Source organism: Bacillus rossius, chromosome 12, assembly GCF_032445375.1.
Source record: "Bacillus rossius redtenbacheri isolate Brsri chromosome 12, Brsri_v3, whole genome shotgun sequence".
Lineage (NCBI taxonomy): Eukaryota > Metazoa > Arthropoda > Insecta > Phasmatodea > Bacillidae > Bacillus > Bacillus rossius.
In genome coordinates this window covers 25,129,806-25,182,395 of record NC_086339.1, presented here as the reverse complement: position 1 = coordinate 25,182,395, position 52,590 = coordinate 25,129,806, and the positions used below count along the sequence as shown (strand labels likewise).

Sequence of the window (52,590 nt, the reverse complement as noted above, 5' to 3'; positions counted from 1 at the left end):
TAATTGACACCTGCCATCTCAGAACCCACAGAATCAAAGCAGAAACTACCAGAAACCCCTACGTGGGAAGCCTGTGGTCACTCAGCCTCCCTCGAAGATTCTATATTTAGCATCAGGGTGGAAGAGCCCGAAGGCGAACCGAAAAGATGGTCCAGACACAGCTGTCGACGACCATTGCACTTTGGCACCTGTGTAACTGGGAGTCCTCTGGACGACACAAAAAGGGATGACCCTCTATGAGATGTAACCAGGCATCCCAGAACCCTAAAGGAGACTGTACAACTTGCGACCCCTATCTGACACCACAGGATCACGAGCGACTATTGGCAACAGAACCTTCGAGAGAGCAACAGGACAAAACCTGAAGTATTGTCCAAGGATGACCAAAGTGCAACTGCCAGATACCTGGACTGCATACAGCTACATCACAGAAGGATCCTGGGGACCTCGCCCAGCAATGGTGCTCCTGGGCACATGATAAGGGACGACTTGGTATCAGAGTACAGTCCCTATTCGTTTTGGCCACCACAGGTGCCACCAACATGGAGTATCTGCTGGCCCTAGGGATGAACCTACATCGCAGGTAGCCAGTCGTTGGTTAAGACAGAGCTTCTGTAAAAGGGGGGGGGGAATGATTAATATTGTACTTCTTATAGCAGGAAAGCCTAGTCCTTCTTTGCCAGTAGCAGCCCCTGCTGTCGGAACACACCCGCCCGCAAAGCGACATGAGTCAAGTGACAACCTCCGGTATACATGTAAATAGAACATCCCTGTTTTACCTACAAGGAAATATATATCGTAGTACATGTTTTTGGCTTTCTAAGGCTGGAATTCTAATGTTCACGAAATTGAATATGTACGAGTTAATGGTGCCACACATAGGTCCGCTATCTAGACGAAATCAACGAAAACGTGAGCTCTGTGTGTGCACGGAATTTGGGCAACAGACAGGTCACGGATAGGAAACTTGTTATGTACTGCACATGTCCGCCATCTTCCCAGACTCAGAGTCGCCAACATCGGAAAAACCACTTGCTAATTCATCTATACTACACTCCTCCCTACTAAATTAGTTTCCCCCCCCCCCCCCAACTGCACTGTTTATCACTTCTGTTCACTTCAGCACCTCCCCTACCATTGTTGCCACTGCTTAGGGGGACGCCTCACCCTCCCACTGCACCTTTGTGCCAACAATTTCGGGGTGGGTAAAACAGTTATTTCTTCACCGAAGCCCCTAAACTCTTCCCCTTCACTATCTTCTACTGTGCTCGGAGCTTCGCTTGGTCCTTCTTCTATCCGGTTCTCCACTGCTCCTTCTGCTGCTCTCGTTGTCGCTGGTCCCCCTGGCGGAGATGCTGCCCCCACTTCTGATTTCTCCTCCCCTTGGATTTTCCTCGGTCCGGTACCACTCACTGCCCCTGCTGCCCCCTTTCGGCTTCGGAATTGTATCTCCTCTTGCAAGTGACTCCTCCTTAAGTGATCCTGATGGCAAAATCTTATTATTTCCCCTACTTTGACTCTATATGTAACCATGCTCACCACCTCTACAATCCTTCCCAGTATCCACCGAGTCTGTTCTCCTCTGACGCACTTTACCCACACCAGATCGTGTACACTAAACCTGAGTCCTGGCCCTCCTCTCAGCCTACTTGGCTTTTTATGATATTCCGGCAAGTTTGGTTTCACCAACAACAATTGTGTACGAGGCTTCCTTTTTAAGAACATTTCCGCTGGGGTCTTCCCCGTTGTGGTGTGAGGTGTGTTGCGATATGCAAATAACCACTTATCCAATGTATGCTGCAGGGAGAGTGTCCCTCCCGTTAGACCATTCTCCACTGCTTGCTTCAGAAGGGCTGTTTTTACTGACTGCACTGTTCTCTCCGCTGCTCCATTGGATTGGGGGTGGAACGGTGGTGTCAACTGCAGGTTGATGGCATTTGCCTTGCAAAACTGCTGAAATTCCTCTGAGCGAAACTGAGGCCCATTATCCGCCACCAGGTTTTCCGGCAAGCCATATGCTGCAAAAGCCGTTCGCAACTTTTCAATTGTTTTCTCTGCCACCGTGCTCTGCATTGGCCATACTTCCACCCACTTAGAATAGGCATCAACCAAGATCAACAACCTTTTTCCCTCCCTTTCAGCAAAGTCCACATGCACTCGTTCCCCCACTCGACAAGCTTCCGGCCACGGCACCCAAGACTTCTGTGGTATGCTATGCCTAGTTAGTTGGCAGGCTGTGCATTTCTTTACTGTATCATCAATCTCGTTATCCATACCTGGCCACCAAACATAACTCCTAGCCAGCATCTTCATCCGCACTACTCCCGGATGACCCTCGTGCAACATCTGCAACACTGTTTCTCTCAATACTTGTGGAACCACAACCCTGTCCGCCCACATAATACAATTATCTTCTATCGCTAATTCATCCCTTCTGGTGACATAAGGTTTCATACTTGCCACCTCATTATGCTGCGGCCATCCATACATAGTATAGTTTTTTACCCTTTTCAAGACTTCATCCTTTTCCGTTTCCTTCGCAATCTCCTCCGCTTTGATTGGGATGTCCCGTTGTACCAGGAAAACTGTTTGTTCCACTGACTGCTCGTAGGCCAGTGGTAACCTTGACAAAGCATCCGCATTACCCATGTCTTCTCCTTTTTTGTATTCTATGGAATAGTTATAGGTCGTCAGGAGAAGAGCCCACCTCTGTAACCGGGCTGCGGCCAAAGATGGAACTGCCTTCTTTGGTCCAAAAATCGTTGTCAACGGGCGATGATCCGTATACAGCGTGAAATGGTGACCGTATAAGTATTTGTGGAACTTCTGTACTGCAAAGATGATGCTCAACGCCTCCTTCTGCAATTGGCAATAACCCTGCTCCGCCTTGGACAGGGTTTTAGACGCAAAGCAAATGGGCCGTTCTGTGCCATCTGGCATCCTGTGCGACAATACTGCACCCACTCCATATTGTGAGGCATCACTAGCTACAATTAGTGGTTTCTGCGGGTCAAAGGGCACTAACACTGGAGCCTGAAGTATCCATTCCTTACTTTCCTCAAAAATTTGTTGACAGTTGGCATCCCATGTCCATGCTGCTCCTTCTGCCAATAAATTGTACAGCGGTTTCAGCTTGCCTGACATTCCCTGAACAAATCTGGCATAGAAATTGATTAAGCCTAAATACGCCTTCAACTGTGTCACCGTGGTAGGTACCGGTGCCTTTTTAATTGCCTCTTGTAGATCGCCCGCTGGCCGAATACCTTCCCTACTTATAACATACCCCAAAAATTGAACTTCTTCCTTCAAGAAATGGCATTTTTGTTTCTTAACCTGTACACCCTGTTCTTGCAACCTCGCCAACACTGCTTCTAGTCGCTCCAACCCCTCCTCCACTGAACCCCCCGTAATCAGAATGTCATCGAGATACGCCACCACTCCTGGAATACCCTGTAACATCTGCTCTATCACCGCTTGAAATATACCAGGAGCACTCGACAAGCCGAACGGCATCCTACGGTATCTATACAGGCCCCTATGGGTGTTCACTGTCACCAATTCCTGTGATTCCTTCCCCACGACCAACTGCTGGTATGCATTAGACAGATCCAGTACACTAAACACCCTACCATTAGCTACGGATGCAAACACATCATCAATGCCTGGGAGTGGCTGGCGTGTTAGTTCAATTCTAGGGTTCACAGTCCCCTTAAAATCTGCACAAATTCTTACCTCGCCGTTCGCCTTTGGGACAATGACCAGTGGGCTCGCCCAGCTGTTGTATTCCACTTTGTCCAGTATGTGCTGTTTCTCCAAATTCTGCAGCTCCTTGTCCACCTTGTCTCGAAGTGCAAATGGTACCGTCCTTGCCTTGAGGAAAACTGGTGAGGCCCCCTCCTTGAGTGTAAAATTAGCCACAAAATTTTTAATTTCTCCAAACGCCCCACTAAATATTCCCGCATACTTATCCAGAAGCCCCCTTAGCACTTCCTCCTGTACCCGCCCCAGATGTATCTGGCTAACACTCACTGCACAAATACTGTTCCAGTCCAACTGAATATGACCGAGCCAATCCCTTCCCAATAGTGATGGAAGCCGCTGTTGACCCGAGTCCACCACTAATAGCTGAAGTCTGCTCCTCTGTTCCTTATATTCCACTTCCACTTGAGCACCCCCTTTCACTGGTAGGTCATCCCCAAAATATGTCCGCAGCTTGACCTTCGATTTACTTAACTGCAAGTTTGGCCAGTTTGCTAAGTATGTTTCATTTGACACCAACGTTACTGCCGATCCGGTATCCACTTGCATCACCAGTGGTTTACCTTCCACCCTAACCAGTACCTGGTACCCCACTGAAGCCACCCCCTCCGGGTGCTGTACGTTAAACAACTCCATCACTTCCTTGCTATGGCCCTCACCCCCTCTGTTCCCCTCAATGGGCACCCTTGAGTCTTGTTTTGCCACCCCCCACACTGCGGCCACCTTCTGCTTGCGACATTTCTTAGCCAAATGTCCTACCTTTGAACAGGTGTGGCACTTGTATTGTGAGTATGGGCACGCTACCGCTATATGCTCCCTACTACCACACCGATAGCATTCCCGTTGACCAACACTAGTTCCAAATGCTCCCGTCCCCGGCTGATGTTTTTGTTGCACCCGCACTTTATACACTTCTTCCGACGATGCCTGAGGCCCGGAATTGTTGTTGTGACTTTGAGGAACATGGAACAGTTGCTGTTGTTTTTCCGCTTGCTCCAGTGTCGTTGCCAATGCATAGGCCTGGTCCAACGTGTATTCTGCTTCAATTAACTTTTGTTGGATATTTGAACTGCGCAGGCCGCTAACAAATTGGTCCCGCAAAGCCTCCGGCAAAAACGCGCCAAAATTGCATGTTTGTGCTAAGTGCTTAATGGCTACTGAGAACTCGGATATCGATTCATTTCCTTTTTGGATACGCCCATGGAATTTGAACCGTTCTGCAATCACGAGTGTCTTTGGGCTATAATGAGTTTTCAATATTTCTTCTAGCTCTACGAACGACTTATCTCCCGGTTCACTTGGAGACACCAAATCACACAAAACCCCGAACGTCGTCTTCCCGATCACAGACAACAACACCGCCACCTGTTTCCTCTCTGGCACCGAATTCGCGTCAAAGTAGTGCCGTAACCTCTTCAAATACGTCCCTATTGTATCTGAACGTTCATCGAACTCGTCCATACGTCCAAACGAAGCCATTCTTCCGAGAAACCACGAACTTATTATAAAAAAACCACCTCGTCGCCAATTTTATGTACTGCACATGTCCGCCATCTTCCCAGACTCAGAGTCGCCAACATCGGAAAACCCACTTGCTAATTCATCTATACTACAAAACTGATATCTGTTCACTCACAATAAGAGACTGGCCATGTTCTATCGTGTACAAAGAATACAGTTAGGGTACAAGTGTAGAATATTCAACACCTAAACCCCCTTTTCTTTTTGTGTCTTGGAATAGTGGTCTTGGGTACTGGCCGACTTCAGGGCGGACTGGTACTTAAGGTGACTACTATGGCTTTTAAAGCACTAGAAAAGACTATGAGTTATTTATTCTATGAGTATAAGCTATTCACTGTTTCACCACACTTTTGTTGGCAAAATCGTAGCACTCACCTTTTACCCATTAATTTAGTTAGTCCGAAATATTTGTCCAAACTTTGGTCTTCCTTCCAGTCGTTCGCTGCAACTTGAATTTGTGCAAATAGTTTACAATGGTTACCTTATTGCGTAACCGTTTATAATCCACGTTTGTTCTGAGGAATTTGAGTTTAGGGAAAACATTTCACATTATACAAAATCACGTAATAATAATGTCGTATAGAACAAGTTGAATAAAAACAAGTACAGTCATAGAATAAAGAGTAGTGACGACACATGGTTTTGATTCCTTTTGCATTGTTATCAATTGTGAAACCTATTATTTGACGTAACTGTGCAAGATAACGTGCATAAGTTACCTGGCTGAAATACATTACCTGTGGTTTAGTTTACATGTATGTCTCTTGACATGTACTTTAGACATTAGGGTTAGTCGTACCTAATGATACTATTTTATTTATTTGTGATGTGTGGGGGTGACATTTCAGGTGTTATTGATTTGATGATTTGTTTTTCCCAGGTGTAGCAGTTTGAAGACTTATCCGTTGACATTATGGCAGTACCAAAGCAGTCAGGTTCGTGGTACTTTATTTTCGGCAATCACTAAAAAAAAAGTTTCTTTAGCCATGTATTTGTCCAGTTTGTATTTCAAGTTATGTTCTGTATTTTACATTACGGAAAAACACAATTAGTTGGCCTAATATATCAGGTTTATTGGTAATTGTTATATGTCTCAGCTTTTTAGAACAGAAAGAAAAAAATAGGAAATCATTGTTTTCACACACTACACTTGTACCTAAATTTACTGCGAAGGGATGGTTTCATAATTCAGATAGTTTGTGAAAAAACTGAAATTTTATATCTTACATTACAATACTTGTGCTTTTACGCTGCTTTCACCATTCATTGTTTACCTGCGATAAATAGGAATATATGTTTTCCATGTACTAGAGACATTCCTGAATAAACCCTTAAAGGAATGTTTCTTAATTCCTACTGGTTTGTGTAAAAATAACTGTTTACAGTTTACATTACAGTACCTTTGCATTCATGTAATTGCCGACATTCATTGTTTACCTGTATGGTTTTTTTTTTTAAATTTTGTTTGGAAAACTTTAGTCAGTGTAAGTTAGGTGTTGTAATAATAAAATTAGTTTAAATGACTGTATTGCAATAGTAAGAAATTTTTAATGCTTATATTTCATATTTGTTATTTTATTAGAATAAGTAATTGTATTATGAAATGTTTGTTTTGGTTGAAACCTTTCTTCCTCCTTAATTGGAAGAGGGGTTGCGTCCCCGACTCACTCTGGGCGCGAAGGGAAAAAATAAATATTAAAACCAGGCATAAAAAGCTAAACAATATAAATTCCCCACACCACTGCCCAGGGGTCAGGCCAAAAACTTCAAAGGATATAATAGCAGAGTAACCATTAAACAAACAAGAGGCAAGACTTTGGACGTATGTTATTAAAAAATAGAAATTTGCAAAAATAGTATTTACTATACATAACCATACAAGCTTAGTTACAAAAGCTGACACTAATAATGGCAGCATCTTATCCCCATTTGCGATACTAACAATAACCTTTAAAACATCATAAAAATATAAATACTGATAACAACAAGTATAAAAATATATAAGGGCGTGAAGCGTGGCCACTATAAAATATCAAAATTTACTGACTGCCCTAATACCAAAAAATCAAACAAGACAATCAATACAAATATATAAAAATTCTACAATAATAAAACTAAAGTACAAAAAATTTATTTAAATAAAGTTCTTAAACTCTCAATCAACAGTTTAGTCTTTCTTCTGATGTTCGTTGCTAAAGACTTGCCAAAAAAACAAAGTTAATATCCTAGGCGTGCGCTGGCTTCCTGACCTTCCTCACCAACTCCAGAGTCTAATGCCACGCCGAGCCATAGGTACGAATTCACAAAGGCGTGAACGATGATCAAAAAAAAATTATCTTATTTTTAAGGGAAATGTAGCAAAAACTCTTCACGTAACATAACTATGTTACCGCAGAAGTATTTATCATCTACTTCAAACAAAGTCTTACTTCTTTATTAACTTGCCAATGATTTCATAAAAACGTAGAATGGCCGCACCAACCAACATCAGACTGCGCATGTAGTCCCATACAGATCGTATACTTTTAATAATACTGCACAAGCTGATTATATTAGCTAAAGCCAACTTTAAGTATGCAAATTACGAAGACAAAGTCTCAAAAACAAATTGCAAAATGTTCGTTTCTTCCAAACTTATACTTTTATTACAACTACAGGCAAACGGGCGACCAATTTAAAAAATCCCACACTGGAACAACGTGTGAAACGAATGGGCCTCTTCACCAAACAGGCTAATAAAAGTTCCGTCCAAATAAAATTTAGTATGGGAAAATACACAGTTCACTAGGTTTGCCAAAAACCAGTGCAGCACCACGAGGGTAAAAATCAAAATTGCGGCCTCTCTTTACCTTGATAAGTTCAGTATCACAGGGCATGTTACAATGCATATAAGTCATGTTGTAATGAACGAGTCTAATGGGAGCGAAAAATTTAAATAGAATTGTTCAATTTTTGTGAGGAATACGTGCTGTGCACTGAAGTAGTAGACACATTGAATTATTCAGTCTTTCCAAGAAATTCTTCGATTTCAGCCGTTGTATATTCTGTGTTTGATGTGGCTGGTGTGTCATGTATCCATGTTTATCTCTGGATCCTGAAGGCTTGATCGTATTGTAATGTTAGCTTTACACTCTTATTCTTCACGAACCAATAGGAATTAAGAAACTATGTTTTCAGGGTAAATGTAGGTACGTCTCTAGTACTTGAAAAACATATTTTCCATTTTTATTTACTTTTTGTTCCACGAAGCCGCGACGTCCGATGCTGTTATAGTAATGTAAACTATTAATACTTTTATTTTTCACAAACTAGTTGGAATTAAGAAACCATCCCTTCAGAGTAAATTTAGAAATGTGTGTAGTGTGTGAAAACCATGTTTTCCTATTTATTACTTCCGTTCTAAAAAGCAGCGATGTCCTATAATTACCGACACAAGCCTGCAAATTGAATGGGCAATGCTCATTTCTTCTGTTTACATTAATTTGTTCGACCAATAGAAGCTAAGTATTTGGCCATGGTGGTTGCCATATTTGTTTATGTTGTAAATGTTCATTTGTTTATAGTGTAAATAAATACCAACCATTTTATGTTCTTATATTTCCTAAATTTTCCATTATATTTATGTATAATAACCATGATACTGTAGAATTTTTTTTATAGCTTCAGTGTCTTCAGTGTCTGCACATTCTGTACTGCGTTACCTACTATGTTTGTGTTGGTTACATAACATTCAAATAGTCTCATTGGTTATAGTTTTTTTTTTGTGATTTTACTGGCTGTGAAATCAGCAGATGGAAAGCGAAACATAATTATGTTCCGCTTCCGTGATTAATTTAGGTTTTTATATTGCCACGTCATTGTTGAACGAGACTTATATGAAATGTTCATGTCCACATCCTAAGTGATTTTGAAGCTGGATTCACCATAGTCTGTTATATTTTCCAGTCGCCTTTTATTTTGATAAAATCTAATTTTATCTAGCCAATCACATATTTTCTTTAAACTTCATATTCTACAGAGGACTTGTCACCACCTTGTATGACGTTCTTCCAGGAAAAATAAATCACTGTGCTAGTCACTTCTTTTTTTTTATACTCGGTACAAATGTTGGATCATGAATATGTATGACATTTATGCTGTAGAATACAGACATTTTTTAAAAAAATTGTGTTGGTTCAAATTACAGCCACGTTCAATGATTTCGATCACAGTTATTTTGATTGGTTTAACCAAACACAGATTGGAATCACCTAATAAAATTCTTAATTCAAGTCATTATTGACTTACGATATAGACTAGTGTGAAAATAAAGTTTACGTTCGGGAGATATTCATAACGATCAAGTTCATCATAGAGGTTGTCATTTTGCTTTGATTGGTGAGCACAATCGTATCTGTCCTGTACAGTGAGTATGTGTTTTCTGGGACTGTTTATGATGATGCTATGAGTCTCGCAGAACGAAGAGACAGAGTCGACGTGTGGAACAAAAATATTTTGTTTGATATTAAGGACTTGTCTTATATTTATTTTTCTAAATTCCCCAGTTAACTGAGAATTGACTGGAGGCTCTAATATAATCAACCTAACGTTTCCCATTTAACAGGCATATCTGTATTCTGTTGTGTGGCCAAGATGTTAGCACCACTAAACCTATATTTTTTACCTTTTTTAAATTAGTATCTAGACAGTTTGTTTATTTCTTAACAGTTAGACATAAATAATTTTACTTTTTAAAATATATTTTTATATTACCAGTTTCAAAGATTGTTTTATTGTTACAGGTTAATAGGCTAACTTGTATGTTATAATATATTTTAAATATTTTATTGTAGGTTAGGCCTACTTTCAACAGTTTTCATCTCTAACTTAACTTTAACTTAATCCACCAACTGATCAAGTATACAGTTCTAATTTTTCATTTCAAGTTTTTTCTGTTCCTTGGGCATGTTACTCTTGTCTGTGAAGCAACTACCTCTCTGCTCTGTGAATGTTTCAAGCATTTTGCTTCTGTTTATAACTTTGCATTCCCTTATGTCTTGTGACTTCTTCCAGGTGTTACCTATGAATTTTCCTCAGAACTGTACCTTTTGCTTCTATAACTCTTGAACCTGCCTCTATAAGTATCACTAACTTTACCTACCAGCTGCTGATAATTAAGTTAGTAACAGTGATGAGTGGGAAAAAAGGTAGCTCTCCTAAAATAACGTTAGGGATGTTGAAAGGTAAGTGCATTGGTTTCTTTTTCAGTGTAGTATTGGTGTTTTTATTTGTTGTAATTAATGATCCCAATTTTCTTGTATCCGAATCTAGGTCTCAAGGGTCCAAAATAAAATAATGTACAAGAAATGAAAAATATTAACTATGGTGTTGAAACATTTAACCATTTAAATTTTTAATCCATGAACTAAGTTTTTAGAATCAATGCATATTGTATTTTTATTCATATAATTACATGTCAAAAGTACAATATCTTGGTTAATGGTAACAGGATAGGTATGAAGAAAAAAAATTACCTAGTAAACTTCAGAGGTTATCAGTGTTAATTTTTTTAACTACTGTATTTCCTCTAATATTTTTCTTTGATGCTTTTGTCTTGAATATTGACTCCTTCGAACACTAAGGATTTGATGGTATTGGAGGATTTGGTTAGCCCATCCCTAGTTGTAATTGTTTTAGTTTAGGAATGATGCAGGCCAATACTTCTTCGGGTTGGAGACATAGCCACAGAGGATTAATTGTATTTAAGTTTTTTTTGAGCATACTGACAGTGTTTCACTCTCTCTGTTCTCCTTCCCAGTCGTTATGCCAGTAGGCTTTGTGGAGGACATTACAAATCAGCTATGTAGTTCTTAAAAAAAACCATGTCTGAAGTTGGGACTCAAAACTCACTACCAGAGGTTTAGGTGTCACGTACACTGAAAGCTGACTCCTGTAACAGGTGGTGGACCAGCTCTTAGTTACTTTGATCTTGAAGTTTGTTTCATGTCAGGTGGCAACTCTGTTAATACCTTATAACGGTTCGTTACATACAAAAATAAAAAGATGTTGCGCTAATTCTAGTTTTGTTGTTTTATTTTTCAAATAGAATGCACAGACGAATCCAAACACTTCCAAAATAGGTTGCTCACTCATTCCACATACATTCGCCCGTCGAGAAATGCTCGCAGCTCGCGCGAGGAGAATTAATAAAAAAAATAACGTCGATTAAGTTCTTCAGTAAAACCTCACTGTAAGCTGTACGTAACTGAAATCAGTGCGACCAAAAACAGGGCCGCACCCAATGAAAAACCGAGAGCTGCCGAAACGCGGCCTCGCCTAGCAGCGATCGCCCGACGACTGGTGAACTCACGAACCCGTTTCCTCCACGCAGGGAGGAGAAGTCACATGACCTCACCGACCAATCACACGCACGCTTCATTCACACTACACATCACAAGCCAATAAGAAAACAGAACACACATTGAAAACCATTTTCATGCATAGAAACAGGGGATTCACTTTCTCCTTCTCTCTACCAACCCATGTGACAGCAGTTATCACACAGTTCCCACGACCAGTGGGAAATCCCAGCTTTTGTCTCTCTCTTACTGGGGACTCACTGTTTCTTTCTCACTTGCTCTTAAAGGCCTCTTATGCCTCTCTCTTTCTACACATCATCCCAGACACTGTCCCTTGTTCTAGAATCATTATGTAACATCTGCAATCTATTAAAAACGTAATATACAATTATAATACAATATTTAAATTTAAATAAATAATAGAAAAAACTCATTACACATAATATTAAGTAAATCTAAATAGCAAAATAAAGTTAAAAGGATGACAGAAGAAACATGATTATTAAATAATTATAAATTCAGAATAAAACTATACTGGCAACCTAACCTGTTCTTAGAAACAATATTATTAATAGAAAAGGCATGTATACTGCAATGCTACAACCTCAACCATCCATCAAAATGTTTTGGGCCATTAAAAGCGACCCCTTCTGCCGTAGTAACCAGAAAAGTGTGTATCCTCATTTTTTTTTTCCCTCCCCATCCTCCTAAACCTCTGAAAATATAACACATTATTCACAGATGGATTATTTCTCCCAATTCCTAGTTGGAATCAATAACAGCCTTGCCAGATACAGATACCAAGTGTGTTCAAAATCCCTATAAAAGACATTGGAGTTATGGTTAATATGTAATACAAAGTTGTATGTGTTTGAAAAGTAAACAATTACTTGTAATAAAGGATGTTTAATACAAATGTGTTGCAATGTGACAAAATGATGGTCCCTTCAGATTTGTATTATTGAGGTTTGACTGTATTCCACTTGCAGCCTGACCTGCAGAATACACTATGGATGTTTCAGTTCTACTCCCACACCTCTGACTGTCACTAAGTATGCATCCCGTGCTGTATACTCCAATGAGATGGATACTTCATAACTCTCCTTAGGAGATCTTGTAATTTTGCAGTACCGCAGACATGCTGACAAGACTGTTGACAATGCAAAACAACAACAAAATTGCAAAGACATTATTTTAAGCGATTCAAATCATTTTACCTTTTCCATCTCACGTTCCTTCCAAAAATAAATTGTGAGTCAGGTTTACTATCAAACTTTTATTTGCTATTTAATTTGAAAATGAAAATGTAATACCTACCTGTTCTTAGATTTTGGCTATCTTAAGTTTTTTTTTTTTTGTGTTTATTTGTGTATGTTTTTGGTGCAACCTATTCATTAAATATGGTTAAGATTTAATCTGGTATCATAGTAACTGTTGTTTCAATTCTTTGAAAAATATCTGCATTACTTACTGCTACTTATTTGAGTTGACACTGCTTTCACGTACATATTTGCTTGTTTTTTTTTATAGTAGTTTATTTCAAAGTTAAATTCAGCATTTTATGTATAGTAGAGTTGTGCTAATCTGAAATAGATGGGACAAGACCTTTTCCGGATTACCGAAAGTCCAGATTAGATGGAAGTTGCTTTAATATACACATTATACAAGTTTTAGATGGGTAAAACTATAAAAATTTGTAAATTTTTATTTCATAAATACAGCTTTACTTACAGCTAAATTTTAGTATTAATACTACTGCACATGTAGACCTAAGTTTGTAACGTACTAATTATGTTGTTGTTGTTGTTGTTGTTGTTGTTGTTGTTATTATTATTATTATTCCAGTCTGGATTAACTGGCTCTCCAAGCAAACGGTTACAAATTAGCAGGACTCTACTGTATCAAACATGTATTTGTATTGTATAAAACTAGCATGATTGTGTCATGCAGGTTGTTTCATTTTTTTTTAATCAATTGTTCATAACTTTGAAATTTTTTTTCCGCAGGTAAATCCATCACAACATCAGTGCCGTCGTTTACTATCCGGTTTCATGCAGACGATGAAGAACTGGAAGCTATCTACCCAAGTGAAGATGAGGCGGACGATGAAGCAGAGAAGCCAGGTGTGTATTGTGCGTAATGTGTTTTAGTAGTGGCGCCATGATTATACTGAGGGGCCATCCAACTGGGAAGTCCGAGAAAGCTTGAATGAGGTGTAAATATTTTTTTGTTAGTAGGAATTCTGTGAGAAACCAGTGAGTTTTTGAAAGCAATCGGGAATTATCTGTTTTCTCCGGCAATTTGAAAACAGCTTCAGTTAAAAACTTGTTGCAATGTGTAAAAACTGCCACCTGAACATGCTGAACTAAAAATCTTTCACAGCAGTTTCAGTACAACTAGACAAAATGTCCAGGATTTCACAGGGTAAAATAAATAAGGTGCAATGCATAAGTGAATTATCTGGAAATAAATCATGAATTTTTTTTTTGTTTCTAAGCATGTGTCACTCTAATATGCCCTCATGTAGATTAGTTAACTGTGTTGCAGATGAGGAAGTGGAAGCTGCATCACAGAATGCAAACTCGGCGCCGACGCCTCCCAACACCTCGGCATCAAGCACGGCCCACTCCAGGGACCCCTCGCCCATGAAGGAGTACCTCAGGGTGCTCGGTAAGCGGTCGACTAGTATAGACTCGGGCGTCGTGGGGGACAATTCCCTCGCTTCGGGCAGCGATACCTGGCGTCTCTTCCATGAGCTCAAAGGCAAGATCACCAAGACGGTGGAAGAAAAATTCGGCGAGATTAAGAGCGAGCGCAAGAAGCGAACTAGGCGATTTAAATCTGGAGGCAGCGGAAGCAAAGACGATTCGAGCATAAGCGACTCTGAAAGTGTTTCGGAGAGTTCTGGCAAAGGGCAAGAGGCAGATACAGATGGCTCCCCGAAAAAAATTCCATCGAACAAAGAGATAAAAATTGATGAAGAGGAGGAGGGTGACGATGAAGAAAATGATGTAAAAAATGGCCTAGGCAATGCCAGCTCGGCCAATAGTTTGGTCGACATGCTGGAGGTTTCGGACACACCCACCGTTACTTCGACGTCGAAGTGTAAAACTCCGCCTCCTCACAGGAGAAAGTACTGGTCGCACCTGCGAAGGCGTAAGGCAGCGAAGAGCTCTGGCAAGTCACTGGGAGCCACCAGCTACAGCATGTCGTCATTGGCCCGCCATGCTGACGACAGTTCCAACGATTTTGAGGACGTGGACATTGAAGCAGGCGTGGAAGCGTGCGAGGAAAACGTGTCTGCGTCAGCGAGCGTTGGGGACCTGAACGCTGACATCCCGGTTACTGATTATCGTTCTCGTCCCCCTTCTAGCACCCCGGGTGGTAGCCGTAGTACCCCACCCACCTTGCGTAGATTCTCTCTCCGCACTCAAGCCCAAAGGTTCAAGAAGTGGTTGTTGGTAGCAGCATGTCTAGCATCTTGCTTTGTGCTGCCTACGTATGTTTCTGGATTCTTATGTGGAACGTTTTCAACATATATTGTGTACTCCTATATCATCAAGATGACGAGTATCGGTGACTGTACCCGCCCCAAAGAGTTCGCTATTCCCGATTATGCAGCATTGCCAATTCTGGAAGTTCCAGCTGTCAAAGAGCATCATGCCATCAATAAACATGCAGTGAGTTGTGTATTACATTTATTATTCAAGGAAAATATTTTTATTTGTAAGCACAAATACTTTATAACATGTTTGATTATTTGCATGTAGTAAGTATTTTAAAAAATTTAACTTGTTTAAATAGAGCTATTATGTAATTCTGATTTCCATTTTTACAGAGTTTGCACTGTTCTTCGACTTACTTTAAACTTTTGTAATTTTTTTTTTATTTACTTCACAGATGCTATTTTTATTAATGCTGTCACATTCCACAATCACTGTGCTATTTCTTAATTATTATGCCTCTTCTTACGTCAACCTACTAGGGAACCATTTACAATGATTTTTGATCATTTAATTAATTATTTTTACCAAATAAACAAAAAGCTCAATAAATATTTTAAAAATTTAATTTTTTAGGTTACTTGGCCTTGTAACTAGAATCTTTTACCAGTAATTACAATAAAAGGTTGTTTCCAGCATTCTACAGTAAAGCACATTCTGCGATCCGACACCAATGGAATCACTCACATTCAGGTTTTTTCAGGTGATTCTGGCTGTTGATCTTAGCCGCCAGCATTACTGAATTGCCGGAATTAATTTTTGCTCAGAGTTAATCATATTGCCGTTGTTTTTTTTTCAGTAACTTGTTTTCTGTTTAATAGCGGGTTACGTTGCCATGATTATGTTTTGAAGAGGAGATCTGTAACACATGCAAAACTTTTTTAAAATCTATTACTCTCGTCTGAAAGAGGCGTGGTGTAAGAGTGTTTAGAACACTTGTCTCCCAACAAGGCAACCGGGGTTTGATTCCCGGCGGGTCAAACCCGAATTTTCGCAAGTGGGAAACATGGTGGACAATGTCGTGGCCTGTGGGTTTTCTCAGGGTACTCCCATTTCTCTCGCCAATTCATTCCATCACTGCTCCATGCCTCATGTAATCTCAACTCGCGCATTCTCTAAGCTGGCCAGAACGACAGGTCTGTCCCTCGGGTAGGGCAGCCGGCTCCTGTGAGTTTCAGCCCCGTTCCATCCATGTAGAGGTAGAACCTGCCTCAATCAGGAAACCACATGTCGATTTTCATTTTTAATTCTCATCTGAATTTTTCTTTCTGTAGAGAAGTTTATTACAACTTGTTTTAAACACCATTTTACTTTATATTAATTTTTCTTTGGTATTCACATTAAAACTATACTGTGTACAATAATCCAACAAAATTGTTAATTTGGCAGAGGGTGTCGAGTGTGCCGGATTAATAACTTTTTACTGTAATTGTAAGTCACTTTGGTTAAAATTATTGGTGTATATTTTTTTTAAACAACTGTAGGGTTGGATGAACGAGTACCCGTTCCATTACGAGCCCCAAGAGTATTCAGTGAAGGACACGCGAGCGGTTTACGTGCGCTTGGAAGGCAGCGTGCTCCGCGTCTCGGAGACTCGTGCCAAGATACCCAGGCGAGCGATGTGGAACGAGCGAGACCACAGCCACGTGAAGTTCGACCACCAGCGCATCTACGACATCTCCCACTGCCAGGTGCTGCTGTTGCCGGAAGGGCTGACCGCCAAGAGGTGAGGGCTCGTTTCCCTTTTCCCGCTTGCAGGGTTCTTACAGGCTGGAAAACATTTTGAAAACAAGGACAGCTCAGGTAAACCTGGAAAACAAAAGTGTTTATTATTGTTCCTGGATTAGTAATTCTTTTAATATTAGTGTGTTTATTTTAATGTCTTAAAACTAGTCTGTTTTATCACAAATCTGTTATCATTAGGCCTGTGCAAATATCAGTTTTTTTTAGTTCAAATTTGAATACAGATACTAAATTGTTGAATACAAATATTGAATTTGAATAATAAGAATGAGATGATTGGAATCCCTTAAAAAAATTTGTTTATCACATCACTTACGACACATGTATGTGTTTGCTTAGTGATACAATTTAAACAGAATTTGAAAATTATTAGAATTCAAAATTAAAATTTTTTTCCGATATTTTGATTATTTATATTTAAATAACAAAGGCTTTCACATCACAAGTATAATTTAAATTAATTTTTGTGGAGAAACACATGTTTCCCTACATTTTTGTGGAGTAGAGACTCTTGTACAAGTCACAATGTTGTCAGATGGTGAGAAAAGTCTCACTGCACATTTGTGTGGCAGGTATAGGCAAGTATTTTTTTGCCACCCTGTGTTTGTGTGTGTGTGTGTGTGTGTGTGTGTATGTATGTATGTATGTATGTATGTATGTATGTACCAATAAATAAATGAAAAATATTTATTTTAAAAATAGTATTTAACTAAATTTAAAAAATAAAAATCTTTACATCAAAGAAGAATTGCCATGAAACAATATAAAGAGTACCAATATATATATGATTTTTCTATAATTATGGTAGATTATCATGGCTTCATAACAGTGTCTGTTGACAGTTTATTCTACATGCACACAGCAGTTTATTTATTTGTTGGCAGATTCTTTAAGCGGGCCATATGAAACAATGTCACGGGCGGGATGCGACCAATCACTGGTCGAGAGTAAAGTATGGGATCCCTGAATACAAAATGCTTTATCCAGAAGTTTACATGTTGCTGTGCTGCTGTTACTTAATTTGTTAGTCCATTTTGTAGATGGGTCTTTAATGATTGTTTGCTAACATGTCATGCTCATGTGTCATGGTTTTGGTACTAGCGCCTTGGCATGACTTAGATTTTTGAGCACCTTGTCTGTGCCAAGCAGCTTCGGAACCCACTATAATCTTGGAGGTCCAGTCGCCAGCCGCCTTGAGCCTCTAGCAACGCGACATGAAACTCCAAAACAAACAAACTGCTACATGAATATTTTACCCACGCATATGAAAAACAAATAAAGACAGTGTGTTTTTGTTACTCAATAATTCCTTTTTTTTTATTAGGCTATGGAGCAAGAAGTACCCTATCTGTATTATTTTCCGCAAGAAATGTATATACAAAGTTGATGTTGAAAAGACTAAAGAACCCAAAGATGAGCTCTCTCAGGAAGTTGAGGCAACAGAAGTAAAGAGAACAAGTAGTGAAAATGATTTGACCAACTTCTCTGATCTTCTAGAAGACAAACCTCCAGGTATGTGGGTATGCAACGTATTGGCAAGTGTGGTAGCTATTCAACCATATAAAATATTGCACCCTCTGTTAACTGTTAAGACATCTATCCATGGTTTTGTGGACACTGGGAAGCATAATGTTAACAATCAGTTACTTAACAGGCAAGAAAATTATTGTATACAATGTTATAAATAAAGCTATAAACTGTTATCTTATACGTACATTCAGCATTTAATTTCATTTATACTAACATTTTTAAATACTGCTAGCAGCTAGATTTTGGGTACGAAAATTATAGATTGGTATTTTATGTTAGAAAGTTTCTTTTCTTTGTATTTGTTTTGTTTCAAACTAAGGATCTCACCTAAGTTAATTGGTATGTGTAGGTACTTTGTGTAGATCAGAGGCTTACAGTGTTGCGTAATCACTTACAATCTTAAGTTAATATTTTATTGTAACATGTCGGACGTCCCCAGCTAGCAATGATCTGATAGTCTCATAGTAACATGCATAACCATAAAAAAAATTATAGATAAAAATTCAGAAAAGGATGTGAAAATTAAGTATTCTAAAGTAAAGTTACATTACACTCCCTTATTCCCCCGGCACCTGGTAAAATGTATTGTTTATGCAGGTACAAATATGAGAAACGAATGTTTTATGCAGTACATATTAAAACTATTTGCAGACTGCAAGTTTTATACCTTTTCTGCAACATAGTCTGGCTCATGTTTAGATTGCAGTACAGAGTACTGTTGCCAAATTGGTACTACCCGAATTGTTAACATTAAAAAATTAATGTTTTGTATACCATCATTAATCATCATAAGTTTTAACATATTTTTTTAGACTTTCTAAGACCATAAATTAGTTTATACAGATAGTATTATTACAGTTATAGTCATTCTAAAAGAAAATAAAAGAAGAAATCAAAGTTAAACACCAATTATTATTTCATAGGAGAACATTTTTTAGCAGCTGGTCACTATTAATAACAATTCAGTTCATTAAATTACATGCTATGCTCGAACAGAGCCAAAAAAATTTTAATATTATCTTATATAAAACATTTGTTGACAAAAACCGTTGAATCCACAATGGCATTTTTCAGTTAACGTCTGCTTAGAACTAAAAATGGAATATTATCAGATGATGCTCTTGATGAAGTACAATAAGTAAATCTATTTACAAAATTCTCATTCCAAATTTTTCTTTACAAAATACAATGTTTTTCAGATAAACTTGCCAAAAAATATTTCTTACATTATAAATTTGAGTCTGAACCTTTTGTGCGCTATGGCCTATATCTGGCAATAAGAGCACACTGAAACAGGACAGCGCTAATAGCAGATGTGCTTTGGAAAGAAAGAGTAAATGCCCATTTTGAACACTGCAATAGGAGACATGCGATAGTAAGGAACCATCCAAGAATTTGCCTGGAGTGATTGCGAGAAACCTCAGAAAACTGAAATCGTCGTGCCACCTCGCACGGTAGGATGGGTTTGGGTGGTTCCGTCCTTCCGCTGTCTTCCACGTTGGGTGGTAGCTTCAGGCAGCCGTGCTGCCGACAAGTCGAGGGAGGACAGAGCGTCTGGCAGCGAGGAGTTCCACGACCTCTCGGACACGGACGACGTAGACGAGGACACGTTCTGCCACATCGACAAGACGGCGCTTGAAGAAACTTGCATCTTCCTGTTTGCCAGGACAGACCACCAGAAGGAGGAGTGGTGAGTGCTTGTTTTTTTGATGTATTTATGTGGCATTTTACTCAATTAAATACATATGTTCAATTCTGTAGGATAAGTCAAGGCAATGACTCATCATAGAGTAATGTAATAAAAAACACAGCGCTCAGGAGTGGGGTGCTCAATGACGGAGAGGTGGAATAGAAAATTATGAGCTCCTCACTCTGGGGTAAGCATTAGATAAACAATGCTTCAGTGCTATGTTGAATTAAATTCAATTAGAATTTTAAATAATTTGTAATAGACATTTTCAATAGTATTACTGTGTTTTTTATTATGTTTTTACTTTCTTTGGAATGAAACAATTGTCAAATTAAGATGCACAAAATTTTAAATGATAGTTTTTCTGTTGAAACAGCTTCTTTAACACTTAACGAAACATATTTGTAAAATTCCTCTGTGACACTCGTGGTGCGGACACCACTCCTCGTGGACACAGCCTCTCCCAGCAGCACATTTTGTAGATATGCTGGTATTTAGTATATTGTTATGAAATTTATTGTTTTGTTTTATAGTTCAAGTGAATGATTGAGTATGGTTTTGTCATTCAAGTGAACTATTAAAGTGTTGGTTTTATTGTTCAAGTGGAGTATTAAAGTGTGAAATTTCGCTCCTGACGCATGGTGGCCACGCACCAATTTTTTTAAGTTACTGATATAAATTAATTTGTTACTAGAAGCTCTGTTGTTTATTTTTCTAAAACAAACCTTTGAGCAATGAAAGAAATTAGAAAAAAAAACATTTAAAATCCATGTGAAGAGTAACAGAGATATATGGGCAGAGCCAGGGAAGGGGAAGGATAATGAAATAACCCTACATCTGAAATTTTAAGGAATGTAGGTAAATTTCGTTTTTGCTGTTGCAATTCAAATATTTTGCTCTGATATGTGAAGTTGGTTTAAAAAATGTTATTATTCCCCTCCCCCACCCTGAGCAGAGCAGGTGTCAGATGCGAGATGCTGACGTGGCCGGCAGGTACCGGAAGCTGGCGACGGCGGCGCGCAAGGGCACGCCCGCGCGGACACGGTCGCTCCCGGGGGACTCGCCCCCCGACTCCCCCGCGGTCCCGCCCGAGCCCCGGCACCAGGCGGGCGGGCCGCTCGGGGACTACGTCGCCCCGTCGGCGTGGGGCGGGGAGCTGGACTACCTGCGGTTCATGTCGCGCTTCCACCTGCAGGTGCAGAGATACACGGCCTGTAGGGCCCGGGCCTTGCTGCGCTCCGTAGTGGACGGTCGTGCTGTCGCTTCCCCCGGTAGTGGCCACTCGGTGCGTTCCTTCGTTTTGTTTGGTTTGTTTCCTGCGCAGGGGATGGCTGTCGATCATGAGACTTTGGCCGGGTGCTGCTGTCAAAATACTTGGCTAATCAAAATAGCATCGCAGACTAAAAAATTAAAATCTCTTTTGTTCATTGTCGTACATTTTTATTTTATCATTTTTATCAACAAAGCCTCATTCAAGATATTTTTCATAAATTAGCGGATTATTGAAAGAAATCAAATGTGGTATTAGATCTCACAGTTCAGATATTTAATAATTTTCAACAATGTACTAGTTGTTTATTTAGTCATTTTAACTTTTTTTTAAAGCAATAGTTATAAACTTGCTGTGTGAGAGAGAGATTTTTTTGCCCATTGTGCCCTAACAGAAAGATGATAGGTTTGAGTTGGTACTGGATCTTGCATATAATTTTTCATATTATGCGGCAGAAAATAAGTGTAAAAGTGAGTTAACTGAACATTGTTAAATTTACTGAAGCCCAAGATTAAAATTTGTGCTGCTTCCAAAGGATCTACGTTTGAAACTTTTTTGTTTGTTTGTATCTCGAAAATGATCTTGTATGAGAAAAAATTTAGGATGAAAGTATTTAAATAATAAACAAATATGTTTCAATAATGTTTACAGCAGCTATCTTATCTCATGTCTAGGCCATCTCTTGCTTTATTTATTTTTTTATTAAAATTTTATATTGTGTTATTTAATCAGCTTAGGATGCTTTGAGTATTTTATTTTAGTTATGATTTTTTTGTTTTTGCTTTTAATTTTCATTACTAGGTAATCTACTTTGTGTTTGATGCATAAATATAACATGCCTTGGCTATGCATACAGTTTGCTAGCACTGTTTAAAAATTATAACATCTCAAAAGGCTTCTTACATTGTGTAGAAAATGTGGCAGCTCAGTTTAAACTATGTAAATGCTTGTTAATTAAGTTCTGCCATTGTAGGAAAATGCATTTGGTGAATCCCATGAACGAGTACACTTTTTTTGACATTTTTATGTGAGGCGTTAAGCTTTGGTTCTACACAAATAATTCCATTAAATTAGTTAAAGCATGTACTTTGTTTTTCAAAGATCTAGGCTAGCTAACATTAACCATTATTTTTCTGACTACAAACTACAAACATTGAAAGTAAAACCTGAAAGTTCACTCATTCGTGGGACAGACTGTACCTTTGTAGAGGGTCTTGATGCTTACTTTGCCTTCATTGCATCCTAACATTATTCAACTTGGATTTACTGCACGCCATTTTCAAATAACTAACTGAATGTGTTTTGGTGTGTAGCAAATGGGGCAGTGCCTCCCATCTGCCCAAAGTTGTTGGGTTGAAACTGGGTGTGGCGGTGATTATCCTAGCATGATTTGGGTGGCTACCCTGGCAGTAAATTTCTACTTCTAGAATCACCCTTTCGGCTAGACTCTCTGTCTTCTTCCTACCCTTCCTCTTTTTCATCGGGTATATTACGAACAATGCTGTGCTAAGAGTAATTCCTTTGTGATCTTACGGCTTTTCCTCACATATAATTTTGTTTCAAATCACATCCAATTTTCATTTAATTCAACTCCTTTTAATGGTACTTAATGTCATCGAAATGTCATAACTGAGACCATCATATTGTTTAAGGTATTCAATGCTATGATTCCTTAAAAGATTGTAGTTTCTGGCATGTTCTGAACAGTGCTGGAGTTATGGTAGCCAACGATTAAATAACAAGGCCCAAGTACAAACATTTAAAAATCTAGCCAGTCAGTTTGTAACGTGTATGATGGTATAAGCAACTGATCAACTCCCATCTTCAGAAATTGAAAAGTATAATTTAGAAAACTTAAATAAAAATGTATTTAGCTGACCAGACAATAAGTGCTTTCCTGTTGTTGTGGATAGTTATTCCCCACACTAGTGCAGAAAATTTCCGGTGGGCCTCGGTGTTTGGCCTAAAATGTGCTAGAGGTCAATTGTAAAACTTATTTTCCATTTATAATCTTATGTTTTTTTGTTTTTTTTTTATTAAAAATACTAGAGCCTACATGTTATGAACATGTTTATTTATTTTTATATTATGCTATATCCCTTCATGACACCACGCACACTCATGAAGTAGTGCTTCGGAAGGGAGGAAAAAAATTATTAAAAATGATTGAACAGCTAATTACAAAAAAATTATTTCCTAGCATTCTAATGAACATACAATCTATACATGATGGTAATTTGGTTATTATATTCAGTGGAATGAAAACAGATGAATATTTGTTAGTCTTGTTTGTGGCTTAATGCATGTTTGTAATGAAAGTGAATATTAGGAAACTGAACTTTGACTATGCTGCATGTTGCCTGCTGTTAACACTTTCTCATTGGTTAGCTGCATCCCAGCAATGTGCTTGCTTACTTCCGGTATCCAGGACATACCCAGTCTTCAAGGGACCAGACACAAGACTTGGTATGTACTAGCTAGCTTTTTTGTAGCAATACTTTTTATTTAGGGGCTGTGAAAATATATTGCAAATATGTTTAAAAAAAAAAAAAACATTATTGCACCCGTTAGTATAGTTACACTAAGCGTATCACAAGTTTAATGCTAATAACTTACCCTTTTCCATCTATTTTTTTCTCTTCTTTACGTGTTTATCTAAATTTTTGTTGGAGGTTTTTGTTTTCATTTCTCAGTCAGTATGGTGATTGTATTATATTCTTTGTCACTTGTTTGTATTTCACATCACATTTCTGGGATGATGGGCACCGACCACTCGACCAGTTCACACTAAAGCCACTTAACGTGGTGGATGTTTCCCACATATTAGTTTAAAACTCCCATACGTTGTTTAATTATTTATTTAGTATTTATAATTTTGTTACTCTGGTAAAATTAATTTATAAGTGTATATCTATGTATTTACTTGTTGTGTATTGATTAAAATTTAGTAAATTATGCAAACATCAAATTTACTTGATTTTAAGACTTGACATTTTGTGCTCAAAACAATTAGTTGCATCTTACATTCGCTAAATTTATTCAATTCTTGGATGCTCGTAGTGAGGTTTTTTATATATATATACAGGGCTAGATTTTAAGGAATATTTTAACCTGCCCAACGGACAGGTGTAATCGAAAATTTGCCTGTCCGCCATCCAATTTGCCTGTCAGCTGTTTTACCCAATTAAAAAAAAATTCAAAGTCGCTGAAAAAGTGAGAAAAAAAGATTTTTGCTATATTTTGCACATATTTTTATCACACACTTAACATCCTTATTTAATCATCATTTTCAGACGAGTCTCTGTCTGAGTCACTGCACGAATTACTTTGCTGATTCTCTCTTGAACATCTTCGATAAGGAGGCCGAAAGGGTTGCCGTTTTCTCTGAACATTATGATACCAGAGATTTATTGCTGGTGCTGGATCAAACTCACTTTCAGAAGGTGACTGTATTTGAACACGCATGAGGGCAGACAGTGTATCATCATTTAGACAGTTTCGCCAGTCTGTCTTTATAGACTTCAGTCTTTACAGACTTGAGCAGCCCGTAACAAAAACTGATCCAGATGATTTTGAATGTGTTTCGCAGACTTTGCAAAACATTTGTTTTGTTTCTGTGTCGTAACAAAGCCAAAGAAACTCGGAACACCAAGACGTTAAAAAGTTACGGGACCGGGCGATTTTGTCATATTTAACATTATATTCTGACTTGCCTCGTCCGTTTTTGTTTTCTTTTCTGGTGGTTTTGAAGCACCAGTAATGAATTTCCACATTGTGTAACGCAGTTAATTAAATACTTAAACAATCGCTGTGACAAGATAAACTGTAAAAGATTACCGTGTCCTCTGTAAACAAGTAATGTTTATTTTTTGATGCAAAAGTTGACAGGCGAATTTTCAAGCAGTCGCAGTCACTGCGGCCACTGACAGCTGTATCTGGAGTACGCCGTGAAATGTTAACCACCCGAAAATGCTTTTCTGTTAACAAACTATGTTAAAGTAGAGCAAGGAATTAGTAAAGTCGCGATTTATAAAGACAATAAATTTAAAAAAATTATATTTTGAAAGTATACAACGGTAAATTACGTAATTGTTGGCTGCACTGCAACGAAATTAATATTAAAACATGGCAACAAAAACAAACATCATCAGTGTGAGACGTTTAGCATCTCTAGCATACAAATACGACTATGTTACGTGAATCATGACGTGAACGTAAGATTTTAAGAATTATGATTCAGAAGATTTCAGCACGGTTTGTACATAACCTACTTTTTTTCCCGCGGTATACAATAGCCAGAGTCGTCCGTCACAAAAGAGCAGCCATTATTGTTTATTTATAGATATTGTCAAAGACATTTTATTTGCTGTCGTGGTCGCATAAATGTTACTAATCACCTCTGCTGCATTAGTGTGTGCGAATAACCTCGGCGTCACAAGTTGCACCTGTCCACCGGACAGTTGCCTTTTTTATTTTGCCTACCCGGACGAGATTTTGCCTGTCCCGGGCAGGCGGACAGGCGCTAAAATCGAGCCCCTGTATATGTGTGTGTGTGTGTGTGTGTGTGTGTGTGTGTGTGTGTGTATATATATATATAATGGGGTAGGGTTTAAAACATTGATATTTTACATTTGCAAGCAAAGTCATCAATATTTGCACAAGGTTGAAGCAGCTTAATAATTAATTAGAGGTGTAATACTACGGTATTATCAGACTAACTGAAACTGTTTGTTATTGTTTTACGTTCGAGGTTAATACCGCTTCCCAATACTTTCGGCAGTGTTTTGTTTTGTTTCACGCATGGCGGCGCGCGCAGCTCGTGCTGCGTCGTCATGACAACTGCTAAAATAAATAATCGCGCGGTGTTTGGAACAGCTTTAACGAGCCTATGCTTGATTGATATTGACATTTCATTGGCTTCATTAAAAAGGACGCTAACGTGTCGCGGCCGTGATTGGCCCTTTTCAATTAACAATTTAATTTCGGCAAGAGAGAAGAAAAAGAGTGGAAAATGACGCCATTTAGTGCGTGTGGTAGTATATTCCCTCTGGGAATATTTTATTCGTGGCGATGCTAATTTTGGCGTTATGGGTCTGGAAATTACGTCAAAATACTGGGCAATATTAATTGACGCCCTGTAATTGAATGCAGAAGAATCGCATTCAATTCACGTGAGTGACAAAGTATTTTACGAACGACCTTAATCATCTAGAGTTAAGGTATGGTCTGCATCATCGCTATATAATAAAATTGACGTAAATTTTACCGTCAACGTATGCGAACTGTAATTGTATAAACTTTGGATTATCATAAAATTAGTTGAACATTGACTTTCGGCGATTAACGGCAAATTTACTCACATTAGCACAAACTATATGTACACAAGTCCAGAAGTCTTTAGGTGAGGCGTTTCATGCTCGAGCAAGCCGGAGCAAAACCCCAAAACTTTTACTCAGTGAACAATTTCAGGAACTTTATTTATTTTGTATTATTTTATTCAAGAGTCAGGTTATCTACGACATCCCATAGACTTTATTTAATAGTTGTTTGTTTGGTTATTATTTCCATGACTCGAGGTTTCTCATTATGGTTAAAACAATAAAATAAGTCTTATTGTGTTATTTTGTTGTTAATTCTTGATTACCTCTGGCGCCCTATTATTAATTCCTGGAATAATGTTCCGAGTAATTTAAAAATGGAAAATCTTAGTTTCATCAAGTACACGTTTGTGTACAGAGGTCATCCGGAAATGCGGAAATGCCTGTGTACAAAACTGGCTGGGCAGTGCTGTGAAGTTAGCAAACAGCTCAGAAAACTAATCTGCCATATTTAGCATTTACCTGTTAAAGACAAATGTTTTATTTTAATTGTATTTTTATATTTGTAGGTTAATTTTTTTTTAATTCAGGTAAACTTAAGGAGCAAATGAATATGTATATTAAAGTCATTGACATCTTAGGTTCGAGTTAATAAAGGTAAATCATTGGTATGACCCTTAAATTTCAGTAAACTAGAAATACTTAATCACTTTCATGTCAAGAGAAACTCAATTTTGAACTTTAATTCGTTGCAATTAATGGTTGGCATTTGGTTTTTATTTAATTACTTCCCTCTGAAAATTTCATAAGCATTTTTCTTCTTTTTTTTTTATTCAAGTTCTATTCTCTATTGCATTTAGTATTCTGTTTGATGATCAGATTAAATAATTTATTACATTCACTTAATGCAGACAATTAGCAATATTAATTAATAAAATATTTTATATTGTTTAAACTTTAGTTCCTGATAGTTTAATTACTAGCTTAATTGAGGTTGTGACAAGTCAAAATCGTGCCCAGCTAAGCAAACGATTGTTTCTTGCACATACATAAACACTTGAAAATTTGTCCACCGATGTTGCAGGTATATATTATTTGAAAACTGTTACTAGTTGAATTTAAAGAAAAGAGTTTGAAATTAATTTAGCAATTTATTCTTCTCAGGAAAATACAATAACTGAGCCACCGAAACAGCATGACCTCTCGGCCCAGCCTGCAAACCACAACTAACAAAAGACAAACACAGTGAAAAAAAATTTAAAAGTCCTTCAAGCATTACATAGCTGGGGACTTCCCCAGTAAATACACCTTCTTATTGGCTACAACACATTTTCTTACAACTATTATTCTTTGATCCCCCGTTCAGGGGGGGGCTTCCCACAGTTCTGTCACCAGTATCTTTCTCTTACCTAGGATAAGATAAAGTATCATCTATCATTTCGGCAACCAATGTGCTGAGCCTCTATCTTTCTTTCTCTGAAACCACTGTCCTGCGTTCTTGAAACATCACCAACACACTATAAAAAAAAATTATAAATGTTAAAATAATATTTAAATGCAATAAAACACTGCAGTTCAAACTTGCATGAATAATCTAGCCAACCAAGTGATGATTGGTAAAAACATAGTTAACAGGCTTTTATAAATACAAATGAATAAGTATCAAGATTAATTACGAAACTACTCCAAATGATGAAATATAAATACAAAACTAGGTCACTGTCAGGGGCCAGGGGGGGGGGGGGGGGTGTTAGGGATCAATTTTCCCCCCCCCCCCCCCCCCCCAGCACCAAATCTTTAATTAATTTCTTATTCATCACTCAAACAAATTTCATATTAAAATTAATAAAAATTTTACCATTGCAATATTTAAATTTAAGTACCGAAAACTGCTCAAATAGCACTATTTTACGCCTTAAAATCCAAATTTTCCCGGGGGAGGACCCCCGGACCCCCCGCTTTAATACAGGGGGGGAGGGAGGGGGGGGCATGCTTCTTAACACCCCCCACGCCACTGCAGCTGATCACTTCTGAAAGACAAAACATAATGTTTATTCCTTTGACAAATGCTAGCAGAAGTTGGGAAAGGCAGCAGGATCTTGCAAGTGTCACGAGGCTATATAAAACAGCCGGACGCTTCCACAGAGTGCCGATGGATCCCGACGTGTGAACACTGGGGGCCAGCCCCGTGCATGCCTCCCGTCTGCCCTGCAGAGCTCCAGGTCGGACGGCCGTCACCAGAAGGCGGACTCGGAGCTCCAGAAGGAGGCAGACAGGCAGGTGGACTGCGACGTCATGTGGATCAACGCGCTGGTCGGCCGCGTGCTGTTCGACGTCATGGGCAGCCCGACGTGGGTGGACTGCGTGCGGGACCGCTTCCAGAGGAAGCTGTCCACCATCAAGGTCAGTACCAGCCAGGTCTCCTTCTCCTGGGTGTCTACAGGTGTCTACAGGTGTCTACAGGTGTCTACGAAAGGCATGAAGGGCTGGTCGTGAATGCCGCAAAAAAAAATCCCTGTATGAACAGCAACTGCGTTGGAAGTAGCGATGAATTTTTTGTCCTTAGCTCTGTTCTTGTTATCAGTGTGCACTGTCGCCAGACGTATTCAAAGAGCACAAGTGTTTTTGACAGAAATTTGTAATGTAATGAAATTTTTTTTTGATGTACTTAAAATAATTTTAACTCCTAAAAAAAAATTTGGAAAGAGTAATTTGGATATATACATTTTATTGTTGTATTTCATCAAGCGAATCATCATAATATTCAATTGCGTAACTGAATGAGACCGTTTTTGTCATTAAAATTTATTTATTTCCTAATATGAAATTTTTTGGCCCTGATTGACCATAGCACATTTTTAATAAGATGCTTTGTTATTAATTGTGACGAACTGCTACAAATTAATAGTTTCTCCTGTGAAATAATAATTGGTGTTTTTATTTAATTTTTTTTTCTTTTAGAATGCTTACAACAATAATAATATTTTTAAAAAATGCTATTTTATGGTGGTAAAAGAAATCAACTAATAGCAGTTAGGGGAAAAACAAGTTTATTTAAAAAAAAAAAACCTAACCAGTTTATTGGTTTAAACCATGTTTTCTTTTATTACATTAGTTACTTTAGTTCTCAGCATGTTCAAATGAAAGCCAGACAACATCCCGCTATCTGCCACTCATGTCGAACCATAAAAGTTATAGTAACATCAAAGAACTGAAGTCCAGCAAATCTGCACATCTGACTGGGACTAACCACAAAAAGATTATTTCCCCACAGGAGGAGGATTCTTCATAGAATTGGTGTTTCCCACAGAAAGGGGATTTACAGTACAGTCTGGGATTTCCCACACAATAGAAATTTTTTATTTAATAAATTTATTTATTTTCTCATTTTTTCCACTTTATAATACAATTTAATAATTAATCTTATTTTAAAGGAGTATTTAGCTGGGTATAATTTACAACTGAATCAGATAATTCAAATGATAAGATCTTGATTAGTATATAATTATTTGTTCCTGTATCATAAGAAACATTATTGAGCAAATTATTATTATTATTATTATCTGAGTGGATATTCTATTTAAAAATACAGTTAAAAAAAATTAAACCATTGTGGTTTAAATCAGACAACCCTGACTAATAGTAAAATTTAAAAAGATATTAAACTTATCATTTTTGTTGGTTTACAAAATAAAGTACCGTGTTTTCTCGCATAATTGTCGCACATTTTATTCTAAAATCAAGTTTGAAAAGTAGGGGTTCGACAATTATGCGGCAAGGAAAAAATTCTGTTAAAGTTATTCATAAAAACAAAACCCGTTCATGGAAAGAGTGTTTATTTAAAAAAAAGGTGGAGTATACAAGAGCACACCAAACAATTTATATTAATAATTCATTAAACAAAAACTTTAAATATAAAAACAAAATCTGTGACGCGAACACAAGCCACTTGAATCTGTGACGTGAACTAACAACGTAGTACACACCACGAAAGTGTGCGGGCTATCAAATGTAGTTAACTCGGCACTCGACAGAGAGCACGCGTTGCATGCAATCGGCGAGATATCGATATTCGACTATGCGCGCACGCTCTATACGGGAAGCAACATAACCAAACATGACTAGCGCTGGCTACAGTTTTATAAGCAGTACACCGTGGCGACGCATACGAACAGATAAAGGAAATAACGTTAAAAAAAGTCTTTAAAAGAAAATTTACATGTCAGACAACTTTGTATTTCTGTTAATTAAATAAGTAAGTGGTAATGTCCGAATAAATATTAGATTTCTACTTTAAAATACATTTTTTTATGCGGAAAAGATACCTACACCAGTACACCGCTGCGACGCAGATGATCAGATAAAGGAAATAACGTATAAAACCGTCTTTAAAAGTAGATTTACACGTCAGACTACTTCGTTTTTCCGTTAATTAAATAATTGAGTTGTAATGTCCGAATAAATATTAGATTTCTGCTTTAAAATACATCGTTTTATATGGAAAATATGCGCTCGGCATCTAAAGGCGGGACCAAAAACATCATTTGACGTTTACGCGAGAAGTTTTTTTATCCCAATTTTGACAGCCTAAAATATAGGTGCGACGATTATGCGATAAAAGAGGGTATTAACGAGACAAGTAGTACTTATGTGGGCACCATTTGTGCTGTACTGCAATCCAAGCATGAGATACACTATAGGGAATAGCGTCGTGTGAATGGTCCTAACAGCAGGTGTACTGGTTCCCTACAGTTGCCTTACTTCATGGAGGAACTGGCGGTGACGGAGATGGAGGTTGGCAGCTCCGTACCGATGATCCACCGGGCATCCTGCCCCTCGCTGGATGAGCGCGGGCTGTGGATCGACCTGGACGTCACGTACAACGGCTCCTTCTGCCTCACCCTGGAGACCAAGCTGAACCTCATCAAGCTGAAGGAGCGGGCCAGCAAGGCAAAGTCGGAAGAAGAGGCTCCGGCTGAAGAAACCGCACGGCCGTCAGTCGATAAGACGTAAGTTATCTGATCTTTAGCATGGCTTTTCTGACTTCACTCTGCATGTCGGATGCTTTTCATATTTTTGCAAGTCAATCTGCAGTCTTTGGATTCGGATCATTTAAGTCATTTTGTTTAGGCCTTGTGCCTTCTTCTCTTTGACCAGTATTTGATTTGGTAAAGCAAAGTTTTCTGATGTAACCTTACTTTTTAACCTTGCTGATCCCAAAACCTTTTTCTGAATTTTTAGGGCTCTGTACAGTCCTACTCAGAAGTGATCGGCATGCTTTATGTTTCATCATTTGTTTAGTTTGGCATGTCATTGACAGCAAATTTAGTTTCAGTCTGTATTTGTGTCGAAATGTTTATTCTTTGTTCCTGCTAAACAGCTCTACATCTTAACGTTTACCGATCGTGGGAGATAATGCCCAAAAATCCTGCATTTTATAATTTCCGGCACCTGCAAAGTACCGAACGTGCTAGATTATTGGAAATTTACGGCAGCAATAAATAATTGGAAATATGTATGAAGGAGTATAATTATAATTGTATGTATACATGTGCGTATTCTGTCTTTCATAAATGTCAGATCAGTTTTTCAGGTATTAGGGTTAATTAATTTTTACTTTTGTCATTTCAGAAGATCAGCTATGTTTGATAGTGATCTCGAAGATACTGCAGAATCGTCGACAGATGTTGATTCTGACACTTCAACAGCAGATGAAGAGTAAGTACTGTATTTATACTGAAAGGGGGAAAAGGTAGAATTTAAAATTAATTAGATTCACAAGTTATAATAGGTTAATGCTGGATGTTTAAAAGCTTCCTAAAGTCAGTGTAAACCAAATAAATAGGTTCCTATGATAGCATTTATTCCTGTATTATAAAGAACACATATTGTGAGATAATTTTGTTGAACAAAATATTTTTCAGAAGTTGCAAGCCTAGTTAGCTAGGTATCTCTTTTCCTTATCATAAATCAGCAACCAATCAACCAAATGTAAATTTGTTCTTATTTTTAAAACTGTGGCCAAAAGACGTATTTGTAAATATATGCTGGTTTAGTGTTTTCTGAAGTTTGTGGCATAATCATAGTTTGCCACTTTGTGTTGGCATATTATATTGCAGCACATGCATTTTTATGGAATTTAAATTTAAAAAAAAGTCTTCTGAGGGCTAGTTTTTATGTTAATTACTATAAGTGTTTTTAAAGCTCAAACTAAAAAAAAATGTTATATTGTGTTTGTAAATATTGTGAACAATATTTTTATCTACAACTCAACAGGTGCAGTTGGCAGCATTTGTACATACTGATGAAAAACCATGTTGAGTCTTTTTTTTTTTTGTTAAAATATTTGTAGATTTGTTTTTTCATTATGTCAAAAATTCTTTGGCAACATAAATATTTAAGTTTGAATTTGTTTTAAAACTCCCAATTTAAAATTAATGGACCAATTTTGCTAGTTATAAAAAATGAGACTGCTGTTATTTAGTTTTTTATATGTTTTAAAAGTATTTTAAATTGTTTTCAATTACAAAAAAAAGAAGAAACTAAGCTTATGTCATAAAATGTGTGTATTATCCACATCCAAATTAATATGTTATATTTTATGAACATTTTATGTGTCCCAAGAAATGTGTCTTCCCTTAAGGCTAAAAAAAAATACTGATTTTTCACCATGTAATGCAGTTTCATCTGAAAGTAGCAGTTGTGATTTGTTAGCATTTTCCTTATAAACTTTTTGTTCTTGTAAATGTTATTTTATTTTTTGAAGTATATTTTTATAGGTTTGTTGTTGTTTCAGGGAAGATTCTCCCAAAAGACGGCAACCTGGCACTGGCAGTAAGATACTTAATGTAGTCAACACTATTGCAGCTTCAAAGTATTTTCAGTCGGTAAGTTGATGCTTATGTACTTACTTGGCTTTTAGAACATGTAGTATAAATGGAATTCTCTTCCCACACCTCCCCTCCGTTTTGTTTCTCCTCCTTCACATGTACCGATGGTTGAATTGTCTCACAGACAATTTCTAATTTTCCCCTCTAAAACCTATTTCTCATCTTATAATTTCAGTTATAGAGAGCTAACGGTACTTATTGGTATTTCAGATCAAATAATTTCAAACAGGATTACGGTATTAATGTTTTGTAGAGTTCTGACTTTAACTCTTCAGGAAAAAAGAAAGTGGAGAAATTAATATTCCATCTTTGTGGTAGATTTTGTGTCCACTTTTTTCTATTGAACGTATATCTGTGATAGTATCACATTTTTTGATTAATGATATGGCAGTGTTCAAGTTGATTACTTTTTTAAGAACGGTTTACGGATGTTTGTTAAGGCAGCTAAGGTAGTTGCGAATGAAAAAATAACTGATGAATGGGGAGCCCAGAAAATGGTAAATAAAATTTACCAAAATCAGGTTAAAATAAGGTAAAAGCGGTGCAAAAAATTTGTATTAAAACATAAAGCAGTGTAAAAAAATTGTTGTGAAAAATTTACATAAATTCTAAAATTCAGTGTCAATTTTTCATCCAACGCAGGAGAAGCTGTCACTGCACTAGGTATCTGGTCTTTGTTCACTGTTTAGTGTCCATCAGAAAAATGTTGGCATAGATTGTTAGGCTTTAGGAGTCTTTTCTGTTAATTATGCAACCAGATGTTTTCCATGAGATCCATACCAATTTTTTTTTCTTCTCTCCCCCCCCCCCCCTCCCCCCATCTTTCTGAACAAACTAATCACAGAGCTGGCATGCCATGTTTCTACCCTCTGATATGAAAACTGTCAATTTTCACACTCACACAGTTTTTTTTAGGAGGGGGGATATTATTTATTCTTATCAGGATGCTGTCAGTTCTAATCTATTTTTAATAACCTGCCAGACTCTCTTCTTCTAAATACTTTAGCTAAGCTAATAACATGGGTGTTAGTAATGTTTCAGAATTACAGTGTTAAATCAGGCTTTACTATATTATTATTTTCAAAATTTGGCCAGATGTGGAAAAAAACTCAGCATAAATAACCCTTGAACATTAAAAAAAATCATGTGGAAATTTTGTGCCAACGAGAAAATCTTCTGTGATCCTGAAATTTTTCCAGACTTTCGAGAGCCCGCACAGCCGTATTCGTAAATGACTGAACATTCGTTTTTTCAAAGTGTCAGTATTCAAAATCGAATTGAATATGAATAATAAACTATTCATTTTGATATTCAACAATTTGAATATTCACACAAGCTTAATTAATATGTAACATTTAAAAGCCTCATAATCTGTAGGTGATCAGGTTTATGTCAATAGTTGTGTGCCTTTTAGTTGAGATGTGTGTAACTTGTACAATGAAGGTGATGAAATTGTTTGATTGCAGGTAGCAGAGAATAAGTATGTGAAGAAAGCGATGAGAGAAGTGTCCAACACGAAGATCATGTTGACTGTTGAGCTGAAAGGTGTGGTGGGCACAATGGTAGTTAACATTCCTCCACCACCATCCAACAGGCTGTGGTAAGTCATTTTTAGGTGCTTGCAGAATGACAACTATCGTTAACTCTGGTCTTATATTTCTCAAGGGTAAAACAGAGACAAACGTTTTCCTTGCAAATATCTGATTTTTGTAGTAACGGGTCCTTTTTAGTATCCCAATTGCAATTTTAAGAAGGCTGCTTTTTTTAGCTTTTCAGCGCTGCCTGTGGTTCTTTTCTGAATTTTGATTGGGCTGACTCTTTGATTCCTGTGTCAGTGACACCAACAGAATTGAGATTGTTAAAAACCTTCAGTGCCCACCAAAGGCTAAGGCCCTTTATATAAAGTAAATAGTTCGAGCAAGAGAGTCATCTGGAGACATACTTCACACAGCGAACAACAGAACTCTTTGATGTCCTCCTTACAAATGGGGGAAAAAAATGCTACTTCTTTCCTTTGCAAGGATCCTAAATTGTGGCCTTTTGATCCCAACATCATTAATCTTAAAGAGAAAGTACACCAGATTAAAGTAGTTAATAATTGTGCCGAAAGAGGCATTGCTCTGATTCAAAATTTTAATACCGTTATCACAAAAACTTAAGAACAGATTCAGTATCTTTTCCCGTTAATTCAATTGCACAGAAAACAGTTTCCAACATCCAAAAAGGTGATGCTGTTAGTTGTTGTTAGTAATGCTTAGTAAACAAGAACAAAGTGTTATATTATGTAACATTGACATTTCAGAAACCTGAATTATGACCAGTGTAAATAATGTAAAATTATTATTCCACAATATTTCTGTATTCATTTATATAATTAGTATTTTTTTTTTCGTATTGGTTTTAATTAAAACTCTATTGTGACCTGTAAAGTGTTAAATCATAGCGTTCCCTTATTATTATCCAGTTAAACTTTTTTTTTCCCCCCTCAGTTCTATTATACCATTTCAAATAAGGGCAGGCTTGTGGAGAATACAATTTCCAAAAAATTATTTTTTGGTCCACCCTAGTACATAAGAATCCATCCTAATCAGCTGAAACCTACCTTTTAATAAATTTTTGTTGTACGCACTAATCCAGGTAACCATGTTTCTTGTTAACTAATATATTATATGTGTATTACTCTAAATTGTTCACCTTATATAAGTTTTTTGCTCGTAGGTATGGGTTCCGTACCAATCCCCGAGTGTGGCTGTCTGCTAAGCCAAAACTGGGGGAGCGTCAGTTGAACATCGGCCACCTGGTCAGTTACATAGAGAAGAAACTTCTACTGGAATTTCAGGTAGCTCACTGCGCACTTGAATGTCTGTCTCTTATTCTTTCTTACTCTCTCCTCTCTCTCTCTCTCTCTCTCTCTCTCGCTCTTTCCCACCATCTTCTCTCACTGTCATTCTCCCTCTACTTCCCCCTGTTCTTCTCCCTTCCTCCTTCTTAGTGTTCATAGTGTGATTTTGTATGAATTAGTGGCAGGCCCATAAAAACATATTTTTTTATTCAGTAAATGTTGTTTACACATAATAATGGGCCAGGCCATATTTTTTTGCTGAATTATAAATATTGCTTAGTGGGACTCTGGCTGGACTGTATGTACTTGGTAAGGTTGTGGGATTTGAGTTAATATTGGTTCAATCAAGTATTTTTCTTCCAGAATCATGGTAAAAACTGAAAAGCCTTAGTCAGCATCTTCCCATTTACCATCCCGTTGGACAGAACACTATTTCCTTTAACAGTACACTATTTCTTTGAACAGTGTCAAATTTTCAAACTGTAGTTTGTTCATAACATTTTTTTTTTAATTTTTGCATTAGCAATGTTAGTAAAAAAAAATTATTTTTATTGTTTGATTGTAGTAACCATAAACATTATAAGTGAAATTGTGTCATAGTTGTTAATACGTATTAAAAATTAAAAATTAAACTCATTTAACGAGTTCACAGATTTTAAAATTAATTATTTAGAGTAATATTACAGTAGTTACTGGTTGTCACTTAATCCTGGCAGTGTCAAACCTGACTTTTTCACAAGTGGGAAACATGGCGGATGTTGCCATTAACCGATGGGTTTCTTCTGGATGCTCCTGTTCCCCCCCCCCACCAATGCATTTCATCAGTGCGCCATTCCCATTTCATCATCTCTCGTTCGTCTAGTGGTTTCTGGAAGTTGTTTGTGAGTGGTGTATTATTTACTAATGTGGCTTGTTTGAATTTTTTATTCATACAGAAAAAGTTTGTGTACCCTAATATGGATGATCTTATCATCCCGCTGATGACACCTCAACTACCAAAGTGAAGCTGCTGTGAAGTAAGTGATAAAAAAGACTGATGGACCTGGTAATGGTTTTTTTTTGTCTCTCTCTCTTCCTCTTCCTCCAAATGAAATTATTAAGAATGCTTTGAAATGCACTAAAAGGTACTCCATCTTTCGTTTTGTTACGGGCTTAGTTGTCTTTGTAAATTTTGCATCCATGATCACTGTGTGCTGCTTTAAATCTAAATATGATTATAATTGTAGAGCACTGTCTAATCACTTTTTTATGTGGGAATGTATAATCAATGCACATTGAGAGCAAGAAGTTTTTTGATATTATGGACATTATGGTATGAGTGTACATAAATACATAGTAGTTTTTCAGCATTTTATGTGTACATAAATATACTACAAAGAATTTGGTTGATGTGAAAAGGTCTCTGGTAGAATATAGATAAAACTAACATTTCATGGTGAAAATCAGATACCTGTAAATACGACTTGTAAAAATATTTCAAATCATATTGCTACCATGTTTTAGTGATCTGTTTCATGCAGCGTAGGTATGTTACATATATCAGTTACTATTATAAAACACCTTTTTTGAGTAAGTTATTATATTGTGTTAAGGTTTGTTTGTTTGATTTTACATGTTCATTTTTTTCTTCAAGTACATGTGTATGCTATGTGTGTGTGCATTCAGGCAGGTGTACCAAAGTTAAGGCCTGTATATAAGAATGAGGAAAATGTGCCTATCTATGTACACAAACATACACATTTTAGCATGAAATTGTACATATAAATTAGAATTTGATTGGATTAGAAATTTTTTGGCTGGGAATAAAAATTTAGGTGCGTGGGAAATGGGTCAGGGTTGGGAATTGTTTCAAGTTAACAATCTCAAAAAAATTCTATAATTATTTAAAAAAAAAAAAAACATATTGTATTACTTTTATAATGTAGGCCCTAATTGAGTGGTAGATAGTATATGGATAGTGCCAGAAAATGTTCACAAACTCCAAAAATACCATGAAATAATGTGAAATCCATTCAATTTCATGACAACAGTGAAATTTAAAAAATAAAATGCCTCATTTGCAAAATGCTAACATATTAGCTCATATTTAAACTTTAAAGTTTAAACCCCAATTTATATATCTGTTTTAGTTATTTTTGGTGGCCAATTACCTAGTTCGGCAATATTACAAACACATTTACAAGAAATTTAAATCTGACACTTATTTGAGCTATTAATTTTGTTTGTTACATGTATAGTATCATAGATTAATTCAGTCAGTTAGTGTGAAAGTGTGAACATGGTGCTAGATTGTGACTAAAGATTTATACAATATTTCAAGTACCATATTCACTATTTGTCCATAGCATAACAATTCCTCTTTTTCTTTCTTTCTTTCATCCATAGTGTAGAAAAATTATTTTTCCTCATGATACCAGTATGTAAGATGAAAAATTAACAAAATAATTATTTATTTTTAATTTTTATACATCGGACCATATGTCAAAAAAGTCAGTGTTTCAGTTGTGAATGCAATTTGTTCTGCTAATATTTTGCAACGTTAGTGAAATTGCTGTTATTATTAGTTGGTTTTTATAAAATGTTTAATAAATGGCTTCTTTTAAATTATGCTTATGAATGTTTTTATGCCATCATAGTTTTGATTTTGAACCGCTGAAAATGGTGCATTTCATTTACGTCCATGAGTTGGCTTGAGTTAAAGGTCCATGTTTTCTTTGAAAATATGTAGTTTGTAAACAAAAATGTTGGCACACCGACATGTATAATCCACGCAGTAAAATAGGGATACTGGAAAAGTAACGTCCTGCCCAACTTTTTGGGAAAGATTTCCAGTTTTTCCTGAAAAATTATTATTTCACCCAGCTCAATTTTAAAAGTAGTTTGTTGGACGTGGAATTCAGATAACTTTAAAGATTATGAAATTTTGTTTAAATACTATGTATTGTTTTTGTGTGAATAATTGTCGCTTGCTCAGATGTTGGCCAAAAACAAAACATATCTAAGCTATCTCAGTTAAAACTGGCGTATTTTTACAGTATGTAGTGCTTAAAGATTTTTTTAATGTTTCAACTCTTAATTCTCAATGAATATTGCATTAAAAATTTTAAAAAAATGCTAGCTCCTGTTTTTAGTTAACAAAGATTTCCATTTGTAATAAAGACTTAATTAAAATTATTAAATAACCCCTTGAGCTGTGTGCTTGCGGCTGTGCCACCTGTCTCCCTCAGGAGCATCTATGTACATAATCGTCCGTCCAAAGAAATTTTCTAGTCAGTGTGATTGCAGACTCGTTCTGTCACTGAAGGAAACACTGGTGTTTATTTCTATCTTGCATCTGCTAGATATAACCTGTGCTAGTGCGGCATTAGAAACTCTGAAATTGCTGTCTTAAATCTTGTTCACTACATTCCAGCTGAATCTTGAGTGAATTCGTACAGCTAACTTGTGAGTACATTGAAAAACCAGAGATAATTTAGGGAAAGTATTTATATAGATGTATTTTTTTACTATCTTCTTGTAGCATTATAAATTCTTAAATATATATTTTTTTTTATCTATTTCGTGAAATGTAGATAAGCATAGCATTTACAAGTTAAATATATGGTGCTTGCATCTGTAATATAATATATAGTAATAGAGAGAGTTTGTCTTACTGTCTGTATATCATTCGCGGAGACAGAAAGGCATAGAGCTGAGAAATTTTGTTACGTGGTGATTCCAGTTGGGTTACATGTGCATCTCGAAAAAGTTTTTTTTTATAATTAATTTTTAAGAGTTTGTGGCCCTACATTATTTTTCCTAAAAACTGTTCAGTCCAAGGTGGCGTTCTTTGGTTTGTATTTCTTCCTGTTTATCTTAGTTTTAACCATTATTTTGTTTAAAATTACTTTTTTTTTTTCCATTGAGTCTGAGCACAAATATTACTAAAAAACTTGACTAAAAGCTCAAATTTCACTCACTATAAACAATGAAAGTATTGCAGCAATTGACTGTTGTTTACTTTCATCTATAGGACAAAAATAAGATTGTCATGCAGTGTGCAGCTAATATATTGCAAATAGACAAGATAATGAAAATTAATATTGTGGAAATGTGTGTATGCATTGCAGTCTTGTGTGTGAAATTGAGTACATTGAGCTTTGCTTAGGTGCCTCTAAAAAAAATGTGTGTTGTTTAAGCATTCGTTATGAATAGTGCTTCCATGTCTGTCAATATATGACATAACATCAAAAGTTTGTATTATTTCGGCCAGACTACAATAATTATTTTTAGCTGTTTAAGTGGATGAATACCTATTGTTATTAAAGAATTTCTGTGTACATAATTATATAGAATCTGATTTTTTTTTTCCCTTTCGACTCTGTAAACAAACCCTTCTCTGACGGAACACTGACAGTAGCACAAAATGTGTTGATCAAAAAGATTGTAAAAATATTTTGTAGCACTGTTACTACGGCCCCGTAATCCAACTAAAATACTAAATACTATTTATTCTTTATTCAGAAGAGAGCACTATTTTACAATCTTTTTCTCTTGCTTTTGAAAATGCAGCAAAAACTCACTAGCAACAATTAATTGTGATTTAAAGTAGAATCGTATTTGTTACACGGAACAATTGATCCTGGGGACAATGTTCTGTAAAACGTATCCAGTTTATATCAAATCATTATAATGCATATCTTCAAAATTAAAATCTTTTTGGTAAAAGTAAATTTTAAAATCACAAACACATCCTACTGTGTTTTAATTTTTTACATTAAAATACAATACTGTGTTTTAATTTTTTACATTAAAATACAATTATGTTACACAGAAAAATGTACACAGAAAAAAGTTTTTAACATATTTTTTTTAAAATCAGATGTATTTTATTAATTATACAGCTTTGCATCACAAACACATCCAATTCCTTTCTTTATTTTAGTATTTTATGTGAAAATATAACTGGATGTGCAATGAGGAACAATTACCGAAATGACAGGTATGTAATCTGCAAGGACACCCAGAACATATGCGTTAATAAAACTAACATTCTGAAACTTTATTCGAGTAGGTAGCAGATACAGGTTTTCCAGTAGTGACAGTAGCAAAACAAGATGCCTAGAACGATGGCAAGTGGTAGGCGTCGTCTACGCAGTTTCTCATTAAGACTGTAAAGTGTAAAGCTTAAATCATTTTTCTAAGTTAGACTTTCATAAGCTTGTACGAGTTCTCCATTGTAAAATTGTGATTATTTGCCAGTGTATATAGTTTCGCCTCAGTATTTTTCCGTCAGTTAAATTGGCCCCACGTACAAACGTGTACAGTAGTATTTAGATTTCAGTTACAGTGACAAAACAAACATTTATTACTGTCATTAATAATGCTACCAAAGAGTATTGTATTTTAAACAAAATGTTCATATCTAGCTAAAAGGTTTAGTACTGTTATTTTTTTTCTTACTTTTATTAAATTCCTTGCTTAAAAAAATTGATCTTGCCATTAGTTTTACCAGTATCATATCATTGGGTTTCTTTAAGACTATTTGATGAGTTAGTAAATAATTGAGGTTTTAATTTATTTTCAGTTTTGGCATCTAAATTATTTAACTATAGCTGTTGACTGACTCAGGTGCAAAACAATATATGAGAAATTATTTTGGATTCTATGAAATAAACAAGTTATCTATTTTTCAGCAATATATTAAAATACTGGTGAATTTAAATTTGCAGTCTTAAATACTTTTTGTCAATTACATTCCAATGTAGTTTTTAGCAGTACAAATAAGTACTTACATAAGTTGCTGAACATGGATTTTTAAATTAAATTTTTATCAAACTTACTTTTTCTTTAATGATGTGGTATTAAATACTACTGTGTGTTATTAAACTTTTCACAGTTCATACAGATAGATTGAAAACATGTTTCATGCTTTGTTAGCACCTGCATTAGACATATTTTTGTTGAAATTCCAGTAGAGTATGCAATTTAGAATGGCTAATGATCATGTGAACTAATAAAGATTCATTGGGACAACAGCGAAAATAACTTTGTAGCCTCATTACTCTATAAAAAAAATTATCAATTTTCTTTCGGATGAAGTTAAAAAAATTGAAATTAAAATGTTTTAGTTACTGCCTTGCTTTCTATAATATCCATGGCAAATTAAAATTCAAGTTCAGTAGAGTCATGATTAACTGAGTTAATGTGAACAGCGGTAACCTCGGATAAGCAAACTCTCAGATAACATGGATATACTAACTCTAAAATCGTCGTAGCTTTCATTTGGCCCAGTGGTATAATTTTTCGGGGTAACATCTTTTCTTCCGTGTAGATTCTGTCATGTCGCTTAACCAGTAAATTGCATCATTTAGGTTAACTGTATTGAGGCTTTCCACAATGGTTAGATAATTTTCTAGGTCCTCAAGCAGATTTTTCAATAGACTGTCAAGAATGGCACTTTAGTTTGGCTATGATAAAATGGAAACTCAGTTTATCGAAGCTCGTTTGAGACACAACTGTATGTTAAAACACACAATCCTGATGTAGAGTAACTGTTACGTGACTTTTCAGAAGGATAAGTTTTTGCTCGCTTTTTTTTTTCCTTTAAGGGAGTATATGTTTTTTAAAAAACTAGTGTTATCCTAGAACTTCTGTTTTTGCCACATATTAAATATATCAAGGGAACACCTGCCACTGCTATAGTTGCATGTGTATATTTTAATGTATGCTTACTAGGGACAAGATTTTATGGCGAGTTGCGATAAAACCAAAATAACACCTAAAACAATGTCAATACACCATACATATAACACCGGAATGCAGGTTAATACCGCATAAACCACTGAAATACAACTAAAATCATGACTTTAAACAGCATTTTAACCTACATAATTTAGATCAAATAAAAAATATATAAACTTTTAATGTACTGAATTCAATTAATTTCAATTTATTCAGCATGAGTTTATACCAAAATGTATGAATAAAACGAATAGGAAAGAAAAATTAATTTAACATTGTTTTATCTGGTATCTATTATCAGCTCATTTTTATCTTACTTTCGTACATTTTTCAAACGCACAAATTCTTGCCAATTTATTTTCATTGTTCAGACTAATTCTACTCTTGACATACATATTAAAATTAATTTTTGTACAAATACATCACAGTCAAAACTACACTATTAGTACTAAGAAATGTTTCAGTGTCATATTTATTGAATAATTCAATATCTTTATGATTTAAATGATTATAAAAAATAGAAAACATAAACACCGAAATCTGTTGTTCTATAAATGAAATTGGCCTACAAATAAAACCATAAAATCTTGTCCTTAATGCCTATGTAACATTTGTTTAATTTTATATACATGCTTTTGCTCAGGAGCGGACTAGCTTTAGTAAGAGGGAAGTAGAACATGTCAAGAGTACACTTTGCTTTTGCTCTTCACAAGAGAAATATTGTTATTGAAGATACGTAAGATGAAAAGGATTGGAAGAGGGAGAGAGCTTTAGTTTGATAAAGTTAGTTTGTCTATTCATGCTTTGCAAGTGTTATACAAGTCTGAAGTTTTTGATATGTATTTATGTCATTACTTTCTTGTATTCAAAGAGTTTATAGATATATATTTTTTTTGTTTAAATATAGCTGTTTTATTTTAATATAACATTTATGTGATAAGGGTGCCACCATTGTACAATGGCTTAGTTTGTTCCAACTCTTAGGAACTTAAAAAATAGGTTTTTGTAATGCATTATGCATTGTTTTGTTTCAGTCAATCCTGTTATAATATCCAGTCAGTCAGTTGTATTACGTGATCTTATTTAATTTTAATATAAATGGTCCAGTTTTATTAACTTATGTCATATAACTTCTGCAAAAATGAGTAAATAAATAAATAACAATACTATCTCAGCAATTTAATTCTATTTCCACAACTAAGTTAAGACCCCAAATGTAGCTGGGCAAAAGGACATCTTTAACTTCATTTATTTCGGTATTCCAAATAGCAGCATTTTGATTTACTACAGCTGCTATAGGATTTAACCACTTTGCAGAATTGACTAATTCGGAATGCATCCAAAGCTGGTGTCTAATTGAAGCTTAGTTGGGATCGTAGAGAGTTTTAATAACTGTATGCCTATCTGGAACCCAGCGACCCTAATATCCAAGGCTCTCCACTTCTCTCGGCCTGATAAGCATACAAATTCTCCCCAGTCAACTTGGTACCACCCGGTAAGCGAGTTGAGAAGTTGCAGTTTAAGGCCCCTGTCTGCCCGGGCGCACACACGGTGCGCAGAGCTTCAGGATAAACAATGTGATTTCAAAGCTACTCAAGATATCCGAGTGGGGTCCATTTACAATAAGCATTTAAAATTCCCTGAGGGCCGAAAATCACTTTTGATTTCGGTTTAAGTATTTAAACTGTATCTTTAGAAGAGGTAAAATAACTAAAAGGCGTGTTTTCAGAGTAATTTTTATGCGTAAAACAACTGGTACAGATTCTTGAAAGCACTTAAGGAACTTGCATTACAACTTTACCTTCATTTCTATGCCCTGTAATGTTATGGTCATCACTCAAATTTCAGAGTTGTCCCATGCATGACGAGAAGCTTTGCGCTTAAGAGGCGATACCGCGTTAGAAGCACCAGCGAGCGTCGTGCTTATCATCCAACCTCACTAATATACGTACAACCCTGATTAGACAGGCCCCTTTAATGAGAATTGACTGCAACTGTCGCTTTCCTCGGGAGTCTCGTAAGTTAGCGGACCCAGCATCAGTCGAGGCCGAACGGCAGGGCAGTTGGCCAAAGAGTGAATGGTCTTTACACTTTTTCAGATCAGTGCCATGCTGGATTAACAGTTTTTCTTGATTATTGGACATCAATAAAGTTTTAACTGGAATACTGAAGAAAAATACAGATGAGCATTGTTGATCTTAAAAAATTATTACAGAAATGTACTTGCGAAACGTGAGGCATAACCAGCTAGGAAACATAAACACTGTTCTGAAATGAAAAACAATCGTAAAGATAAACTCTTGAGTGAACCAAAACCCTTGGCAGCACAGTCAAGTAACCTAGTGGCAGGGTTGGGGAAAAAACAGGTTATTTTAAAAACCAAACAACCTGTGTTTTTTTTTTTGTTTAAACTAGGTTTTTTTTTGTACAAACTGGCTTTTTTTATTATGTTAGTTATTTTGGTTCTCAGCATGTTCAAATGAAAGCTATACAACATCCCACTTTCTGCCAATCATGTTGAACCAGAAAAGTTATAACATCAAAGAACTGAAGTCCAGCAAATCGGCACATCTGACTGGGACTTAACCACAGAAGGGGTATTTTCCCACAGGAGGAGGATTCTCCGTAAAATGGATGTTTCCCACAGAATAGGGATTTACAATAGAGTCAGGATTTCCCACAATAAAAATTAACTATTTCATATTTTTAATTTTAGAGAAATATTTAACTGGGTATAATTTACAACTTATTCAGATAATTAAAATAATAATAATATCTTTATTAGAATATAATATTTTGTTCCTGTAAATCAAAAGATACTTTAATGTGCAAACTTTAATTGTTATTTGAGTGAAATTAGACCTTTCATTAAAAAAAAATTAAGATATTCTATTTAAAAATACATTATTTAAAATAATATGATTTTTTTTTAAATAAAAACCACTTGGTTTAAACCATGGTTTAAACATTTTTGGTTTTCTTAAGCCAAACCTACCTGGCGATCAAGTTCAACAGCCAGAATGCACCTGAAAAAATATGAATGTATGTGTCTTGCTTGATTGATGCTGTATTACAGAATTTATGTAATACTGGATTAAAGACCTTTTATTGTTAAAGCTTACAAGAGAACTAATAAATAAAACATGCCTCTTAATTTAAATGTAGGTAAAGGTTTTACCATGTATTATGTTGACGTGTGTTGTACTTTGTCAGCTATCTGCAAGTTTGTGTAACTCACATCAAGTAACACGCACATAATGTTCCTAACCTCACCGCATTTACTATGTTTTATAATTTTTTATAATAGTTTTGAAAGTGCTTGCAGAAATTTGAAACTAGTCTAGCAGTGGTGGCATCTTATGAAAAAGTTTTTTTAAGTGCAGTTCAAAAATTTTTGACTGTTCCTGTGATGCCAAAAAGTTTTTTAGTTGTGTGTATAATGTGTATATTTTCACAATTGTCTTATATTATTTTATTGCTTGCAAGCTTGCCACTTACTTGATGTTTACTTTTACTGTTATAATTGCCCTTTGAGTGAAATTAATGTAACATGCATGTTATTTAACATAATATCTTGAACATATGTCATTGCCAGCAAATGTGTATGTCTAAGATGTTATGTTACATAAATCTTTTTCATTGCAAGAATCATTGTCATTGTTTAAATCAATTTAAAATACCATCATAATTGATGAAGAGATTCAGTTATATATTTTTGACATTTTAATGCCGACAAGCTCAGCATTTTTATATCCAATACTACCTAACAAATTTCCATTAAGCAAATTGGATTTTCAAAAAGTTAATTGCTTGAAATAAAAACATATTATACTTAGGCACACTTTGTGCAGTCATACCCTAAATTCATGTTGTTTTGCTTGTTTTAATTGCTCTTTTGTTTAACAAGAAACAAATTTGCAGCATTTAAACTGTAAGAAATTTGTATAAGTTTAGTCATAGTACGTACTACCTCAGAATCTTATTTGGTTTCAATTTTTAAATTCAAAAATTTTTATGATTAAAAATCATTTATGAATCTGTGATCTGTGAAGTAAAATATCAGGCTCTAAATGCACCAGTGTGTACTCATGGTTATTATATTTTGTAGTGTATTGCATATGTTGTAAGTGTATAACTTCAAGCAATTGGTAATGCAGTGAAACCTCATTAATAAAAACCATGGTTGATACAAAAATTTCATTAGTACAAAGTAGCCCACAAGCTGTACCTAAAATAGTTTCTTATTATCCCTAAAAAATGAAGTACATTTGGTACTGAATGAAATTATGTGCACGTTTTCTTAGAGCACATTCTAATTATTTTTTATTTGTGGTCTGCATGTAGTAATTTAAAAAAAAAAAAAATTACTATGTTATTGGAATTTTCTTTATAAAGTTAAAAAATTTGTGATTTACCCTAGGTAATCTTGCAATAGTTTGGTTAATAGAAATCTCATTATTACAAAGTGCTAAAATCATGGTTCCTTTAGGTATGCATTAAGGTTTGACTGTATTTTGAATGGGATTGCCATGAAACGGTTTATTCTTATTGTTGTACTTTAATTATATTTGCTTGAAAACTATTACTTTTGGATTTGATTTTTTTGTGCTAAATTTAAATAAAATGTGGCAGTTATTTGATAGTGACTAGAGAGTAGTAGTATCCATAAAGAAATGAAATTGTAGGTGTCGTTATTAGACAGTAACACACAACGCCACAGACCAGGTATTGAAGAAGGATTGTGCCGTGGCCTGTAGGAAGGGACCAGCCCAGAATTTTCCAGTAGTGATTTCGGAGGAGACCTCTGGAAACCAGATCAGGATTAGAAACTGAGTTCTCTGGAGTGTCTGTTAGTCCAATGCATGACCTGTGTCAGTTGGTTACATGTATTGACAGTAAATTGAACCAGTTTGTAGTATTTTATTTCTTGTTTGACATGTGGTATTTCATTTTTTTAGTAACCAACCTGTGTCTCGAAATACCATGTTCATCAGAATAAACAATTATTTGTCTGTTGCTCAGATGTCTCGAATGTTATAGTCCGATTTCAGCACTGTTTATTTTTTAGTTATACTTCAGTAGCTTTTATTTTGTATCTGTAGCCATGTATTTCTTCCAATGCTGTATTCAGCTGACAGTATTGTATTAGCTGTTCATTGACTTGCTGAGCTTAAGAAAATGCTTGAAAAAGATGTGTGTTGCAGTGTTTGTATGTTGTTATTATGTATGTACTTAACACTTTATCTGTGTAATGAAACAGTGTAATTATTCACATGCAAGTTAAGTTTTTGTGTATGATGTTACTTATAAAAATAAGTATTAATTTTTAACAGACATTTATTTTGAAATAACATTTCAGATTCATAAAGAACAAAATAAACTCAAATTTTTACATTAAGAGTGTAGTAAAAAAAACTTTTATTTTAGGTATTTTATACAGCATTTCCTCCTTTTTTCCCCCAATATAGCATTATATGTGTAGCTGTATGTCACACGTTATTTTGGTAATGCATTTCATGATTTTATTATTGTCAGGAAATTTGCTTCCAATACAACAGATGCTAAGTATAGTAAAATCATACATGGCCTTTACAGGTTTTTATGAAACAAGCTGAACTTTCAAGGTCAAAAAAAAATTCAAGCCAGACAGTAATTAGGAGCTGCGATAAACAAAAAATGTGGAAGCATTACACTATAGATCAAACTTAAAGAGGAATAAGCATTATAGTAATAACAATAAAGTTAGAGATAAAGAGGTTCCTATTGATAACGTCTTCCAAATTGACTTGCAGACAAACAGAAACACATTCTGTGCAGATGAGCTAAGACTCGTGTTATCAAGTTGTGGTGTACTGTTGTTGCACATTCATACATATGTGGAGGCATAATATGTCTGTAAATAATCATCTAGCCTTAAAAAAGCTGTATAGAGGTTTACATTTTGGTTTTTTATTTTCATAAATGTTTTGTCACACTTTTAATTAGCATTTAAGTGGGGATTATATCACATCCATTCATGTGTTAAAAGTAATCCCACGCAATTAAGTTGTTTGGTAGTCCAGATAACTGCATCTCCATCTGTATCTAAAGTTGTACAGATGTAAGTAATTCCTGCAGTTAAATTACTATAAATGGCCGGTTTAAGATTTCATATTTCAGTTGAATTTTTCTCATTATGCACTTAGTATTGCATGTGGATTAATGATTTTTTAATGCTTATGTTCCTTGTTGATGCTTTAGTCATCATTTTGCCCTTTTAAATTTTGGCTAATCTGGTGTGTGTTTATTGTTTATAACTTAATTTACTTCACCAATTTTGAGGGTGGGTATGAAATTTGTTTTATGGCAGTAATATGACATATAATTATAAAAATAATGTGATGTTAGATGAAAGCTATTTGTATTTTTCTGCCATTAAATAATGTTGTTATAAATTTGTCTCTCTGTGTTTTTTTTCCCTTTGAGGAACTTGTCGTACTAGGGAGGTAAGGGAACGAACAAATTAATTGTCGGAGTGGGCGCCACCACGTGATGAGGGCACGTGGACCTGGCGGAGACTCTCTTCAGGGCGTGACGTGACCCGTGTAGGGCTAGGCTCTGTTCCCTTAACTCGCGATACCGCTCCAGTGGGCTCTTAAGGCGTCCCACACGCCTCGAGGTTCGGGAGCAGGGACACGTGGTCACTCGACTAAAAATCACACGTTCGACGTACTCCTTTTATTCCAGCAACGTTACAACACAACTCCAATTGCTCTGCATCTACATACACTCGATTAAACTGTTAATAACGCCAACGGCGGGAGAGAATCAGTTTACAGGCTGACCAGGTCACCTCGTGGCCTGGCCTCGTGAGTTTAAGACGCGGTTCGTGATTAAATGTTCGAATTGGACTTAAATATTTATTAAAACGAGTCGGCCACCCGGAGTAGGCCTCGCAGATACAAAAAAGGTTTAAGAATTATAAAAAGTCCGGCGGATGTTAAAAGATCAGTTGATTAAGAAAAATATGAAGTTGGGCGGTGCTCACCAAGCATCCTACCCCGGGTGACGAACGGAAGCGACTGAAGAGGCCAGGGCAGCATGGCGGCCGGAAAGCACTGGATTTACCGTTAGTCTCTCCTGTTATTTATTAATACATATTTTAACTAAAACAAATACACTAAAAATTCTATAACAAAATTATACCAAGGTTTCCTTAATTATTTAAGTTGAGTATTGATTATTTTAATTATGTTTATGGTTCAAACTAGTTGCGGGTAGTTCCATTGCCTGCCGCGTGGGGCGCTGCGCCGTCCTTACAACTAGCACTTAAAACATAAACACTTAGGGAATATTATTTAAATAAAAGACAGGTAGGTAAACATAAAAATTGAATAATAAAATAAAAGGGGTCGTGGCACAGACTTTACTCCCGCCTCTTGTTGGCAGCCTCACACGCATGCACACACACCTGCACACGGGGCGGGAGGTTTGAAATAGAGGGTGGTGGTGGGAGGAGAGGGATGGCAACGGCGTGAGGCACAGCAGGCTTAGGGAGGGCGTAGCCCCGGTCGACGTCAGCACTGTAGCTAATCTGTCAAATTTTGCACTCCACTTCACTGGACACATGGTACACTTGTTGCCAACAGAAGCAAACTATGATAAATTAAAAAAATTGTTGAAATTTTATTTAAAGAATATAATCTCATTCTGTAGATGACACAGAGGGTAATAGGGGAAATTTTATCAAACTACGATGCTCATATTGATGGAGGTGTGGTAACGATGGCATAACCTTCAGAAGACTCGATGACAAAGGTTTTTTTGACTGTCGCAAAAGTTCCACCGTATTTTGCAGAACTTGCTAGTTTCTGCACTAATGTGATGGTAGAAACCTAGCTCTCCAATACATACTATTATCTTCAGCTATACCAGCCAATTCACAGCAGACTGAAGCTTCTTAGCTGCTAAATGCTTCCACTGTGTGGGTCAAACTGCACATGCACACGCACGGTTCTTCTGGTAGACTTTAGCTCGACTCTTTCACGTTGTCCCATTAATAGTTTAATTCCTCGCTCAGCCAGTGAAAAAATGCTAAGAGGACACACTAACCTAACCAGAGCTGTAAAACCTTGTTGAGGAATGCTGATAAAAAAATACACAGAAGTTTAAAATACAGTAATAAGAAATATTGAAATGATCCCTGGTTAAATTAAGTTGGTTATCACTACTTTTCTCTCTTGTAATGTAATATTTTTGAATGGTTTCACTCTTAATAATTAATTTACCTTATTATCTAAATTATTTGCCACAATCTTAAAGACATTATGTGCTATTTAGCATTCCAAAGCGCTTGTTCAGACCCGGGGTAAATATAACCCCATGAGTAAATAAAATTTTTGGACAGTAAACAATTTATTTTGAGTTTCATTTAAAAGTCGTATATTTTATCACTCAGTATGAAATTGCAATTCAATTGCATTACAGTGGATAATAGTATAATGTATTATACTCCCTTTAAAATTCTATGACTGTTATGAAAAAACAACGATATCAGACAATTTACCGTATTTACTCGCATATAGGTCGCGGCAATTTTACCAGATTTGATGGGGAGGAAATGAGGTGCAACCTATATGTGAAGAAAATTTTTGAGGAATTTTTTTTGCAATACAGTAGAATCCCGCCGATGCGACCCCCCTCTGATGCATCCATTACGTTTATACGACCGTTTGTTGAGAAACCGTGAAAAATTTGAGTAGAGAAAGTCGAAAATTTGAGTAAAATCGGCTGAAAAACAAGTCTGTTACACTTTGTTGGGTGCTATGTGTTCACGTTTATCTTGGCGAGAGCTGTACTGTAAGCAGGCAGGCATACAAAAGACTGCTAAAAATAGATACCACCCCTCTAGAGCGGCAGTGTCTAGCCGAGCTCGGCGCGTCCACTATCGCACGAAAAGCCGTCTCAGCTGTCATGTTATCTTACCCGCCCGCACGAAAAGCCACTGTGGTAGCGTCTGTGAGAGCATAAGAAACTCGTCCGGCCAGGCTGGCGGTAGCGGCGGCTTGACGTCATACGTGACGTGACGCTTACCTCTCCCATCCCCTGCTAATTCTTCAAGGCTCATCCCTTCCAGAGCCACAAACCATATATAAACACCCTCCTTCCCTTTTCCAGCTAACATTTCAACACATTCCCTCCCTTATTTCAACCTTCTGCGTGAGAAACTGTCAGCATCTTCCTCCCCTCCCACACCGCGTGCGACATAAGCCAGGTTGTATAGTCCATTCTCGGTAAAATAAATATTTTTATGGGCTTATACGACTGTCCTTCGCCGTTAATAAATACTTTATAAGTTTAAGTTATTATGACACAATTTGTTTATTAGTCACACAGCAATTTCTGCTGAAAAATCAATAATACCTAGAATTTTATTGAATAGAAAAATTTAGCAGGGCCGTAAATATATTTATTTTACTGCATA

General features: G+C 36.3%; 1 protein-coding gene across 6 annotated transcripts; it reads left to right on the top strand.

The window, feature by feature from the left end:
* Positions 1 to 5,697: 5,697 nt before the first annotated feature.
* LOC134537736 (testis-expressed protein 2) lies at positions 5,698 to 51,334 on the top strand. 6 transcript variants are annotated; one of them, XM_063378491.1, is made up of 17 exons: positions 5,698 to 6,035; positions 6,161 to 6,215; positions 10,333 to 10,502; positions 13,625 to 13,741; positions 14,166 to 15,298; positions 16,606 to 16,847; positions 18,189 to 18,376; positions 19,904 to 20,084; positions 21,078 to 21,369; positions 23,743 to 23,820; positions 28,887 to 29,075; positions 31,425 to 31,681; positions 32,304 to 32,390; positions 33,469 to 33,559; positions 35,029 to 35,162; positions 36,281 to 36,401; positions 37,340 to 51,334. In XM_063378491.1, exons 3-17 carry the CDS (start codon positions 10,451 to 10,453, stop codon positions 37,406 to 37,408), a joined length of 3,231 nt encoding a protein of 1,076 aa, XP_063234561.1. In that variant the 5' UTR covers positions 5,698 to 6,035; positions 6,161 to 6,215; positions 10,333 to 10,450; the 3' UTR covers positions 37,409 to 51,334. The 6 variants fall into 6 exon arrangements, with proteins under 6 accessions (XP_063234561.1, XP_063234562.1, XP_063234563.1 ...); XM_063378492.1 differs by having other exon boundaries at positions 5,698 to 6,068; XM_063378493.1 differs by lacking the exon at positions 10,333 to 10,502.
* Positions 51,335 to 52,590: the final 1,256 nt, after the last annotated feature.

What these genes read in the sequence shown, in the direction of transcription:
- LOC134537736 (XM_063378491.1), top strand. Translation starts at nt 10,451, where the DNA reads ATGAGTGGGAAAAAAGGTAGCTCTCCTAAAATAACGTTAGGGATGTTG. An exon ending in CCCCCGGTAGTGGCCACTCG is followed by an intron (nt 21,370 to 23,742) that starts GTGCGTTCCTTC and finishes CTCATTGGTTAG; the next exon opens with CTGCATCCCAGCAATGTGCT. An exon ending in GGAAGCTGTCCACCATCAAG is followed by an intron (nt 29,076 to 31,424) that starts GTCAGTACCAGC and finishes GGTTCCCTACAG; the next exon opens with TTGCCTTACTTCATGGAGGA.